At 35.3% G+C, this 72,089-nt stretch overlaps 1 protein-coding gene across 1 annotated transcript in view; it reads left to right on the top strand.

The window, feature by feature from the left end:
- The window catches only part of NDUFA4 (NDUFA4 mitochondrial complex associated), a 3,326-nt gene extending 1,704 nt beyond the window's left edge, over nt 1-1,622 (top strand). Inside the window, exon 4 of the mRNA XM_048951469.1 lies at nt 1,402-1,622. Coding sequence (XP_048807426.1) covers nt 1,402-1,458 — 57 coding nt within the window. The 3' untranslated portion in view covers nt 1,459-1,622. The remainder of the gene's footprint in view (nt 1-1,401) is intronic.
- The last annotated feature ends 70,467 nt before the right edge of the window (nt 1,623-72,089 follow it).

The following is a 72,089-nucleotide window of genomic DNA, read 5'->3' as shown; positions in this document are numbered from 1 at the left end:
GAAACAGATGAGGATGTGTAAAGCTTTTTGTACTTAACAGAAGTTGCACTCTATGTACTAAAGACTTCTGTTAAGGACAGTTCTAAAATTATCCTCAAACTGCTAAGAAAACAAACATGCTATGTTTTCTGTTAGTGTTTACTCAGCACTGTAACTTAGTATGCCAGTCATTCAGATAAGTGAAAAAACATTTCAGAATAAAATATGTTGCGATTCCCTTAAAATTCTAAGAAGAATGTAATACATTATTTTTATTATTGTTTCTGGAATGTAGCTGTTTCCTATATATCTAAAAGAGGCAAATCCAATGCAGCGCGCAGCATGAACTCTTTTAAGAAGTGCATGCCTTAGCATTCCCATCTGCCTTAGAATACAAATACAACCACAGAATTTACCATATTTGGGTTTATGTATCATTGTGGATTTTTTTTCCCAAGGCTGTACTGTGGGAAATGGAGAGGCAAAAGTTCAGTAAAAAGCTCTGGTAAAATAGTGAGCTTTAGCTTTTGATGAAATAGCTTTTTTCTTTTCTTAGTAAAATTCTCTTTGGAAAGACTGAGGAAGTCAATATTATAGAGAAAAAAGTTGAAAACTTGGTGATTATTTTATAAGTTGCAGAGAAAAAAATATAATTTAAATGTATTAAAATAATCTTAATTTTTTTTTCAGTTCTGAGCTTTTCTTTACAGTCATGTGCTTGATGTTAATTCAGGCTTGGAGGCCAAAATATACCCTTACTCTGTAAATTCACTGTGTTCAGTAACTATCTGGACTGTTTCAAATGGTCTGTAGCAGGATCCAACTTTATTAATGTAAAATGAGTGTTTATACCTGTTCTTACCTTCTTTCTTCTTCGCTATTTCTTGCAGTAGTAGTTTAAGTTTACCTAAAGTACTTAAGTTTACTTAAACCAATCTAGGTTTTAGCAGCACTGCTCTAAATGTTCCCTTGTGATGCTGCTTTTTCACACTTTACAATCCTTTATGCTACTTGGCAAGCTAGATGTTGCCTTCAGCAAATAGGATTACAAAAATTTGGGGAAAATAAGATAAACCGAGCAATACTGTCTCAACTTCCAGTGTATGGACTTCTAATTCTGGATATTAAGTAAGAGATTCTGTGGGGTTTTTCTTCAGTTTTTGACTCCAGCACTGCCTCGTCTTAAATTTAGAGTTTCTAACAGTGTATGCAGAATGAAGATAATATCATAAGTTATGCTCTTTAAAGATTTTTTTGTTATTTTGTATATACTTATTATTTTTTATTGTAAAGATTCAAATAATTATTTCAGTTTTCTAACAAGTTCAAGTGAGAGATGTTTTTAATAAATGCCATGGAACATATCATATCATTGAGCTTCTCATTCTGGTCAATTTTTTTTTTTTAATCTCTCTTGCCTAGTTCTACTCAGTTAATGTCGACTACAGTAAGCTCAAAAAGGACCGTCCTGACTTCTAAAGATCACGCACATCTTCACGAGCTGCACAGAAAGGTCTTCCGGAATCTGTCCGCACAATTACCATGCTTAATCATCCAGGAACTATTCAAACATGCCTCACACTGCACTTGGTTATGTGTTTGAAAGTGTTTTGATGGGGTTTAATAAATGTCTGAAACTTGAAGTGTCTTCTGTTTGCTTTAATTTCTCTAAATAAGAACATCCTGACATTAACAAACAGCAATTCGTATTTGCTCTACAGGAACTGAAAGTTGTCTTGATGGGCATAACACTTACTCTTTTGACTTAAAATAATAACTTGAGAGCAAATACTTAAATGTCTGTGTATATGTTTTTGTAATTCCACTTAAATTTTTCCAGTTCCTACTTTATATAGCAGACAAGTCATTGCTAATAAGTCATTGCCCAACAGTGAAACAACAGATGTTGCCATATGTTCCTGAAAATAAAAAAGTAAAGTTCTGTGGAAGTTGTTGTTTGTTTAACTCATAGTTTGTTAATAAGAAAGAAGCGATCTTAAATACCTGAAAAATAAAATTCTAGGAACATAATTAAAATTTCCAATGGATCATACTTTTAAAGGTCATAAAGCACACAATCAGCAGAAAAAGGCACAGAATTCAAGAAATAATTACAGTTTTTGTATTAGTACAAAAAAGTTCCAGATAGAGTGTGTCTTTGTTTTGGTACTTGGCTGAGCCTTGCTATGGAGAGGCCGGAAAAAAATGTATTTGCATGTCTGTAATTTATGCTGGGTTCTTTTCTGTAGACAGTTGCTATTCCCGTGGATCAGGGATCTGAACTTAATACAGCTGTCCTTATTTTGGTATGTTTCTAGTTCTTCTAGTAGATGAACTGCTGACAATGGAGTTAACCAGATAACTTTAGCCATTAGTGTAACTATATAATAAGGGCTGACTCAACCTGAGCAGCAAGAACGTTCACTGGAGAAGAAAAATTATGTTGTGGCAATTGCAAAATACCAAATATCTGCAGTTTTCATGTTTCATGCAGTAAATCTTGCAGGTCAATTGGACGTGGTTAATTTGGCAGTGATTTAAAATATTTTCCTTTTTGTTAATGTACTTTTTTGTTGGATTCAGTTGCTTTTTTCATTTGCTTATTTGAAAGGCTTTCACAGTGTGTGATGAGCATTACAGCAGAGATTAATATAGTGATGGGCAAAATCTAAGTGTCCTTAGAGACTAGGGTTGGTATTTAAGTATTGTTGGGAAGTAGAATATTTTGTTGCAATGCTTTTTATTTTCTATTTTAAAAGTATGTTATGTAAAAATGGGAAATGTTTTAGCAACTCACTAGTTGGTAGTTCTTCAGGCTTTTATTAATATTACTGTATTCACCACATACAGATAATTTCTGTGGATATTCAGAAAGACCAATATATGGAAAATGAACCTCTCTCTTTGTGAGACAAGGGTCTTCTTCATCACAGCTGAAAAGAAATATGAGTTCCTGTTTTTCCAAATAGAGACACAAGAAAAAATGCCCTTGTCTGCCCTTGACACATTTTAAAATATATTTAAGAGAAATATTTAAGCTCTTTAAAGCTTTAGACATGAATTTACTAGAAAACAAAAGGGACATTAATTCAGTGCTACTTCCTCTGTTTCTTAATGGTCACATACTTGCTGCTGAAACTAAAAACATCATTCTGAAGGCCAGTAAAGAAGCGTTAGCTCTTTTCTGGAGCATTTGGGAACATGCTTCCATCATACTTTAAATAGTATCAGACAGTAGCTGTAATTTCCTGCCAAAATTACAATTAATAAATGTAAGAATTTTTTTTCTCCATTCTAATGCTTAAACTGCTCATTAATTGGAAAGTATTAAGTAATTTTCAGAAAGAAATGAAGAATTCTGTCTACTTTGTGCGACTTAACCAACTCAACCACTAATACTGTTACTATCATACAAACATTCTGTGCTGTTTTATAGACCTGTGGGATTAAATTTTGTAGGCTGAGTTTTTAGAGTTGAGCTCTCACTCTTATATAAACTGCATAGTAGGCTGCACTACCAATTGTGAGTGTGTTCAATTGTTTTGCTGATAAAAGTTAAGCACTTAAGTCTTCAGCATTGGAACAAAGAAGCATTAAAATTCACAGACCTTACTGGTGTTATTAGAACGTGAAATCTTCGTTAAAATAAAGTTCCACAATTTTTAATATTTTCTAATTTATTTATTCGTTAATGGATCTATCAGTAATTCAGTTCTATTAAATTACTATTGCTTCCACATTTTATTTTAAATCATAAAAACATACTTTGTTATTCCCTTTTATTCTTATTTCACACATATTGATTTTATTGTTAAAATTCGGTTTCTTCAAAGGCTTAAATGTGTGCTTACCTCTATCCACTGTGAGTTTCCCATTGGCACAGGAGAAACGCTTATTCCAGATAAAACCAAAGCACATGCTTTGCCTTGTTTTGTTGCTGCTTGCTAGAGGCCTATCAGTAGCCAGTGCATTTCTTTCTGTTTTGTTAGAAGATAACCATTTTTCACAGCTTGACAATACTCTTTCTTTATTAAAATTTTGAAGTATCTTCTTTAAAGCTCCTCTTTCCTCTTCGTAAAGGCAGAGATGGTATTCACTGAAGGCAGCACAAAGAAACTGCAGTTTGGATTTCTGTACTCTTGTTTTTTAGAATTCTAGCTACTGGTGTTTAGCTACTAACTTTTATGAAATAGTTACATTCCATCATTAGTAGGAAAACTGAGGTCTTTCGCTGATGTCATGGTATGTAATTTCACTTGGGCAGATACCATGTTATACGAAAGAGACTGATATTCTGCTGTCAGACATTTCAGCTAAGATTGATACAGCTGCAGTTCTTCTCCTCAAGGTAGATTTTTTTCAGAGTGATCACTGTAAATCTGGCCTCTGTGTCTTCTTGATGAGCCACACGCAGGAGTTTTGTCCATTATTCTTAGAATCCAGCTGTCAGATTTCTGCTAATGCAGTAATTCTGCACCTCCTCATCAATGATCCTGATAAGAAGCAAGGTGATCAAATCTGAAATTAATTCTGCCCACCTAGGATAGAAAGAATTACAGATTTCCATCTTTTTTGCACGTGAATGTGTAATTCTGTACTACATAATTTGTTTCCTTTTATGATATTTTTAGTATAGTCATATAATACAATTCATGTTGCAGTTCTTAATTAGCTTAAAATAACCAATGGTAAGAAATTAGAATAGTGTATCTGATATTAAAAGAATTTAAATTTTGCATATGATTTCTACCCAAATTCATGTGAGAAAATGTATTTTAGATCTGCTTTACCTTCAAAGATAGTTTGGTGCATGGCTATTGAGTGACCTTTAAAACTAAGCAAATGTTTAATTTTGATTGGACTGTAATACTGTGTCAGAAAGAAAGGCTGAAAACTTGTTTCAGGACTTTTAAAAGATATTTTGAAATAAAAAGTTATTAGAAAAAAAAAAAAAAAATCAGAGATATTTTGAAAGTACACACAGTTATTGTTTTTACTCACTGATGATAAGACCAGCCTTTACTATGGCCGCAGCTGATGAATTTGGAAATCCTTCCTGCAGGGCTAACGAAAGTGAAGTACAGAAGACATATGAGAACTCAGAAAAAGATAAGACAAAGAAAAAAAAAAAACCAAAACACAAAGGTGTTCAATTTTATCTTTACCACAGGTAATATACTTTTTTTTTTTTTTTTTTTAATTATTTTGTAGGAAAGTTTACTCTTCAGTCCACTTTCTTGAAATCCAGAAGCTGGTTGTTTTCATGCTTTTACTTAGAAGTGGTTTTAGGATTGGAGTTTAGTCATAAAAGTTTCTGTGAAGTCCAAACAGTTTAATCTCCTCTGATCTCTAAGCTTCTTACGAGTTTGTGTCTCTGGATACCACTATCATGGCATGTCTCCCAAACGAGTATTAATTCTATTGCTGCCTAGTGCCATCAATCTTGGATGGACTTTAATTTTCATTTATCTATTTACTTCAAATCTTTTTGGAAGATTGTATCTGTGATTTGTAGGTGTTACTACTTTCTTAGGAAGTACATCATCAGCTGATACAGTGGAGGAAAACAGCCTCTCTTGCTATTCTCGAGAAACATTCTTTAGCATTCAACCTAATATTCATATAAATCTCACGTTTTTCTTGATAACATCTCTACACAGGCCTCTGCTTACATATGTGAGGATGAGTGAATTGTATGTGAAGAAAAATGAAGAGCTTTTCTTTCTCCTACAACAGTATAAATTAAAAATTTAAGAATGGCGAGGCCGGACTCTTTTCAGTGGTGAGTGGAGACAGGACAAGGGGAAACGGCTGGAAACTGCAGCATAGGAAGTTCCGCACAAACATGCGCAAGAACTTCTTTACAGTGAGGGTGACGGAGCACTGGAACAGGCTGCCCAGGGAGGTGGTGGAGTCTCCTTCTCTGGAGATGTTCAAGACCTGCCTGGATGCCTACCTGTGCGACCTACTGTAGGGAACCTGCTTTGGCAGGGGGGTTGGACTCGATGATCTCTGGAGGTCCCTTCCAACCCCTACAATTCTGTGATTCTGTGATTCTGTGAAAAAAGTTCCAATAATCCATGTTATGATCTACAAATTAGAAGTTTGGAGTTTGAAGAATATCTTTAGTTTGTTATTCGTGGGAGTTAGAGGGTGAATAAGAGTTCTGGAATGTTGTCACTTTTTGAAAAGGGATGTATGTATTCAATGACTAAAAAAAGTTCTTATATGAATTTTCTAGTTCTCTGCTTCCTTCACATTTTTTAAAATTTCATGTAAACTTTAAAAACTGAAAATAAACTAAAAAGTATTCTTTAGACTTCCATAGTATCATAGAATCATTTGAGTTGGAAGGGACTCTTAAAGGCCATCTAGTCCAACTCCCCTGCATTGAACAGGAACATCTACCTACAGCAAGATCAAGTTGCTCAGAGCCTTGTCCAGAAGAACCTTGAATTTCTCCAGGAGTGGAGCATCCACCCTTTCTCTAGGCAGCCTGTTTCAGTGCTTCGTTAACTATATTGTAAAAAGCTTTTTCTTCATATCCAGTCTAAATCTTCACTGTTTTACTTTGAAGCCATTGCCCCTTGTCCTATCTTAAGTTTGTACTCTTAAATGTACACAAAATTGCCTTTTTCTCCAGTCACCAAGGACTGCCTGACTTTTCAAGTGCCATTGGGAGTGGCTCAGCAATTGTATCAGCCAGTTCCCTCAGGACTCTGGGGTGAGCTCCCTTGAGATCCATAAACTTACGGATGTTTGGATCCCTCACATGATCATGAACTTGATCTTGGCTCACACCAGCAGAGAAATTACTTAGGTGTTCCCAGCTTCCAAACTATGCAGTTGAAACGTGTGAAAAGCAATTACCGGTGAAGACTGAGGCAAAAAAAAATTACTGAATACCTCAGTTTTCTCCTTTTCCTTTGTTACTAGCCTGCTTGTATTGCTCACTAGGAAGAGTATGTCCTCCTGTTCTTTCCTTCTCTGGTTTATGTATCTGTAGAAGCATATTTTATTCTTTGCACCCGTTGCCAAGTCTAGTTCCAATTGGTCCTTGGCCTTTCTGACCCTATCTCTACACAGCCAGCAGCATCCCTATAGTGCTATTCCCAGAGCACCTGTCCCTGCTTTTACAGCCTGTGCTTTTTCCTCTTCCTCTTATTTGACCAGTAGGTCCCAGTTCAGCTACACTGGTCCTTTGCCTTACTGACTTGCTACATCTGGGTATGGAGAGCTCTTGTGCCCAAAGGAAAGCTTCCTTAAAGATCTGTGTCACAGTTTTGTGTTTTTTGGTTTTCAGTATTCCACATCATGACAACAAGTAGTGCGCTGGGAGTTAAAGTGTTAATGCTCCAATTCCAGGTACCTATCCCTATATATTATGGAAGTCATGGGATCTGGCCCTTCCGGGTGGGGCGGTCTCTTACTGCCTTGCAGAGGGTGCTGGAAGGTGCTTTCCTAGCCTTTCCAAGCTATTCAGTTTTGACTCGATCTCAGGAACTCTCTCTGTCTCTCTCTCTTCTATCTTATTTGATTTATTAATCTCAATTTCAATTAGATTGTATATATTGTGTTATCTTGCATTCCGATATCATAGTTAGTAAAATAAGTTTTCCTCTATAGATTGTTGCTGCTATTTTTTTCCTTCCTTGAGCCCAGCTCCTGTCTCCCTATCCCTTTTCCCTTTCATTGACCTAGTTAACTCCCTGACAATCTGCCACCTCTGCTCTGCTCCGCTCCCTTGTCATCGAGGACAGTTTCCAAAATTTAGCATTCTGATGTTACTCCTTGTCTGTTCCATATCCCTTGGTAGTGTGAACTCCACCATTTCATGGTCCTGACAGCCCTGCAGCTTTCAATTCTGATATTACCAGCCAATTCACTTGGGTTGGTGAGTAACAGGACCAGCACTGTATTCTCCTCCAGTGGAGCTGTCTATTATTTGGCTCAAGATGTAACCATGAATGCATTCCAGGAGCCTCCTAGATTGTCCACAGCTCACTCTGCTACTTGTCCAGCAGATTGTTAGAGTGGTTGAAATGCCCAGACAGGATAATAGCCTGCTTGCTAGGCTGATATTATCACACTTGCTCACAGAAGATCCTATGAGATCACCACTCTGACTTGCTCCATTTTTTGTCTACTCTCTTTTCAGTTTAGTCAAAAGCAGTATCACTTTAGGTAATATGAAATGAGAACTAAAGTGTGCAAGAATAATGCATTCAATCTCTTGTCAGTTTGCTGCCAGCATTTATCTGACATTTCTTTCCTACTGAAACTGATACTAGATTGGTATGTGGAATTCCTGCAATAGATAGCAAGTTCTGAAAATGATCAGATAACAGTTTATTAACACATAGCCCTGCACACATTAGAAAGAAAAAATAAAAATTCTACTGGTAATGTTCATTGGAAATGCTTTGTAACTTAGACACCTCAAATAATATTTCTAGGGTCATTAATTTGAATTACTTTAGACAGAATAATGCACTGCGCCATTCACAGTTCATCACTATAATGTAAAGACAACTTTTTAGTAGAACTGCACAAGGCATAACCCAATATAAAAATTTATAGACTTGTGTTTTTCTCATATTGAAAGCAAACTAACTATGAACATGAAATGTTTTCTAATTTTAGTTTCCTTTCTGCAGGCAAATGAAACAAACTGCTGAGAAGGTAATGAAAACAGATTACTTAATGGTGAAAAATCTGTGTGCCATTCTTTCTCTACCAGTGGTGCCACTGCTGGAATTTAATGGGGTGGCACCAATGTGTCTGAATGAAGATTTTTGTCCTAGCCATTTAAAAATGGGTTGAATCTATTAAGATTTCTCCCCTTACTCATAATTTTTTCCTTTTGTTTTCCCTTTCCTTTCTCCTTTTCCCTTTCTTCTTTTCCCTTTCCCCCTTTCCCTTTCTCCTTTTTCCTTCGCCTTCCCCTTTCCCTTTCCCTTTCTCTTTGCATTTCCCTTTCCCTACAGCAGAACTCATTATCAGCGGGAAATAAACTGAATTTTGTCCCAAATTCAAGCTTCTTACTCTATTACCACTTACATCTCATGACAGTCTACAGGATTTTGATGGAGTCTTAAGGGGATAATTTTCTTCAGATGAGGTTCTTATAATGTGTCAAACATTTAACTAACTAGAATTTTGTAGGCTCGTGGGAAGAAAATTCATGCAGTTGAGACATTGTGCTTAAAACAACTGAAGATAATTGTCAGAATTTTTTTGTATCTGCAAATCACACCTCTTCCTCCCACTTGTAACTGTCCAGATCAACTCAAGAATTATTCCAGATAAAAAAGAAATGTGATGTTATAGGTAGGAGGTATGTCAGTATTTAAACACTTACAGCAACGTCGATTTTACTGCAGGAGTTTTCTCTGCTTGTGCCCAGCCATTTCTACAAGTGTTCGACAAATGCAAAAGTTGTTCATTTCCTATACTGTGACTATTGCATTTGGCTTATTAGGATGCAGTGAGAATTAGGTTGAGGAAGAATAAAAGCATTCCAATGGCTTTCAAATAATATAAAATATATGCATGAATCGTGGGTCAGCTGCATGTTTTTTAATTTGATACTACTTGTTTAAAATCTGAAGATTTTATGCCTCACCCTGCATCACTGTACCTGAACGCAGATAATCTTAAACCTTCAAACAGTGAAAGGATTTCACAAAATCTTCAATCTTAAACCTCATTTTATTTTTGTCATGTATAAAAATTAGATGCCTACATAACTGAAAGGGTTTATCAGTGAACTGTTATTTGGTACTGAAGAAGTAAACTTGTTCATTCTTCTGTAATGGAAGACTGAACTTGACTAGACTTCCTTGCATGGGAGGTCAAAAAGATGACCACATTTAACCTTCTTTCTCCATCACATCAAATACTTCAAAGCTGTCCTGGTAGATGAGTAAAGAACGATAAAGTTTTTTAAGTTCTACTGTTTCATAACCTGAGCTTGAGCTGATAATACATAGAGGAAAATGTAATTAAAATGTGATCCTCAAAATCAGACTATCTTGCAAAAGGAATATTTCCTCCAAGGAGCGTAACATGCAAGGATCAGACAGGAAGATCTGATTTGTGGAGTACACTACATAGCAATTGACTTGCCCCAGCAATCAAATGAGTTATGTAGTTGCATTCACCCACACCTGGATCTTTAATGATTGTACTTCAGAAGCAATAGAGCCATCCTATATTAAGCTTAACATTCCATTATCTACCTGTGAGCGCATGAAATGCAAAATAAACAGAGCATCTGAAATTCTTCTTGGATGTGTTTTGCTGCATTTCTCAGCCATTACAGAGAGCTTGTATGCGAGAGAAGAATTGAGTTTCTGAGACCCTGGAAAAAAAGATTTGTTACATCGGAAGCAGGGAGAATGAAGAGACAGAAACAAGTGGTGAGCTCAGTCAGGCATAGGAAAGTAGAGGATGTAAAATATACAGAGGAAGCATAATGAATTCCTCCATTACAAATTATTGTCACAGGAAAATGTTTTTGTACATGAATTTTGACATAGAAAATTGGATGGATTTTTGTTTGTTTGTGTGATGCATTTATTGAAAATGAAAAAAGCTCGGTGACAGCAGTATATAAATCTGTACAGATATGTTGTGTATGGTCTTCATTTTTCTTGTCTTCAGTCTTTATTCTCTCATCCTTTCCACAGCTAGATAGCCAGGTTTCTGCTTACTAGCCTGAGAAATCCTATTCCATCATATATCTTCTGCCTGTCAGAAGCTTTCCTTCTGCTAGGCTCTGCTATTTCCTGACATGCTACAGTCATCAGCTGCTTTTGTGTTCAAAAGAAATAGTGCCTTTTCCCGTCAACATCTTGTTACAAGTGTGACACCAGCTTTCTGAGTAAGCAGGATAGTTATGTGACCAAAGTAAAACATTGTACATTTTGCCATAGAAAACTGTTTTGCTTAAAAAATTCCTACCAACAGACTAACAGTCACTGTTGGAAGCTTGATGTCTCTGGAAAAGAAGTCATTTCAATATCTAAAGGGGAGATACAAGAAAGAAGGGGACATAAAGAAGAAGGGTTTTTTTCTCTGTCTGTTTTGATTTTTGTCTTGTTTTATTTTACAGTAAGGATGGTGAAGCACTGGAACATGTTGTCCAGAGAAGTGGTGGATGCTCTGCATCTGGACACACTCAAGGTCAGGCTGGATGGGGTTCTGAGCAAACTGATCTAGCTGTAGGTGTCCCTGTTCATTGCAGGGAGTTGGACTTGGTTGTCTTTAAGGGTTTCTTCAACTCAAACAATTCCATGATTCTGTATCACATGCTGGCCAATACAATAATAAAAACTAGGAATTCAGTCTGCAGTAAATATGAAAAAGATGAGTTGTTTGAATATTGAAAGATGAAAATTATCTGAGTATATGATAATTAAACAAAAAAAAAAATGCTAGCACATTACACACAGACTATAATAAAAACATATTTGATTTTAAAGCATGGCTATATGCTGTGTCCAAAGTCAAATAAACATTGCTCTTTATAAGCAATCTTTGCTATGTTCATTTTCTTAGCACTAATTAGTGCATGCAACTTCCAACAGAGAACAAAAATTAATTTCTGATTTCTGAAGAGAGGTGTGCTTGGATCTTCTGGCTCATGTCAGACCACATGGTTTGTTTTCAAGTATGTCCTCAGCCTTAAGAAAAACCATTCAACACAGTGCTGTGCTCCGCAGTAGTACAACTTAGGGCAAGCAGATCTATTTTTCACACCCAGCAGCATAGCCATGAGAACACAGTACAGTGCAACTCCTGGGCCAGCAGTGGCTACATGCTGCTAGGACGGCTGTCTGTCCCTGGGATGGCTTTTTCTGTGCAGCACTGCCCTCTGTCTCCTCACTGCAGAAGAACTAGAACACACTTAAAGATTTTAAAGGACATGACTAAAGGATTTAGACTGTTTATATGGCATTTTTTGATTGGAAGAAAATAAAAGCCTGAGGATATCTTTGTTGTGCTTGCACACTGCAAAGTACAAAGAGGCGGAAATATGGGAATTATGAACAAGAAGTGATTTTTTGTACAGCTATACAAATGCTTTCTACTGAAGTATGCATATACATGCATATACATGTACACACAATGCATGCCCTATATGCACATACAGCATATTCACATGAAATACTTCTGAATATTTTCAATTCAGGCAGTATGTTACACATATACTCACACATACTGCAGTGTGAGCAGCCACTGCAGAGTGCTCATCTCCAGTGACATTTAATGGCCTTTGCTCTTCTCCTAGGGAGCTCTTCTCCTAGGTATGTCCCACAACTGAACCTGTACAGCTGAGGGTCCTGCAGGGAGAGGCCAACATACCAGGCCTGCAACAGTCAGGACATCCAGGGCTGAGTGCTGGGTTCTGTTCCAGCATAATGTTTGTTTTTCTAAGCAAAGAAGGACTCTGTATCAACAGCCTTGTAGATACAACATTGCTAGCTTGTTGAAACCTCTTTAATCTTGCATTGCGAGGGGCTTCCTTCAGGACTGATCTGTTCTACAGAAAATCTAGATGTGTTGATGTGATATTATAAATAATACAGCTTAGCTAGGAAATATTAATTTCTCTTGGTTAATATTTACAATGAATGCAATGCAGGCATAAGCTTGGCTTAATATACCTATGAAAATATTAATAAAATTTAACTTAACAGTAAAAAGACATCTGTTTGGCTGTTCAGAATCTTAAAAACTGTAATAAAAAATGCCACACCATATTCAGTGTACTTGTATTGCTAGTCTCTTATGAAATTGAAAGGGTTTGCACTATGACTAAAAATTAGAGGTAAAATCTTGGATGTGTTGAAAACAATAAGAATTTCTTGTTGATTTCAATAGGACAAGATTTCTTCCAGAGTCATTTAAAAATCATTAGGGGAAACTTTTGCAGATTGGACTGTGTTTGCTCAATCCTTTTATTTTCAGCAGAGAAAAATATGAAACATGCATGAGATGTCTGCTTCTTGGCAGGAAACATCTTGGCTGCTTTTTGCTGCAAAGAATCTCAGCCTTGGAAAAATAAAGGAAACAAGCTTTAAAGAGATTAATAGTTTATCTGATTCAGTGATCTTCTTGCTTTAGGACAGAGTTAAAACCATCAGAACCCTTCTCTTGATCTTTCTCAGAAAGCATTTACTACAAAGTAAGAAAGCTGCATTTAGTGCAGATGTGCTATCACTGAAATTGATGTTTTTGGGTTTGTAATCTACTTTTGGACTGCTATTCTAGGATAGGTACATAGATTGACCATAATGTAATGTGAATGTGTTTATATGAAGATGATGTGTCTTTCTATAGCTCTTGAATATGATAAAATATTATAAAGGTGAACTTTGAAATCCTGTGTATTTGGCCTATGTAAGAAACAATAGCATATGCAGCCTAAAGGAGAATGACTGCTTGTGAGATCCTCTATTTTTTAAATAAATTTTTGGTTTGGTATTCTCTGAGCATTCTTGTGATCCTTGAAATCAAAGAGTTAGAGGATACATCTCTTTGCCAGCTGAGTTTCCCTCCCTATTATGTAGCATACTACCCAGTTTTAGAAATTTCACACTCCACCAGCACTATAAACCTGTATTCCTATGTTTACTCTATTCTGATTATTCAAAGAGTTGTTGTTAAACATTTGCAGTACAATAGCTCCAGAATTCAATACATACTCCTAATACTAAATTGCCCTTTCCCAAGGAATGTGCAGTCCGAATAAATAAGATAGGAAAAAGTTGGAGAAAGGGTACATGTTAACCTGTAAATGCAAAGTAACAATTTTGGATAGCAGAACATAACCGTACTTTCACTGAATGGATTGCTTCACCAGCCATATGGCCACAATTTTTCTTCGCAGCCAGTGATATTATCTGCTTTGCTGTACCCGTGTCCTAGCCCTTGAGGCAGTTATCCCTGAAAAAAAGAAGATCAAACTTGTAATCCACTGCAGCAATAGTCTTCCAGACTCAATCAGATTTCTCGTTAATCTCCTTGACAAGCATGAGTGTAGCTTCTCCTGCCCAAAGAAAAGCTTAGAGTTCACTGAATCTCTGGTCCCCAGCAGAGCTGGTTATAATTCTCACTTTTGAACTCAAGAAGTTGAAAACATCAAGTTTTTCCAATTTATTTTCAACTTGGAACAGATAAATATTTGTAAAATAGCCTTAACCCTAAACGATGTTTTCGTATTATGGATGAAAAGAATTGGAAAGACACATTGAGATGGGTTATATACAGACCAATTTGGCAAAGAGAAAACAAAATAGAGAAGAAACCAGTAAGTATTTTATTATTCTGAGCTTGATTTAAAGCTGTTTCAGAATCACTAGGCAACCAAAATCCAGTTAAAAATGCAGATATTAAACAAGGTTTCTAGACTTGTGGAGGAATAAGAAGGGATGCTATTTAAGAAACTGGGACTGTATACAGCCCTTTGAAGTGAAGATTAGATGGAACACAAACTTTACCCATTGTTAAGTGTTGCCACACTCTATGCCCTATACATACATCTCCTTAAGGCCCATGTGTTCCATGGCTTAGTCCCTAATGCAGAGTAAATTCACATGTTCTTAGAATAATCCAGATGTGACTCTTATTCCTGTCTTTCTTTGGATTTTATGAAACATAATAGATTTTCAGGCTAGAGTGGCTAATTTTATTTCTTCATCAATTTACTAACACTGAAAAAGGCCATTCCTCTGGAGATACTGGGGGCAACAGAAGAAAACAAAGGCATCTCACTCTTTGAGGATGTCACTGTCTCTCAAGTTTAACAGTGCAATTTGAGAGAAAGGTTTGTATGCAGTCAAAATTCTTGTCTCTCTGCTTCATTAAGTGGAATTAACTACTGATAGTGATATTAATGAGGAAACCAAAAGTTGAATAGTTTATAAAATAAATTAAATTAGTTGACCTAGTAAATGGAAGGTCAAATGAGAGCAAACATTTTAATCAGAGATATCTTAGCATACAGCCACAATCCCATACAAAGAACTTTACAAATTTCTGCCGCAAATATTCATATAGACTCGTTTTTCCTCTGCTGCATTATTTCCCATCCACAATAAGTCTTCTGTGAGGAAAATGAAAACAATTATATGTTGTCCAGCAGAAAATGTTCAAGTACTAAAATGCAATTTGTTTTCCTTTTAAGCCTTGTTACGTTACATAGCAATGCAGTTATCAGTGCAGAAAAATTAGGGAATATGGTTATCGAACATGGAGATTTGTGAAAGTCTTCCAGCTATGAAAAAAATCTCTTGTAGCATCCATGCCATCTGCTGGGTCTGAACTGGAGAAGTTAATAAATGGAGGGAAACACTGGGAACAATTTTTCAAGCATTCCATAGAAGTAGGAAGCCTAAAGTACCTTACCCACGGTGCACAAAACTAGAGTCACTACAAGAAATCCCCAAACATGCTAAATGCGTGAGGATAGTCTTCGCTCTTATCTGCTGCTAGAAGGAGAAAATAAAGAAGAAAACTGCAGCGTAAGAAATGTTATTGGACATCCAACCAAGCTCAGGAGCTTTCTTCCATCTCCTGTGGCTACCAAGGTGCGGAAGGAAAAAACAGATAAACTGTATTTCAATGACTCTTTTCGTGAGAGAAATGGAAAAAACTGAAAGGTGCTTGGTGAATTTTCATTCCTTTGAGTGATACCCCAAGGAATCCTACACTAAATTTTAATTATGCAATGCTTTTAGGTATACTTCTTCCTGATAAGAATGCTGGTTTAAAGGAAAGTAACATTAAAACTTCCAAGAATTTATTCTTATTGTTATTTTAAAGATATTTTTTATCTCATACAGACGACCAAGCAGAAACTATATTCCTAATATAATGTTAGCACAAAAGCTTACTAAAGTGTCTGAAGCATGTTAAGTATTTTGAAAGTGATTAAACTCAAAATAATTCCATACTAAAAGTAACTGTATTTAAATTTTCTTTCTAAATAGCAACTGGACTATGATAAAGCTGATCTCTATAAATAATTTTATTCAGAAACTCAACAATCTTGTTTCTTTTTAGGTTTTAGTACTTACTGATATTTATTACTTGAGTATATGTGTATTCTGTGATCAGTGTCTACCTGGAGCGGGTTTTCCATATTCATCAATTGAGCACATGCTTGTAGTTCTGTGTGACTTAATAAAATATTTCTTGGTTTGTTATATTAAAACTTGCTGATCTACCAAATACCTCCAAGGTTAGTGTAATTAGTGAAACGAGTTAACATTATTAATGTCCATTTTGTTATTAGAAATAGTATTTATGAAAATGGTAAATATATTCTGTTAACTTTCAATTTAAACTCTTAACTACCACTACAGGAACTATGCAAGGTCATATTTCTATTAAGGAATACAGGGTGAATACAGTACTTGGGATCCTGGATAAGGAGTGGGAGCTGAGGTTCAGGTTGGCCTCAGTTCTACAAATGCGTAAAGAAGTACGTTGTTTAAAGGGAGAGCATATCTCTAAATTAAAGTTACTGCCTATTTAATACAAAATGCTGCTTTTCTTCTCTAATTTAGGTATTTGGATTAACACTGGAGACTACAGAAAGCATGGAAGAACATACGGAAGAACAGGCCGAATGCACAATACCTTTGCTATGGTATGTTTCCTTCTTCCCATACACAGACCCTTGCAGATCCACCACGGGCTCCATCCTTGTGCATCTCAGCTGTCTCATTGCAGCTTGCTTGGGATGCATGTAGGGGCTGTAATCTTTACCCATTTTAAATTCCTCTGCTTGACTCAAATTAGCTAACATGAGCTGAAATATTGGGAGTTCTACCTGGAGGTCAGAGCTTGCATTAACATCTATAGCAAAACCACAGTTTTCTCTTCAGCTTCTAACCAAATTAAAGCACTGCTGCTTTGTTGTCAGTGCAATTTCACCATTGCTATTAGAATAGATTAGACTTGTTAGAGTATTTTGAATAACCACCTAATCTGTATAAGATTGCACTTCTTTGGACTTAGGGATTTTCATATACACATGCTTTTTGTAAAATAAAGCATTTATCCTGCTGTGAGCTAAATGCTAAGAAATTGCTTTAAAAACTGACCAGGGCAGACTAGAAATAGAGTGAATTTATCTGCCTAGCAAGAAACAAAATGAGACATATTTCGCAGTTGTTAAATCCACTTTAACATGGAAAATAACATGTTTTCAGGTTGTCACATTCAGAGGCATGCACTTCTTGTGAGATAACACATTTTACTGCATTTAGTACGTAAATTGAGCAAAAAAGACCTTGGTAGTGATGCTTAGCTATAAGGAAAGATGGAAAAAAAACAAGGTGATTTGGGAAATAATTTAATCAGTGAGAAACAAAATGAGTACAAATGGAAATAAATGTCAGCGTGAAACTAACCAGAAAAGAAATAATTGACATATAAACTGCTTTGTGCTATAGTTTACATATAAACTTCTTTGTCTGCTTAGTAAATGCCATGGAGCTAAACTGACAGTTTTGCAGCCATCCATCTGCACCAATTAGAGCCTCCTTACCAAAGCTGCAGGTACAACTGCATCAGCATGTCTGTCAGAAGATTTTTGAGGAGAATTTAACACATTTAATAAAAAATGTATCTCAAGACAAAAAATGACAGAAAAATTCAGTCCAAAAGCAAAGCTCTTTATTTGTTAGTTTGTTTATTTATTTAAAGGGCAACTACTGAAGAAGAGAGGGGAAGTTAGAAACTTTAAAATCACAGAATCACAAAATTGTAGGGGTTGGTAGGGACCTCCAGAGATCATTGAGTCCAACCCAAAATTAGGAACACTGTGCTTAAAAAAAAAAGTCTGTTTTAATGTGAAGCACCATGAATCTCATCAGTCACTCTGTAGACCACAAATGAATTCCATCACAAGTATTCATAGAGGTTTGCCGTGAATTGCAGGCTAAGAAAGCTGATCATTTAGTATGGAAATTTGGAAATGGTGTGGAACTCAGTCTTACTACTTACTCCAAATTATCTTTGCTAACTGCCTGCCTGCCACTGTGCACTGCAGAAGACATGGCCTGTAAGCACTTATCAGTATAACATTCTCTGGTTATTTCAAAAGCTGATGCTAACATGCCTTTTCCTGAAAGTTCAGAAAACAGAGGATATATGATTGATTTGGGTGATAATACAGTGTGGACTTTTCCATTTTATCAGCCAGTTCCAAGTGTTTTGACAGCTTTCTTTTGACTCTACTCTCTCCACCTTTCACAGCAATTCACAGTTCCATTGGTCAGCAGCACATGAAGCTGTGCTTGCTCACATTCTCCTGAGACACTAGGACAATCCTGGCGTGTGTAGAGCTTTCTGCAGGAGCAGCAATTTGGAGCTTTTGATATTTTCAGCAGAGAATGGAGATCTGAGCAGACACCAGCACAGCAATCATGATCTCCTTCCTTTTGCTTGAACTCCATCTACTGAAGACTACTTGATACCATACATGGTCTTCCACAACAGTAGAAATCACAAGAACCTTCCTGTTCTCTGCTGTGGAGCCTTCCAGCAGATAGCTGTAGTTTCTCTGGAGATATCCCCAGATGGGCTATGAAATAGGAGTGTTAGGAGTTTGAGTAGGTAGAGATAAGGAGAAAAGAGAATTAACATGGTTTTTACACTCACCTCACTAGCTTAGTTGGAGTCCACCTTAGTCCCTTCCATGATGCAGGGAGATGTGTGCATCTCTGCACAAGAAACCTCTTCTTCCATGTTGTTATGTTCTTCCATGATGTTATCACTTAAGGTCTTTTCTTCTCCTAGCTACTGAAATCTGTTCATTATTTTTTGTATATCAGAACTGGTTTGTTCTGTTATTATTTCATTTTTTTTCTATCTGCCATGAATATTAGTACCCTTTCTTTACCTCTTTTCCCATTCCCATCACTAAAATACTTTGTAACATTAGGACAAATACTGTATATATATATATATACAGTATATATATATATACACATATATATATATATTATACAGTATATATATATATATATACTGTATAAGAAAGAATTTAAAAGTTTTCATGTTTCCTTTGCTTTTTTGCTGTTATCTCCTCAGAGTTCAAGATGTACGTATGCGTATATGAATTGTGTATGTATATTCTGGAACTGGCTATAATACCACAATGGCAAATAACTTGTAAGAGTTTGAAAACCCTGTAATTATCTATAAGCAACAGAAAATACAAAGCTGCTTACCCAGCCCTACAGCTCCGATACAGTAAGCAGCACTACTGTGGGAATCATTTGTCATGGCTGACAGGAAACATCAGAAAGAAAGATTGGATGGAAGGAACAAAAAAAAATCCTTGATGAGTTATTCTTTTTTTTAATAAAAATCTATCATAAAATTCTACTGAGGCATTATGGTGTTATTAGCTCAATTGTTTTAATTTATTCGAGTCAAACCATTATAGTCATTAATTCTTAAATGTCCCACCTAAATTTTCAAAGCTTTGCACACAGTAAAGTCTCACTAATCTTGTTAGAGTCAATGAAAGCAGTGTTTCTAAATCCCAAGTAACTCTTTGGAAGTTTAGTCATTATGCCAGAAATCCCCAGCTTTTGTTAATGAAGATGATATTGTATTGGAACATGTTAGGAAGATGAGAGCATTTGGAAAATGCAAAATCTTAGCATTTGGAAAGAAGAAAGAGATAAGTCAAAATCAGAACATACAGAAGAATTTCATGTTTCAACACAAGTAAATAGACATTCCATATGAACTGACATAAAAATCACATAAGAAAATATATAATCATTTGAAAAAGCCAAAACATTTAGTAAGCAAGAATAAATACTTTCCTGGTACTTCTCCAGCTATTCCCTTTCCCTAGACACTATTTTACTATTTATTCAGTTCCTAAATTACATGAAGCAGTCATAATGGTAATAACAATAGCAGCAATAGTACCCAAACTTACTAAAAAAAATTATCTTTTTTCTCTCAAATATATTATTTTTCCTAGAAGATGTGCATGTCAAACAACAAGTTTAGTCAGAGTATCTCCGTGTTAAGACTGCTGCAATTATCTGGGGAGAAGGAGGTGTGGGAAAAGTTACAGTCAGAACCTCAGCAATGAGACGAGGAGACAAAGAATTAGTTTCTGGGAAAATAACACCTTTTTTACTTTAATGCAATTCCCCATTCACTGTTAGAAATGACTTTTTCTGTGATTCTGAAAGTACCCCATTAAAGCTCACTTATTCCAGGAGCAATTTGTTTGTGTGTTATATGATAGCAATAAACATTCATATTTAAATGAATAACTCCCAATCATTTTTGCACTTCCAAGTCCATTTGTTTATTTTAATTCCCTGCATCTCTATTTACCCTGTGCCCACACTACAAATAGAGGCTTTTTTTTTTTAATGTTCAGATAACTTCTTTATTCTTTTCTTTTTTAAAGAATTAACACAATGTTAAAAATATATATTGTGAAGTCTTCAAGGATGAAGAACTGCAAAATCTCATTCTCATGATAGTACAGAGCTTTTAATCCTCAAAACCTCCTCCTCCTTTAAGAGATACTGAAAGGAAAATGGGAAAAAAATATTCTTTAAATCTGTAGTATTTTAGATTTATTGTATGGACCATGTGAATCTTGCTTCCTAGCTACTAAGTTAGGGTAAGATAAAATAAGGGTGACTTTAGTAGTACTCCTACTTTAGTTATGCTCACAGAAAAGGCCACTGTGAACTCAGTACCAGAGTGACAGGAAAATACTGTGGACTAAGGAAGCTGGGCAAAAGCAGGTCAAAGAACTTGATAAAGTTATGATCCAAACTAATCTATACTAATTAATTAGTTTTCACTGACTCATTTCTTTAGATTATTATTTTCTGCTTTCTAGATTTCTGCCAGTGTGTTCCAGGCTTTGCTGTCTTTGGCTTTTATGTCCTTTGTAGACTGATCCTTTCTCTTCTATATAAAGTAATATTGACAAAAAATGGCGAAAGCTGAACTAAAACTGAATACATTTTTCTCATTTAATTATTATCTGACTAAAGCCTTGTACTGAGGGTGAAGAACTTTCAAATAAAGCCTGTAAAGAAGCTTTGGTTGGTTGAGTTGCCCTAAGTTGCAAATGGCAAACGTCAAGTATTACTGTCATCAAATCAGACACCATTTATTTGCGTTTTCTGTAGCAATTGTTGTCAAGTATAAAAATGAGAAGTATGGAAATGACAGAAATAAAAGCATTGCATGCTAAATGAAATAAATATTTTGCATCAAGTCTGAGACTATATATATTAAGGTGTGACAGACTTCTAGAATTCAGAGATGAGAGATTTAAAATAAAAGAGTAACAAAATCAGCCAAGGAGTTCTAAAATCTTCTGTAGTAAGTAACACATGGAGTCATCCACACCAAATTAAATGTTCTGCTGTTCTATCTGATAATAAGTAAAAAGTGTGAGAGGTACTTTCCTTGAAACTTTGGGATTTTAAAGAGCATTGCCAGATGTATAAAAACAAATATTAACAGGAAGGCCAATTCCAAAATTCTCTGATCATTCCAGTGATAAGTTTCTGGGTGACAGAGGTGTAGAAGACCACTGAGAGGTATTTATTAGACAGACATCATCTCCTGGGTTGCCACCTAGTATTTAAGTTAGTATGAATCCACTTTTTGTAATAGGTCTAATGGATTTCAACTACAGTCATTATGATATTCATAGGATAAAATATGTATTTTTGTATTAAATTACATTTCTGTGTTTTGTTAAAAAAACATAGCTATTTTTATCTAGCTCTTTCTCTTTGTAAGGTACATGGGAAGATTTCCTATTTCTGTACTGGGATTTGTTTTTGTACTGAGGGAGAAGATGGACTTATACAGGGCACTGCACGTGCAGACCCAGATAGTGAAAAGCACTTCCTCAGTATTAACCTCAGGGCCTTTTGGGGAATGATGAATGAACTCATTAATGAGCCTTTCTATTTACTTCTGTAAAGTCCTGTAGTGGATTGATTATAGTCAACAGTACAGCTTGCATAGATTTCCTCAGATAACTCTTCATTCTTACTTATAATAACTTATTAGGCATAAATATATTTAATCATCTGAGTCTTTTGTAAAATTACTAAGATTCAGACAAACAACATAAATATGTGCAATAAAAATACAGCTGAAAGTGGAGCATGTGACTACATTTCTATGCTCCTACCAAGTTCATGAAGAGATAACAGCTGGTGAGATTGTTAGTATATGAAGAAGACTTATTAAGCAAAAAAATTCTGCTTGTTTAAATGAGGCTGGAAGCTTATTTTCTTGGGGGGGAAAAAAAAAGTATCACTTTCATCAAAAAGAATCCTATGTTTCTCCATTAGCTTTACTTTTTTCATGAAGAATTGGGCTTCACAAAGACATCATGGTATCACAATTGCATAGATTTAGCTGCCTAACCACACTCTTAGACTAACTGATACTAGGTGAAATCCAAAGATGAATTGAAATCCAAATGGTGTATTTTCCAACACTGTGCACTAGAACTTCAGCTACAATTAATCATCAAGGATCTGATAAATTCACCATGTGAAGTTCTTCCCCTTATTTCTTTCTGAACTTGGAGTGCAGGTCATCAATTTCCTTGTACTTCATTCTCTAGGGAAGTAAAGTTGCATTAACTACCATCTGAAACACTGTACCCTTTTCTAGTTTTTGGAAAGTGAAGAGGTACTACCTGTGTAATACAGATGTGAATTCTACTTAAAAATAACTAACATAGAAATGCTTGTTTGTACTGAAGTTTGTATGAAAAAAAGTATATATTTATGACTATAATAAATTGAAAAGAATCAGACATTTTCAAGCAAGTGCCAAATTCACTAGCAGCTGAATACGCTAAAATACTCAAGGCTATCATCTTCCTATATATAATTTCAGCACAGAATTTGTCAGCCTACATTGTTAACTGTGTGTGTTAATGTGCTAACATACACACTACCAGAAGAAGAGCAGCTGTCAGATTATACTCAAAGCAGTGATGTATAGACCACACCCATGATGCCATCTGCACTTTTATCCCTGCCCAGTTTTGATTCAAAACCATATAGCTTCAACAGTAGTTATAGTGCTGTTCATTGTTTTTCAAACTGAGAAAGGATTATTGCCCAGAAGGCATATAATCTATATAAAATACATATGAAATCATAGAATCGTGGAATCATAGCATGTCTTTGATTGGAAGGGACCTTAAATGTCATCTAGTTCTAGAGATACCACTTAAAAAGACAAAAACTCATTAATTATTGTTTTTGGATGAAAGATACACTGGCATTCTACAAGAAATAGATAGATATTTCATTATTATAGAAATGTAAGGCAGCTGTGGCACATTACCTTGGGGAATGTAAGCATTAAAAGTCAGGAAAACATCATACAAAATAAAAACAAAGATGCAAGTAGAAATACAAAGTTCTGCACAAAGATAAGACTCTCACAGATCCTTTAGAGTGTTAAATAATGTGAATAGATGTATGAATAATTTCCCAGATTCTCAGCTCACCTAATATACTATTGCATATTTGGCTTAGTAGAAAATAATGGCTTGAATCATAACCATGAGGAGTGATTCTGACAGGGGCAAACCTTAGGGTTGTGTTTTGAGTATCAAATGAATTAATATCTTCAGTTTGTTCCTATGGTTTTTTCACCAAACTTTCATGCCCAAACACTAGCCTGCATCTTCACCTGATATAACTCCATTTCTCTTGTAAGTTAGGTACAACATCTTTATGTTTTTTTAAAACCCTTGAAGATCATCTGGTTGACTCAAATGAACCAGTTGATGTAAGTTTTAAATATGTTAAGGAATAAATGCTAAATGACAGTAGCATGGTATAAAATTTCCCGTTCGTAGCAGATGCTTTTCTTCTTCACCAACCTTTTATAGTAGGACAAATACTGTAAGGGTATTCAAGATAAGTCTCATATGGTTGAAGAAAAGAAAAGCCTTGGCCTTGTCTTTGACAGAGGGTGTAAATTTGACAAAATGGACCTCGACACATGGACACAGATATTATTTATTTCAAGTACATGTCATGAGAGTTCTATAGGGGACCACTGTCTAAAGCTGTTCTTTTCTGGCAAAGTCTTCAAAACAGGGCAATACTGCAATTACTCTTTAAAGGTAGTGTAACTTGTGTCCAGAATTAAGTTCACTGAGTCTTGCAATTGTGCAGACACAAACCCATTTCAACATTATGATTGAGTTTATTCTGCACCACTGAATACTATCACCCTAAGTATGCTCTCAAAATCCTGTTTGTAGGCAAAACCATGGGGTGTTTTCAGCTGAAAAACTCAAAATGAGGGAAAGGAGCTGCAGCATTCAAATAAAGAAGAAAAAAAACCAATAGGTATCATGTTTATTCTTGTTAAAATTGCCCCCCTGTAATGCTGCTAATAAAATAAATGACAGCTAGAAAACAAGTGAAAAGAAAGAGCATCCACTGCTTTCTTTGCAGCTTTTAGGAGGCCTTAGGCTTGGATTATGAATTGCTGCTACTTAAGAAAAGTTTTCTTTTAAAACACCAAGCCTTTCTATAATCTCTTATCTGATGTGCAGGCAGAAACATTATGTGCAACTTGTAAAGCAGAAAAAAAATCATATAAAGCACTAATATGTTTGTAGATGGGAGGAAAAATTGGACAAATATGTAAATACCCTATCACCTACAATACAGAGAGATTTACTTCCCTGTCATATTTCAGGGTTTCTGCTACGTGACTAGACTTAGTAATTTATACAACAAATCAGATAATAGGGCTAACAGTAGAATTTCCTTCCAGTTGAGTAATACAGCATCTGCTTTTCGTCAAGGCTTTATATATATGTATGTATATATATGTATGTATGTATATAAATCATTTGAATAAAACAATAAATAGAGAAATAACAGAATTAGTTGTGATTTTTCACTTTATAATCCTGAAAGAAATAGGACAATTTGAAATCTTGGCTTAATTCTGATGTCTTAGAATTGTTACTCTTGGGAAAAAAGGAAAAAAAAAAAGGCTTCATGCAAAGAGGGGTGTGTTTTAGAAAACTTATTATGAGCTAAAAGAATTGTTTGACAAAATGAAAGATGAGTTACCCAGACAATACATCCAGCAGACATTGACAAGTCTAATCTTTCTGATTATCTCTTCAATAAATCTTAATTTTAGAAGAAAACTGCCATTTCACAGACTTTTTTTTAGCTAGCAGAAAAATAAAGAGTAAGATGGAATTCCTGTTTCATAAATCATACTGCAGAACATATTTTCAGCCCAAGAAGAATGTCCTGAGTAATATTTTTCCAATTCTGTTTCAGACGGATGAACTCTTTAAAGACATTTTAGGGTCTTGCAACAATCTAATGATTCAACTATTCGTTCAATAATTCCTATTTTCGAATGTCCTTTTCTCACATGAAGAAAGACTGCTTTTACTGTTCCTAAAAGAAAACAGCGCTCTCAACAGCCTGAAAAATAACTGTAGTTAATGTCCAGAAACACATAGTTGACACTATCGCAGTGCCTAAAATGCTTTTGCATTTTGCTTTCCTAAACTTAAGCTTAAATTCCAAGTCTGGTGCATTTAGAATCGTAGAGGTATAGAATCTGTGCAGTTGGAAAAGACCTCCAAGATTATCCAGTCCAACAATTTATATATTACCAAAATTTCCTCACTAATCCATGCCCTTTAGTACAATATTTAAATGTTTCCTGAACATATTTACCTAATTTTCAAGACAGCTGCTAGTATTTTTCAGCTTTGTACAAACCTGAGTAATCTTTTTTTTCCTGTGTTGAAGATTACTAAAAACGAAAGAACATAAAAATGCATGGAATATTTGAAATAAAATTATGAGACTTGTAGCACTAAGAATTTTTCAGTGTAAACAATTTCTGATAGTTTCCCCAGTTTGAATTCTTACCTTAGCTGCATTACATATTTGCACATTAATAGGCTGGGGGGCTATAAAAAAGAAGAGAACTGATTTGTAGCAGGATCTGTTGTGACAGGACAAGGGGAAATGGCTTCAGACTAAAAGAGAAATTTAGTTTGGATATAAAGAGAAAGTTTTTTATGATCAGGGTAGCAAGGTACAGGAACAGATTGCCTAGAGAGGTGGTGGATACCCCATTCCTGGAGACATCTAAGGTCAGGCTGGACCAGGGTCTGAGCAGTCTGATCAGCTGTAGTGCCTCTGTTCATTGCAGGAGAGTTGGATTAGATGGCCTTTAAGGATCCCTTCCAACTCAAACAATTTTATGATTCTATTAAATATATTATTTGAAAGAATCAAATCTTATAAGCATTTGATGAACAAAAAGTGAAGAAAATAAAAATATCTTCAAGCTACTTAATGTCCTATTACCAGAGTTAATTACCCAAATGTCAGCCAAAATACTGCATTTTCTCACTTGTGTTGCCTGCAATTATTTTTACACTAATATTCTTTTATGCATTACAATAGCTTACCAATAAACATTGTGTTTAAACTGAAATTTCTTATAGCCTTCTCTTGGTTTCAAAATGTCTAACAGACATTAGCCTTAGATAGAATTTCTGAATATATAAGGGAACTGACTCTTTGAAATGGGATTGTTCAAGAAAAGGGATGATTGTACCTGAACTCTGCTTTTAGGTTACTCCTACTGTTGTCTAACTGCTATCAGCTCTTTCATTATAAAGCTTAAGACTAATAAATAAAATTTCTTAGCCATTAACAGAAATGTGGATAGCAGTCTTGGCTTGCATCTAATTTTACAACTGAATAAATATAAAAATTTAAGCAACAACAACAAAAAAAGAGTTATTTATGCAGTTAATTCTAAGTGATATAGCACTTTTTTCATTCTGGTTTTATATTATGTAGGGCTATTTTGTTCTGTCATCTTTAAAACACAGTGGCATATTCTATCATTTATGTCCACAAAAAACTATAGCAGCCATGAGTCAGAGGTTTATTTAAGTATACAGTTCATTTCTGATATAGCACACAATTTCAATGTTACTATTTTGAGTGCAAAATTATTTTTGTCTATAAAATTAAGCATATTTTTTTTAGTAATAAGTAAACACTAGAAGAATTTAGGTTTAATTGTAAACCAAATAGACAAAGGAAAAAAATATATAAACAATACAATATCCTATTCATCCCAGCAGTTGAGGTTTAAGGAAAGAAGCCACTAATGATGGAAATGATAATAAATAAATGTCCAGTTTGCCCATAGGAGAGAAAGTTAATAAATCTCAATGCAAATGCATGTAACTCAGTACAGAGCTATACATTAGAGACCATTGAAAAAGTATTTACAACAATTCATAGTGCTTCTACTGCAAGAATGCAAATCAGAAAGGAGTTTGTAAGTCTATTCTGATAGTTTGATAGTTCTTCAATTTCATTTAAATGAGCTTATCTGCATTTTCACATCAGAGTTTTCTGAATATTTTTACTCTGTAACATTTGATTATGTGCTTTTTGCTTAATCTGTTTATTTGCTTTATAAACCTAAGAAAAGAAGACATGCTTTTCATCCCCTCTTTTTATCTTCTCTAATTCTCAACTCTGTATTTCTTTGCAGCATGCTACCTGGGCAACTGGCTTTTCTCTATATAAACAATTTGTGATTAATATAAATGAGCTCAGATTGATTCAGATACAAGAGGAGCTGAAGAGTGATGGCTGATGCAAACAGGGTGATTAGTATTGCTCTTGCTACATGATGAATTACACTATATCATGCATTAAAACAATGAATTGTCCTTCAGGATATGAAAGACATTAGCAAACAACATGATGGTAAATAAACAGTCTTTTATCTGATGGAAGAATCTTGAAATTCAGTAACAATTTGAAGACTATTTTCTATGTTTCAAGGAGCATGAATGACAGGATACCCTACTGCCTGTAATAAAGCTGTCGTCATTAAAATTCTCGCTCACTATATGCCCTTTGGGTTCAGTTCTAGTATTTTTGGGTTCAGTTTTAGTATTTTTATGGCAAAAGCCTCACTGAGTTTTTTTTTTTTTTTTTTTTTTTTTTTTTTAATTATTATTTTTTTAACTGAAAAAGAAGTACATAACTGGATCCCAGTTATACTCTGTAACCCAATATCGGGCCCCAGATGACCTTGCGTCATTTTGATGCATCATTTCATATAGACATGAAGTGATCTGGGAGAAGTGACCCTGTGTCTACATCTAAAATTCATGTTTAATATTTTAGTGGAGTGTAGTTTCTAATAAATTTGTTGATGTCTGTTGTGATCATCTTTCAGGGAAGACACAGAAGTCTAGGTTCATTGAGCCAGGGAAGATTTCCCTCCAAACATGAAGAGTGGTTTCTGTCAGTGCTCTTAAAACCAGTTCACTGATCTTCAGAATCTTCCTCAACTCTCTCATTTGCCATGATACACACATGCAAAATTAATTGTAGTTAGGTTTTGAATGTATTTATCCTAGGTTGCCTACTGTGTCAGTCAGCTCCACCTGCTCTACTACTGCTTTGCTGCCTGCTCTATGTTGCTCCTTTATCTGTTGCTTCAGAGTTCATCAAAGCTCATTTAGCTTCCAGTTCTTCTGACTGCCCCAGATATGTTGATGAAGCAGCTGAATGATGAAAAGGGATGCAGTTTTCCCTCTAAGGATTAATGTGCTGATGGTGCATGCAAGGACTTCCTAAATATTCAGTTTAAACACATAGGGACAGTATACCTTGCAGAGCATTGAAGGGCTGCATGATTGTCAGTTGACAATCTGGAAGCTGGCTGTGGAGCAAAGCTGCTACTTGGTTTGTGAAACAGTTGCCTAATGTAAAGCTTTTACAGCCTGCCCTCTTGGTACTTCTTTTTGAACAGTTACAGTGTAATCATCATCACCTTCAAGACAACCAAGGATGGAGACAGGATAAAAGGGGTTGTTTGGTGCGAGGGCCATGGAGAGTTTGCTTTTGGGGGCAGTGCATTCCTAACTTGAATTTTTCAGGGGTGCTTTCATGATGCATAGCAAAACATGCCCATAAATAAAATAGACTACAGACAACACACTGATGTCAAGGCACCTGTGGTTTGAGTCACATCCTCGTGGCTAACCTAAAATTTCAGAACAGTTTGGCTACATCCACACTACTGGTTGATACTGTTCCCTGGCCAGAGTTAAATCTAGGCTGGATGGATACTGAACTAAGGACTTCATTGGCCATGTGACAGATGGTGCAAATACATATATGGTAGTCTGTAAGATCTGGCTCTATATGTGAATATATCACACTTCTTAAATATTGCAAATTATATTTGTATTTATGGAAAGCTTTTTGGACCTATCTAACCAGAAAAAGACACCACCAAGACAAACACAGGAAAAGAATAGAATAAACAAAATATTTCTTCACTTTATGCAGAGTTCAAGAGCCCCATTTCTTACTTATACAGGCTATATGGTGAAACAGTATGCTACTAGGTATTCAAAGCTGTGCAAGAAATGTTCACATGTGAAAAGAGGGAAGAAGATTTCAGATAATGAAAAATGTAAGATACAGCTAAATTCTGAGTGCATGATTTTCATTTTGCATAAAAATAATACCCAGCACCCAACAACAATTTTAAAGCACTCTCCATTATTCCATCTGAATATGTAATCTGCTTTGGTATTAAGCTATTTTTTGCCCAGTCGAAACTAATCATCCTGATCAACTCTAATGACATAGTGTTTGAAATAGGATTATTTTCCTTGATCTGCTGCAGAGCATTAAAAATTATATTTCCTTTCAGAACCAGGCTACGTCAGTTCTTGTTCACTTGCTTAACTTCAAGGGAAACTTTAAGGAAATAAGCACTACTTCTCATTTAATTGGAATGTCAATATTTTCAACTCAAAAGTACTTCAACTTCAGCTTTCAACAGTACTTTTCAACTTTTTATAATGAATTTTTATGCGTAAGACTTTTTTTTTTTTTTTTAATCGCTTTGTAATTAACAAATCCTTTTTGTGGAAAAAAAAAAAAAAGATTTCAGAAACATTAGAAATATAATTTTGTAGTACTAGTAAGTCATCTCTAAAAATGTCTCGTGGATACCAAGAACACAACTAATGACAAAAATTACTGAATCTACAAAGCCATACATACCTACTCCAGTAACATTCCAATACCTGCTAGATAATGGAGAAGATTTTTAAATCTTATGTTCGGTGTTAAAGAGCCTTTCTTCATTGCAAAAATTCTTCAGGACAGAGAAACCCAGGGTTAGACCTGACTGTTTCTGCTTTGGAGTCATTTGCTTTTTATCTGCCTTTCCTGAGACAGCTGTTTCATTTTACTGATAGATGTTATGTCACCTTTCAGCTATCTCGGCTCTTTCACTTTATGAGAACTGTTTTCCACTACATATTTTCATTTCAACTCTTGTCTTTTTATATAAATGATGCTCTCTTTAAAAATACACTGCTGTAATCTATTGGCAGAGATCAAGAAATGTCTATAATCCACAAATGAAACTGGTGTGTGGGTTGTGGTTATCTTAACTCTATTCTATTCCAGACACCAGAATTATAAACTTTGACATTTCACAGAGGAAATGAAAATGTCTTATGTTTTATCTCTCATAACTATTTCCTCATTTGTTTCAATTGCCTCAAATTACACTGGCAATACATACTTTAGTAACAAGACCAGTTGTATCAATGATAACAATAAAAATATGTGTGTTTCAAACTGAACTGAATTTTCAATTTGATTACTTTCCAAAACAGAGCAGTAGCAGTAGAAGTATATTAATCTGCACAATTTAAGCTTTAATGGGCTAGGAAACATACTTTTACGTTAGTGTGATTTAAACCTGAGGTACTGCAGTTCTGTTAAAAGTAAATCAACTCTTACATGCATGCCTGAATAACCAAGATTTTTGCAACTTGTATTCTTTGCAACTTGTATTATTGCAAACTTGTATTTGCAAATTGTATTGTATATTCTTCTTTTTTAAAAGAAAAGGCCAAAAAGAGATGATATAGAGGCTGCAGACTGTACTGAAAAATGGATAACATGCAGAAGAGACGAGGTGTAAACCTAGTGGTCTGAGTATCTTAAAAACACTTCTGCTCTCAAAGAATATACAAGACAACTACACTAAACTGTGAGATTCATCATATTTTTCCACCTATTGTTGTTGTTTAATGCATAGTTCAAACAGAATCCAGGTTAGTGCTGAAGTCGGCACTCAGCAGCCATGCTCTGCGAACAGCGACTTCTGTGATGCTTTTCTGCAAGCTCTGTGATGCACAGCTTTACATTCAATGTGTCTGCCATTTTCCTTAGCCAAAATCCAGTATGAACCAGCCAGTTTATTCTCTGTCTGTTGTAGTTAGATAGTTTATATAGGAGGATGAAAGCTTTTCCCAGGAATGTGGTAGAAAACAGAAGAATGAAGTCACATTGCCTGAGTTTCCAAAGCTTTTGGTGAGAGGAAAGGGAGTAAAGGAGAAATAGCAGAAGGGATGAGAGCAGCTATGAATTTGGGTACTGGAGTCTCATTTTGGAAATGTAAATTTCCATTATCTCTTTTTTCTGATATGACTTTTGTGAAAATACAAATAACAAATGTAGCAGGTAGTGAAAAGCAGTGAAAATGATCAGTCTTATAGAAAAAAATAAAACATGAAACAGTGAGATTAAAGAAATTTTGGCTTCCTGGAATCAAGATTTAGAACCAAAGGGTTTCAAGCTTATTTTAATATGATACCCTTTGTTAACTACATGCATCAAAGAAATCAAAGAAACACGGAAATTCAGTACATGAACATAGATACACTCTTTATTGACTTCACTATACGGGGAATTGGACCCATTATTTTTATAGTAGTAACTTGCTGCTGGTCATGGAATGGTAGTAAATTTTTAACTTCTTATTTAAAAGTCATTTTTCTACTCTAGTATTAAGTAGTTTTATTATATAATTTATTTATGAATATTCAGCTTATATAATATATATATATTATTAAAGCAGCTTTTATTAAGTTATAAATTATATCCAATCGTTTTATTTAATATTACTTCATAAAAGTTGCAGTTTTACAATATATTTTTCCTTTTATGAAAGTGTAGTATTTGTCTTCCACTTTTATAGTGTAGCGAACATAGCTTTAGTTGGCCTGAACTATATGTCAGTATACTCTGAGTGAATATAGCAAAATAAATAGTATTTCATTACAGAACACTAAAGGAAAAAAAAAGAAAGGATGTTGAGACAACATTGCTAAGGTTATAAAGCCAAGTATTTCTAAGTAAAAGTATTCCAGCAGAATTTAACACCACTTCTGCTGATAGTCATTTATTAAGTGATCAAGTAGTCCCCTTTTCCAACACAAGTGTGTCCTTCTGTGAGCAATGACATTGTGACCTATTGCTTGAGCAGTCTCTGGTAGTAAAAATAATTAGTCATAAACAGAATATAGCTTTATTTGAGTCATGCCCTCTGTTAATATTTGTTCTTCGATCACTCAGGTTATGTGAGAGTGCGTTTTCTCCTGAATTAGGAACAGGAGAAGGAAGAAAATATATTCAAGTGGTAAGTATTCAGTCATTAATAAACCCAGTTCATTAATAGTATTTGAACATTTGAACGGAGAGCTGCAGCCTTCAAGCCAACGTAGGATCAGTTTTGGAAGGACAGTTTGTCCCGCGAGAGGGACCCCACACTGGAGCAGAGGCAGAGTTGCCATGAAGGAACAACAGAGAGGAAGCATTAGTTACTGATCTCAGTCACCCTCTCTCCATTTCCCCAAACCACTCAGGGGGAGGTGTAGAAAAGTGTGAATAGGAAGAAGGTGGTAGTAGCTTTTAGTTTATAACTGCTCTAATCTGTTAGTAATAGGCTATAAATTACATTAATCTCCCTACGTTGTATCTTTTTTGCCTTTGACAGTAATTGATGAGTGATCCCCATGTCCTCATTTCAACCCCTGAGTCCTTTTTCACGTTATTTTCTGCACTATCCAAAGGAAGAAGGAGAAAGAAATATCAGTCTGGTGGAGTTTCATTGCCCATCAGGGTGAAACCACATCAAATACATGAATAAACAGCCTTAGGTGCATGAAGAGAGGGGATTTCTGTGTTACCTTCTGGCTACTCAAATGCTACGAGCATTCTGAAGAAATAAAAGCAGACATAAACCCATTTGTTTGGTCTCCAGAACAGCTGTGCTAAGCACTGGGGAAGGAGTCTAGCTGGGCATATTTCTGATTAAATCACTTAATAGGAAATGGCTTAAAGTTGTGCTTATTGTCCTTCAAGTCCTATTTCTTTACTCCTTGCCTAGATTGCAGCAATACGATACTGGAAGTATTGAGAGACTTCCTCTCTGCTATTTTGCTGCTTTATTGTGCTTTATTTATATGACTTCTGTCCTCAGCTTAGGCACTACTGCATCACAAAGACAGAGAAGATACAGTCTAATAACCAATTTCTTCTTATTGACTCTGTGGAAAATACCATAACCAACTATTTTGACTACTACAAGCAGGTTAATGTGGAGAGATAAGTGAGCAGAGATAGGAATTATGTAGGTAAAAATTTGAAGAGAGCTTACTCACAAAACCAAACAAACCATTTTTTTGTGTGCTTTAATAAATGTGAATACTGAAATTATAGACTGAGAGGCTTTCTACTGGAGCCTCATTAGCAGTATATTACCAGTCAAATTGAGGTTGCAATCCTACAGGAGACTGAGCACTTTAACAGTGGTAATTATTCTGCATTTTCTCTGTCTTGGGCCAGTTCTTTTCTTTGGCAATAATTCATGAAAAGGAATCACAAGTTTCTTATATAACAGTGACCAGATATTCCACTTCAGAATGTATCTGTGTAACACAGATACCCAAAAGCAGTTTGCTTTAACACACAGGACCTAATATAAGATTGTTTAAAATAGAGTTCCATGTTAGCACATACTTATCATTAGTTTTGCAGAATTTACATGAAAATTTTTTCTGTGTGTTTGTGGCAGGATACTTTACTGTAGCTTAGATTTCTTTGTCTCTATACTAATATACTAATTCTCTTCAGTCAATTTTTGTCACTAATCCCTGATGCATTCACTAAAGGGAAATATTCTAGTTGTCTTTTGCACAGAATTGAGACTTTGCAACCATAAGATTAGGTAGAATACATTAATACGTACACAAGTACCTAATTACATTAATGATGCAAATGTTTTGCAACTATAGTTTTGAAAACAAAATGATCTTGTTATTATTGAGAATTTGTGATAACTGCAATGTCTAGGAGCCTCAGAAGCTGTGAGAAACAAGGCACATTACCATGTTATGTACATAAAACAAGGATTTATTTGAAATCCACTGAATGCCCCAAAAAGCATTAAAAAATCACTGTTTAATTTAACACAGTAGATTCTGTAACAAAAAATAAAAAATCTGTTCTGATTTTGTTCTGGTTCTGTAACTTTTGTTCTGGATTTCTTTAACTTTAATCTAATAGAACTGAAGCAGTCTTTTCCCTGTTAAGCTTCTGGGTATTCTAAATCCCTAACAATTGAAAGTGTGTGTGAGTACAAAACTAATTTCACACCTTCTGCATTTAAACTTAGAACATGTATTGATAAATTTTATTTGTAAAATATTTTAAAATAATTATTTGGCATGAAATAAACAGCTAGAATCCTTAGGAAGTAAGGGGCCATTTCATATTTACACCTAGTAGATGGCAGTCCGCACCTTGAAAATTGGTGCTTACGTGTCTAAAATACTAATATTATCATTTGTTTGTCTGAAGCTGGTAAATTTCTTTTATGTTTGTATAATCATTTTTGTCCAAATCACACATTCATTTTTACAGTATTGCTTGAGCATCTCCATATTTTTATTGAACTCCATGGGAATCAAGGGTGAACAAAGATAACAGATTTGCCTGTAAAATAAGTTTATTGCTTAAAATGTAAAGTATTCTTGTTTCATAAGCAAATGAGAGAATCTGTACATAATTCTTTATTTATGAACTTCATAGGCCATGTAGTTTTTACCAGGGTCAGGAATCCCTGCCTTGCAGCAGTCACAATGAGGGCCAACTGTTTCCCAAGTAGTGGGAGCTGGAAGAAGTCGTGACTTAATGGGAATTTATGTTGTGGGAAATATACAATTATGGAGAGAAATAAAAAACATAATTTAGATAACAAAGTCATGTTTGCAGAAATTAGGAGGCAGTAGATTTGTGCTTGTCTTTGTAAGTCTCATGCTATTTTTATACAATACTTTGGCTTTCATCTGCACACAACACCAGTAATGGAAATAAGTTAGCCAGAATAAGATTTTTACATTAAAAAGTGAACATGCATATTTAGAACTTCTTAGACATTAAACTATGGTTTTGAATACAAACTCTGTTTTGTTTATAGATCTTAAAGTGCTATCTCTTAGTTTTCTTAAAAGAAAGATTTAGAATTCATTTATTTGTGAGCTTTAAACTTTCAACTCCTTTGTGCCAGGTTTCAACATTTTAACCATGTGCTCAGGGAAAGATGGTATTTTGCTGTATTTAGTAAGATGCATGTCAGGATAGCCAGACATGGGACCCTTTTAACACTTTAAACAAAAATATGATTTTTTGGAAAAATAGCAAACTTGGGTTTGTATACAGAAACATTGTCCAGCAGTTTGTGACACCTCTGGTATAGATTATTATATTGCTGGGCTAGAAGGGGACCAATTCTGGAACATTTTTGGGGTGGACAGCCAAAATATGCTTGAGGAATACAGACACTGAAGGACAAACCATGATTTAAACTACTTAATAAATGAATAAATAAAACAAATCAAACTTGAATGGAATTTCAAAACCACTTCTTTTTGTCATGGATTTTCTTATATCAAAGAAGCTAGAAGGCACAAAAAAGAACATAGAATATTTTATAAAGGAAAAAAGAAAGCCTTAAGCTGCTCTCACTTCAAGTTTCCTTATGATATATATTTATACATTAGTCTATCTACCTATCTATCTATCTACGTACATACTTACATACACATACATGTACACACTTGTGCAGTGCCAGATCCTCAGCAGACGGAAAAAATGATCATTGTTCCCACTTATACCAGCCTGATTTCTCACAGGATGACTATCTGGCTGGTGAGGACATATACAATGTCACATATATAAAAAATAAAACTTAAATAATATTTTCCTGCTTTTGTATTAAAAGTTGTACATAAATATATGTATATACATGCATACAAAAGGCATATATAAATGTACCTCTACACATACACAAAAGACTTGTTTGCAGCTGTCTATCCATTTATCTAATTTCAAACAATTTCTGCATTACCATGATGCTTTACTGCCATGAAACTCATTTCATATTCCATCAGTCCCTTTGAAAATGATGAAGTGAGATCATTTACCCTGTTCTTGCTAATGGGCTGGGCTTTTTGTTCTTACTACAACAAAATGAGAGAATAGCTTGGCAAATTCATATCCATTACTACAACAGATGTACTGCAGTGATACTAGTCAGATCGTGTTTAATATTTGTGCTAATAAAGAAAAATATTCTGTCATTTGACAAAGTCTGAAATGAGAAAAGTTGGTATATTCTTCTCTGTTCTGCAGAGGTTCACATTCTGCCTGACCTACAAATTTCACATCTTTTTATGAAAACCCCTGCAAAGTTCAAGAACGGTTATGTGCATATGACTTTGTTTTGCACTTGTGTAAGTTTGAAGGTATCTACTTTTAGCATGAGGTTGTAATTAATAATACTTTGCAGGCATCCAAATGTCTCTAAGCCTTCTGCAAAATTTAATTAATACTTATAACAACCTGGAGAGGTAGTCATGGGAGATAAAGGAATTCTTTCACATGAATTGAAATGCAGCTGTCCTTGGACCGGTGTGTGGCAGCTGTTTAACAGGAGGTGGAAGCACAATTTAAGACTGGAGATGAACGAAAAACAAGAGGAAATTTTGGTAGTAAAAGTATAGCTACCAAGGTTGGTTGAAGGGTGGGCATTATGGCTAATGCTCTGTGGATTACATCATGATCCCATTTGCCTGACTTTTAATAGCTGTAGTTTGTAGTAGATTGATTAGAGAAAAAGATACTTTACTAATGAAAGCCTTTTATGTACTTAGATGGACAATTAATTAAAGAAATCAGATGCAAATAAAATTATATTTAAAAAAAAAATGATGGGACAAACAGGAAACTTTTGATTTCTCCAGTGTGAGAAGAGCAATACGTATCAGAGAAAATCTATTCTATCAGTTTTGGAACAGTTTCTGGAGGATACATGGAGGAACTGTGGTAATATTTATTTAAAATGAAGCTTTCATATTAGTTACTAAATGACAAGATGGCAATATAAAAATAAAATAAGGATTTTTTTTTTATTCTAAGATGCTATTGATAATGATATTCTGAGGATTTTGGGACCTCTAGCTGTAGTGATGACTGGAGGTCCTTGGGCAACTAAGTATTTTTTATGAGCGATTCTCTATCACATGCGTGTTAGCAGTGACTAACGTGTTTTGCGGTTTCAAGAGTCATTTCCAGAGTTTCTGGCAGTGAGGCAACAAGATTTTGAGAACAGTGGCTAGTCATTGTGAAAAAACAGGTAACAGCCATACAGTTTTATCTACCCATACTATGAGAGACTCTGTTCCAATAGGAATTGTTGAGAAGTCTTTGGAGATTTCCAAATAAACCAGACTCACATCTTTGGATGATTCTGGCTATTGATGTGGCTTTATTAAAGCATCTATTGTAGTTTGCTTTCATTAACACCATGTTGAAGGTTTAGAAGATAATACTACACCCCATTTTCTGCTGCTGTAGTTCATACATTATTAATATATCAAATATCATTAGTTTCAAATTACTTGTGATAAAAGGAATCAGAAGTATTCCCATGTCAATTCCTTCTTTTAAAGAGACATGCTTCTACTACAGAGCTATAGGGGCAATACTATTTTGACAAACAGCTATAAAACAAGAAAAAGTCCTACTTTCCAGTATTAATCCATCAGGAAGCTTTCAGAGATTCATCTTGTCTGAAATATTCATAGGCAGCAAAATGTCCTGAATGCCCTACAGAATTTGTGCAGAGTCAGGCAGATGATTGATAGTAAAGTTCTGTTCTGAGTCACTCACAGTATGTAATTCTATTTGTCTTGCCAAACACTAAAGAGCAAGCAACTCATAAAGTGTAAAGGTAAAGGGGCTCATATTTTCCCACATTTAAAAAAGATCTTAGTGTCTTCACTTCACTGTCCGTTGCTGAAAGAAACATATTTCCATTAAATCAAAAGAGAAAAGAACAATGTTCCTGGTGAAGCACTTGGAAAATGTAATAGGGGGTATCAATTACTGTATTATGTATATATTTGTGTATATTATATCAGAAAAAATTTCCACAGTTTTACACCATAAACATTTGAGATAAATCAGCAACTAGCTCTCACATCATTGATAGTGACATTGAAAATGAATTGAAGATCTTATCACTCACAACTTAAGTAACTGCTCCGGCAATCCCAATAACTCACTAAAATACCCTTCAATCAGTAAATACTGTCTTAATTGTATAACTTGGTTATACTCTGATAAAGGAAGCAATGAAGTACACACATCAGGTTTGATTACCTACTTTTGCTAAATGCTGCATGTTTTTTTTCCCCAAGAAAATGCTGGTCATAACTGCATGCCCCATCATTAGCTTATTGCTGTTGCTCTTGTATTCTGTAAGTTTCTAGTGAAAGACACCCAGATTAGTGCAAAAGTATAAATTCAGAATGGAGGGGAAGCTTAAATTCTGCTTCTGTTTTTCTGATTTTAAGTTTGGCTATCAAAAGGTTTGATATTTCATACACTGTTTATTTTTTGCTTTGGCTTGTGTCCACGTTGGTAACTTTTTCAGTAAACCTCAAGTGACAGCATGCAACCGTAATTTTTTTTCTCCTGAGTACTACTGCATCTCTATGATAACCTGTTTTGACAATGCTTATACAAAGTCCCACTGTCAGGACGCTGCTGGAAATAAAATTCAGCCATACCGTAGGGTGATGTACAATATCTATAATTTTAGAGTTGCACATGCTTAAAACTCCATTGATTGGAAAGAAAGCTTTTCCTCTGTCTCACCAAGTCTAGGAAAGCCTCAGCCTGGAGAATGAGGTGGGCCGTGTTAGGGGGAGCCATAGTTACCACTGCATTAAAAACCCATCCTTTGTTTTCTGAACATGGATGCAGTAGAATGCAGGAAGGGAAAGATGTCTTCTCAGAGATCTCATTTTAGACTGACTCGGTGCATTCAGCTATTTCACCTTTTCTGAGACAACTGGCTTTGTGAGAGTGTTTTTTTTCTGAACTCACTCTTAGGACTTGTCATGTTTGGACTCTTAGGACTTGTCATGTTTGGTTTCTTTCTACTTCATACCATTACCATGTAGTGCAACAAAAGACTATATTGGTTTGAAACAGAAAATGCCCATTTACTGAAACAAAGCAGGCATTTAAAAATGTGCTTACAGATGAAAACTTATCATTTAATCAAGATAAACCCAGTGGTAGTTGGAAAAAAAGGAAAATAAGATAATAAAGGAAAGAAAAAAAAATAAAGCAATGATGGGGCTTAGCCAACCCATACTGAAAGATGAAAAAGAGAAAATTATCAACAGAGGAGTGCAGAACAAAGAAAACAACGCTGTGCCTGTAAAACAATTATTTTTGATCCAGCAGCATCTTTCTATTGCTGCACAATGCTTTCACTTGGACAAAGTGAATCTGTTAGCTTGTTTATTGAATAATACACTGTTTGTGTTGGGTTTTTTTTTGTTTTGTTTTTTTTTCCAAAACCACTATTCCACTTATATTTTTTTCACTGCTTGCCTATTTTGCCTGTTAAATCAGACCAGTAGAGGAGAGTGTGCAGCACTGGTAAAATTATGCTTGGCACAAAACAGTTTATAGATTGCTAGAAATTATGCATCAATTCACCATTCCAAATATAGTCTAGATGAAACAACAAATATACAATAAATTCAGAAGTGCCTTCACACATAAGCCTTTTTTTTTTTTTTTTTTTTTTTTGCATTCTCATCCCTCTAAGACTCATTGAAATCAGTAATGCAAGCATCCTCGTTCAATCAGCAGGAATGACAAATGAAAAAAATCACCAAAAATAATATGTAAAGAAAAGTATTAGTGTCTATTGGTGAGATATTAGTGGTACTGATTGTGCTCATGTTTCAATAAAGAATAAATGGGGCAGATCCTCAGCTGATCTAAAGTAATGTCAGCAGAGCTGTACTCCTTTAATACATCAGGTGAAGTTTATCTGGTATATTAATGCCATGTTGCATCCTTGGTTTGAGAATATAATTACCTGTAAGTGCAAGGGAAGAACAGAAAAGTGTTTTTCTTAATAGCTCTCTGTTTCAGCATAGGAGAGGCTTATTGCCTATGATTAGTGCTCTGGAGTGCACTCTAGTTAAATAGAAGAATAGTTGTAAAAGGTATAGTTGGCCAAAAAAATAACCCAGCTGGTTTAAAATGCTTAAAATATGAAAGTAGGACCAAAATTCACACTTGATGTTGCCTGCATCCTCTATCTTGTGATTAAAACCTTGTACTTTCTAATCTGTGATCAGGCTCATGGTTGAAACTGGTTTATTCCATGGTGGATGATACCACTGTGCTTTAGGGTCAAAAACTTGGGCTGTGATTTCTGTGCTCTGGGCAAGTGTAAAGGAAGATAGAATAAATGCCTTCTGAAGCAGTTTTTGTAGGCAAAACTGAATGGTAAAAAGGTTAATTATTTACACTGTCTGCCAGCAGTGTAAGAACAGCATGTGTTCGGAACAGGAGTCAGGCTCCTGCTGAGGAATATGATCAAGATAAAACAAATGCCAGGAGACTGATAAAGTAATGCAAATGACAATACTTGTATAACTTGGTAGAGCAGATGGGACAGGATAGAAATACTAATAAGGTGAGGTCACTTAACAAGGGTGTCAATGTATGGAGGCAGGAATGTTTTCAACAACAAAGCTAGATAAAGGAGAGAAAAAGAAATACCACACAAACAGAATATATACTTACACAGAATGCAATTACAGATAGATGGTGAGATATCTTGATTAATGCTTTAATAAATGACCAGTAAAAATGAGTAACCATTTTGTAAGTGTATTTTTGAAGAATCAAATCTTGACAAGTTCTAGGAAGAAGGGATCGTTCAAACATTTTCTGGCATCAGCACACTGATTCCACTGAAGTGGGTTTATCTAGAGCACTCAAGAAGCATTCTAGACATCAATTTAATTTATTTGGAGGTTTGAAAAGAAGTCAGAGGACTTTTTTTAAAAAGAGGTGGCCATACCCACAGTTTTGGAAAGGGAAGATAAAATGGAAGAAGCATAAGGGAATTTTCTTGCTTTTTATGCCTGATAGCAGCCTATTTCTGAGGTCTTCTTACTTTGACTGATTTCCTAGAAAGGAAAAACAAGTCAAGTCATAGGAAAATCAAGATGAATTCCAGCAGATGTTCAAATTAGTTACTATTTGAGAAAAGTCAGAAATGAAAAAAGAATACGCACTTATTTTTACATCATTTTCAGAAATAGGAAATAAGGTCCCGTGCAATAACTTGTGAGATACATAAAATGATTTAGAAATCTTAATGAAGAGATTACATTGCATTGTTTATGTATTCCTGGGTCAAAAAATATAGAAGCCAAGTTGAAGCAAGGAATTTCTGTTTCATTTGACAAAGTTCTAATACAAAGTGATAAAAAGTCTTATACATGAACACAGTCTAAACAGCAAAACCTAGATCAGAAGAAATACTGAAGAAATGTTAGATCATTTAGGAAGGCCGTTATGATGGTTTTTGATACTGTGTCCATTGGCAAGATACTAGCTAAGAGTAATGATTATCAATGAGAGGTAATCTTGATATATGGCAGAAGATATGGTCAGACAGTGAGACTGGTCTTGCCTGCTGAGGCAGTCCTAAGATAGAAGTGAATTTCAACAGGCCTCGGGAGTGGTAAATACATATTCTCTTTGTATGCCTCTTACACTAGTTGCTGGAGAAGCTGCAACAAATGCCTTGAAAATGCCTTGAGAAGTTCCCACATTTATATGGTGAGAAAACTTTACTGAAACAACAAATAAGTATGAATGTAGTGGCTAAAAACAAGCTTAAAAACTAATATTAAGAAAAATCTAGCCATTGGTTTAAATACTGGAATTTGCTTAGTGATATCTATGATCTTCTGTCCCCAGGTATTATTTGGATATATTTTTGATACTATCTAATTAACTGACACTCATATGTGTATTCCTGTGTAATATTTCTGTCTTTGTTTAATTACTGTAATCATCATTACTCTTATTCAGCTCATCTGCTACACTATATTTTCAGTGTAAATCTACATATCACAAATATACTTTTGCAGAATTTATTATTTAAAAAGAAAATATAGTCTCTCACCTCTCTTTTTAAACAGATACTTTTCTGTCTGACAATGGCTGATATAGAACGAAGATTCTCTCCTCACAGAGAATTTTTTTTTGCTTACCACATTATCCCTGTTTTTCACCTTCAATATTTTAAAGGGCTGAAACCAAACTGGGTTTGATGCATTTCATTTCATCTGAGAAATAAAAGAAATACAGGTTTGAAAGCTTAAAAATGGACAAAAGATTATTTGAATCTATGTCTCCTCTTGCAGCTTTGTCTTCTCTATAGTTTTCCTGTTAATATTAAAAGGCGATCATTCACTGTGAAGTATGGCATAAAAAGTGCACAGAAGTAACTAGGCTTAATCAATAAATAAGATGTACCATTATATTGTAAAGCTATGTGAGGGTATATTTGGACTACTTTGATGCATACAGTTTGACAAATAGATATATTTACATTTCCCCATATACAAATGTTTTACAGGGTATACATTTACAAGAAAGAAATATTCTCATTTACCAGATACAGGTACTGAAACTTAAAAGTTTATCTGTTTTTATTCCTACGCAGCTTTTTTTTTTTGGAATTGTAAGAGGTGGAAATAAACCTTTTCCTGATCCTGATAAACTGCACTTTATTTGGTATCTGGCAGCCCCCTTAGTTTTTCTCAATGATATTCTGCCTCCAAATGCAGAAAATGTTACAGTTTTGGTCTGACTCACAAAAGTTTAGAAATATGTTTTCAATTTCTTCCCAGAGGGCATTGTTATCCTTTAGCAGTTCTGTTGTCTGATGAAGCAGAAGGAAGATTACCACTTTGATATGGATTCCATTTAAAGCAGAGCAGAGTATCAAACTAGTGATCCAGAGATGCAGAGTTGAAAACAAACTGTGCAGATTCAGAGAGCATCCATGAATCCATCTTCAGGAGCCCCCTCTCCCTTCCCCCCCCCCCCCCCCCCCCCCATACAAACACACAAATATATATGTATATATGTATAACTACTCCTGGCCAAAGGGTAAAATAGCAACATCAAATTTTATATTTTGATGAGTCACTTTAAAATTAGTGATATGAGTAGCAGCAAAACCTGAGAGCATATTATCCTTATTATTAAACTGTATTTTACCTAGAAAAATAAAATATATAATTTTGTTAAAATTCACACAAATTATCTACTTCAGTTTAACTTTGAAAGAGAAAGATGACAAGTTAATGGGAGCTACAGTAACACTTTGCTTGAGACTTAATTAGTGGGAGCCATTGGACCTTCAATTTTGCGTGTTATTAGTCTTTTTTTTTCATGGAAATTTTTTTAACAAATCACATTTCACAGTTTTCTGCATGTTTGGCAGCAGAATCCAAGTTCTCTGTTAAATTACTTTTGGTTGCTCTGAATTAATCTAACATGTGGATAGAAAGTTAAATTACGCACAACTGCCACCCACTTCGGCACAATTGTCCATGGAACACTTCTGTACAAAAAAACTAGAGTTAGCATAGGTACCATCTAAGAATGAACTGAATTCTTTCTGGAATGATACATCCAGATGCTTTAATACTGCTTTGCATTGCTTGGACTCGGTAGAATTGACAGATTTCTAGGTATGTATAGAATATAGTCAGAAAAACCAATAAACAACAAAAAAAAATCCCAATATCTTTCTATGCAGAATAGAAACTGACTTCTGAAAACCTTAACTGGAAATAAGAAAATGTTAGTAATGAAAAATGGATGGGTGGCTGGGCCCAGCAGCATGAAGTCCATTTGGAGGACTGTCACTAGTGGTGTATCTCAGGAGTTAATACTGGGACAACTGGTGTCTGCCATCCTCATTAATGACTTGGAAAACAAGACAGGTCTTAGCGAATTCAGAGATGACACTAAAGTGGGAGGAGTGGCTGATTCTTTAGAGGGTTGTGCCACCATTCAGAAGCACTGAGATAGGCTGGAGAGTTAGGCTGAGAGTTAGTTTGGACTTATAGCTAAAAGAAACAACAAACTACATCTGGGTAGGAATGACCTCAGGTACCAATGCATGCTGGAGGCTGCCCAGCTGGAAAGCAATTTGATGACTTATTAAGAATTTTGTTTAGTGCAATGAATCAGTGATAACAGTTGGCTTATAACCTAATCATATCTTGCTAATACTCGTGGACTCCTTCTTCACCCTTGCAGTTGACATGCCAATTCAATGGAAATTGCTGGTAAAGAGACAAAGAAAAGGGGACTCCTCCATAAACAGAGAAGGAATCTGAAATATCTGAAACAGTGCCTCTTGCTAGGGACAACAGACATAAGATCTCTAAATAAATGTACCTCAGAGATGATCTAGTGATGGTATTTCTCTTTAGCCATAGGCATAAGCATTGGGAACAAGCTGCAGATGTGTCATTCCTGGCTGGAAAAGCAACAATTGAAATACGTTAGATATCTAATTCTGTCTCTGGCTTAAATCCATGCCCATCTGTCCCTATACCATTATGCAAGTTAACAATGTTATCTATTGTTGTTTTTTTTTTCAGGTCTTATGATAAACTGAAGATGTGCTTAGGTGGAACTCCTGAGTATGACACTAAAGCATTTCTCCTGCAGGAGTCACTTGCTTGGATGATGACACCAAGATGCTGATGCCTGCCCCTTTTTGTAATTTTATCTATTGGTATAAAGGCCAAAGACATGATAGACAAAGAGAGAGAAAGTTTAGGAGAGCATGTAGATACCAGGACAGTCTGTATTTTGTTTACAGCGTGAAAGAATCTCTAAGACTGCAAACCTGTAAAACATAGTGTTTGAGGTCCAGGACTATAATAGACAGTTTCTTCAGAAGCTGAATTAAAGGATATACTTTTCAATGGGAATTCAGGACACAATTTCAACTACAAATATTCCAGACTAACTCTTCAGTGTCATTTTATGCAGCTGAGAAATTAAGCAGCAATGCAATGAGTTGTGATTGTATTGAGCTGTGATTGGTAAAAATGTATTTTGCTAGTCAGCTTTCTTGTTATCTCTTTATACAGATAAATTTCAACCTCCTTATGAACTGTTTGCTCACTATCGATAATGTTGTAGAAGTGTGAAGTGTCCCTTAACAGAGGTTTTTTTTTGCTTGTTGGTATGGTCTGTGACACTAAGGAAATTATATTCTTAATATGTTTTATTAGAGATGAATTTAAAGTCTGGTAGGAGCTTAACTGCTTTGCTGAACTGAAACCTGTGAGTATAATCTTCATAAGTTTCTTGTATTAATCTAAAAGTGCTAATTAGTAAATAAGCTTCATTTTGGATGAGACTGCATTCAAGTGTTAAGTTGAAATAAAATACCTCTTCACTTTGAGTGGCCATATAAAAAGGATGCCAGATCACAGCCTGAGTTCTGAGGAGAGCTACAAGTCCAATGTCAATTGTTTCCAGCAACCAGATGTCACAAGGTGGAGGTAGATCTGCCTGATGTTCCATTATGTGTTGGGTGTTGAATAGACATTCTGATGCAGGGTAACACAGAATTTAAACCAACAGCTTAACTGTTGAACTTTATGGAGCATTTTTTCCTCAGTAGTTTTTATTTTTTATACCATGGGGCTACAGCTGAAAGCCTCAGGTCTTGTCCATCATGATTAAATGTACCATGTTTGTTTGAGTCCATGCTCTGATACTATATACAAGAATAGATTTCATTTTGTTTTAGTCCATGGATGCGTCTGCAGAGCTTTGTAGAAGCAGCTACCTTCGTGCTCTATGAGACTGATGCAAAAGAATACGTATCTATTACTCTCCCATGTGTAAAACAGCCCTGCATATGTGGAGCTGGAGGAAAAGTAAGGAGAAAGTTCTTGAGGTACTTCTGGTGGTTTGAATGGTTCTATACCAAAATCCTGGAAGTATAATACCGACAGCAAACTCTAACTATGGAAATAATCACCAGTTTTCAAGTTGAAAATAAATATAAAAAAAAAAGGAGTAGGTTTCTCATTTAGGAAAATGGGGATAATTCAACTTTGCCTCTGTGCAAGTGTGCACTCTTCAAATCAGGCACAGGAATTCTTTGCATCTACACTCTTCTGGCCCTTGTTCTGTTAAGCCAGTGTCAGTGTGGCAAACGTCCATGTGAAGTCATGAGCAACAGGGGTAGAGGTGGTTTCATATGGTAATGGTGACATTCAGAGTTGCAGCAGCAAAGTAACATTTTAACTGGGTATTGGTTTTAATCCTTCTTCATTAATCCCAGCCTCCTGATCCTCTGTTTACATACATTCAAGTGATTACACCTTCACTCTGTTCCATTAAATTTGGCAGATAGGCTGTGCCTATTGGAGAGGAGCTGCAGTACAGTAGTAAGGGCATAAGTATTGTCAAGATTGCAGCAGAAGTGACATACAGGAGCTAATGAACAGGACAGACACCTCCAGCCCATCCCAGGAAAACTTTGTAGAAGAATAAAATATTGTGTTATTTTTTACTGGAATAGGAGGTGTCTATCTACTTGTCCATTTGTGTATGCATTGTTCTTATATTAATTCAGTGAATGGTGAGAGGAATGCTTCCTACATTTAATTTGTGAATTCTTATGTCCACACTCCCAATCTCTAATGCAGCAGTACTTGTGTTCTCATTTTATAGATATGAAAACTGTGCAGTAAGACAAGCAGAAGGGATAATCTGAAGCAAGAAATTTATTTTTAAACAAATTCCCTCTGCAGGGAATGCAGAACATGATCTAAGTTGAGCAGTCCACTTAAATAAGTACTGATTTCCCAGAAATACTTGTAATGAAATGAGTGCAGAGAGAAATAGAATTTCTGTCTAAATTGTCCTTGATATTGTCACTCAAACTATTATTGAACTGTTCAACTTGAGACTTACCAAAAGATTTGACAGGAAATACTTGCCCTGAAATTTTATGAGATTTTCATTCTTCCTGACAGAATGTGAATATTAAATACACAAATATAAGCTCCAGCCTGAAAATTTAAATAACTTTCACATTTATTCTTTTTGTCTTTTATAACTCTTTGAGATGTAAATTTACTTCCTATGATCAATTTTTTTTGCCAGTTTTCCTAAAATAAATCAAACTCTGCCGACCTTGACAACATAAATTTTTATAATAGACAACTGAGTGTAAAAAAACTAAGCAGGATTTGTCCCTTGGTGTTTAAGTGTATGACATCTGAAACATTTTTATAAACTGTAGACTGAATCACTTCTTGAAAAGAAAGAAATAGTTTGTCAAAAGTAATGAGGAGACTGAAGAAAATGCAATTTTAATCATGAGATGAAGGGTTCTTTATTTATGCTTTTTTAAAATAATACAGCTCAGTTGATAAATTATAAACAATGATACAGCAACAGTTTAGCAATGCAAACGTGTTAATTTTGTGTATAATTTCTTTATCGTGAAAAGAAAAGGATGATTTTTCACTTGTAGCAGTGACTTATCAGCTCATCTTCTATTTAGTGCACAGTTTACTGCTTCGCGCTTTTAGAAACTGGGTTTTAAGACTGTTGAATAAAAGTGAGACTAGGTGAGCCTTCAACTGTTGTATATGTTAGTCCAAGAAAAAAAAAGAAAGAAAAAAATCAAACCGCATTTCCAAAGGAACACCAGAGAGCTGTCTGTGGCAGTTGGCAGATACATAAAGGCATTATTTTGCAGATATTATTGTTGATAGGTTTGATATACAACATGGTTTGTCTGAGCCAATGGGATATTGTCTTCTTAACAAATCTCATCATGCCAGCAGTGTTGCTTCTATAGGATGCCTTATCAGCTCCAACCAGAGTCTGCTATACTTGCACTTGCCTTCCTAGCCTGAGAGGAAAATAAATTGTTTCCAAGCAGTTAATAAGAAAGAATTATTGTGAGTGAGATGCATGACATTATGAGAAAGCATGGTGTTTTACTGACTAAATGCTTCTTTGCAACCATCCCCATCTTTGCTCTCTTGGCAACATTCCCTCTTTCACCCCTCCCCACAACCCCTAGAAAAAAAAAAAAAAAAAGAAAAGGGAAAACAGGCTCAGTGTAAATGAAATGAATACTTCATTTCTGGAACAGAGTCTCTTTAAACACTGTTACTGATGTGTTATTCTATTTCAAGAAGTGTACTTATGACATTTCTCCTCTGCATTTTAATATAGATGTTGGAGAGGGCTGGAGAAGCATTCCAGTACTCTCTCTGTTGTGACAACATGCACCTTTTTATTTTTCTTGCTATCTATGTAGTTATGAATGAGCATGTGCAAATACATGACCTGCCATGTGATCATTAGATCTGAATACAGTCATTCTTTTTTTTCTTTTTTTTTTTTTTTTTTTTTTGAGGGTTAGTGGAAACACTCCTGGAAATTCTATGACTAAAGATAAGCAGTTTGTGTTTCAAATGCTTTTCACCCTACATATGTAAATGGACCTTTCAAATGAATGAAGCCACAGGTATTAACTGCAAGCCACAACTGGTCTTTCAGTCAATTCCTGTGGTTGCAAGCTTATATGATAGTTAACATATACAAAGGAAAGTGAAGCATATTGTCATACAGCTGTACTGTTTTTATGGTGGTGTAGACATAAGCATTGATTAGCTAAGCTTAGCCCTGGTCAAATCACATTTTGGGTAAGGAGAGATGTGAGCTATTTTCTTATTTGTAACTTTTATCCAGACCAAATAGGAAAATCATATATCATATTTTAATTGAATTTATAACATTCTGATTATTCATATTTCAGCCATATGCCTATTTCTTATCATAATATTGTTATGACAGGCAATTCAAAAAGAACTGTGAATTCTTATGCAAAAACCACATCTGAGGGAATTGTTCAGTATTTTATTGCTTTGAAATGAAAAGGGACTCTGAAGACCAAAGTACAAGAGAAAAACTGATAAACACAACACTACTACAACCGCTAAATGTTCTGGAATTCCTAAGCATCTGTAATCTGTGGATCTCAGAACATTTTGAAATACTTTTAAGACCTTACAATATGTTTGTAGGTATTGCAATTCAGATTTATAAAAAGGTAATATTACAAGAAGAAATTATCAGCTAGTCTGCCAGAGGCATTGTATGACAGAGCTGCCTGTGCTAGCAGAGGACTGATCAAGAAAATACTGTATAGTTTTGTGTGGTTTTGTGACCACACAGTATAGACCACCTGGAAATTCAACTTGTAATGTTCTTCTCACTATTATACTTTCTTTCTCCTGGCTTTTGTCATGGATAAATTCACAGCTTGTCAAAACTATGATGGAAGTTTTGAAAATCAGGAATCCAAACTGTTTGGGTGCAGTGCAAATCTGCATAGATTTTCTTCTTTTCAATCAACGTTGTGTTTATTAAGCCAACAGAAAAATTTGCAATCTCCTTCAGTCATACAGTAATTTCAGTACAGCGTTTTGGTAATCTGTAGGGAAGTTTTGACATTTCATGCAAATTCAGCTCAACCAAAACTTTCACTGATATGAGTTAACAGTTTAAGAAGTGTCAGGTTCCTTTTTTCAGTGAAGTAATTCAATATGTATATGTATGATGGATGTGTATACATAATATACATAAGTTCACACACTTCTCTTTGGAATCTTCTTGAGTCTTGTCTGTTCTCAATATATTTTTAAAAAAGAAATGATTAGATATCTGAGACTTGCAGAAATAGTAATCACACAGTGCATCAAATCTGCATGCGTTGGCAAAAATACAGTCACAACAAAATGTATTTTGCAGAACAACCAACTGATTTGATTAATTTCTATTCAAAGTAGAAAAAGAGTCGGAAGATTTATTTCTTTTATTATTCTACACTACTAAAATAACTAGGAAGGGAAGGGGATGGGGATAAATAGAATCCAAATAGAGATCCTAGACAAGCAACATTCATAAATTAACATCTATGCTTTCCTCCCAAAGCTTCACAACTAATTGCTCTGAATTTTTCTCTTGTTCTTGTCTAGGCCATCCTCCATATGTGTCCACATAACCTGGGTTTTTTCATTTTGAATTGGTTCTTTGTAGTTTCTACCCATTTACACTTAGCCTTTTTTAAAACTCATATTTTAAATTCTGAGAACTCTAGACTTCTCTTCCATGTGCTATTAAAAATGATCTTCATTAAAATACTGTCTAAATAAATTTGTGGTTAAAGTACATGCTCAGTCATTTTGCAGTAATTTGCAGTCTGAGTCAGCATACATCAGCATATCTTTAATAAATTCCACTCCATGAGGATTCTTGAGTATTGCCATGTCCAGAATTATTTTTGAAGTAAAATACACAGAAAAACTAAGAAGTCAGCAACCTCCTGTGACTATTTTCATGCAAAGAAACAGTTGGTGCCCTAAAACAGTCATGAGCATAAAAGCATGTGGAAGACAATGTACACTTGTTAACCATAACAGGGCAGAAAGACGTTTCGAAAAAGGTAGAAACTAACTTAATGTAGGAAATTTTTGAATAAAATACCAAAATTTCCTAAAATGGCCGAGAAGCAATTAGCTACTCACAGATACAGATTGCAGGTGGGAAAGAAGGAAGATGAGGAGAATGACGAAGTTGGAAGAAGGCTGCAGCTCTAGTCAGCAACAGGAGGTGAGGAAGGACTGTGGAGCAGCATGATCACCCTCTTTTTGTAAATTCTTACTGGTATTATAAAGTGTGTGTGTGCACATCCATGTGAACATAGTCTCTGTGTCTGCTGATCAAACAGTGCTAGTTGTACATAAGTAAAATGGAATGACATAAGAACTGCCAAAGCACCAAATACAGTTGAATTAGGCATTTCTTAATGCAAAGGACTAAGCTAAATGACAGTGCATTGTCCTAGAGAAATAACTGCCTTTACAAAACTCTCCTAATTGTATAACTAGTAGAACTAGCAATACAAGTAGATGGACTTTTTCTTTGAATCTCCATTGCAAGGCTTAACAATTTTTGAGTAACATCCTGAACTACAAGATATTTTCAAAACAGAAGAAGGATGGATCTGGTGTCCAATCCCTAGTAGAAAAGGGAATATTGTGAGGGTAAGGTCTTAGAACTGAGTCTATATCTTTGAAGATCACCAGTCCCCATCATTATATGATCCAATACATTTAAGCATAAAATTAGGCAATTTTTTTATCTGGCAATGACAAGAATAGTTTCATATGTAGAGCTGTCTCAAAAAAAAAAAAAAAAAAAAAGGACAGCTGAATAACGGTGTTGAAATAAAGGCTCAGATCTGCTGCATATTTAAATGTACATAAGCCAAAGCATGGTAGATAATATTTTCCATTAATGAGAAGAAAAATGTCTTGATTAGAATAAATTTGCACTATTATTTAGAACTTCAAGTCTGAAATCAGATTTTTAAAAAAATGTATATCTACCCTTTTAAACATACAGATTTTAAAACAAAAGCAACTTTATGAATGTTTCAAAAACGTATCTAATATTTAATGAAAAAATCATTAAAGCAGCATTAAAACAAATTAGGAGATGTCTCAGATGCTTCCTAGGAATTGAGTAGAGCAGTATATAGCATTATTATTGCTCAGCAGGAACTTAGCAACTCCCTGCAAAGCCACAGGTGCTCCTTGTCTGCTGTTGTACAAAGCTGGCCTAACCCACTAATGGAGGGCTTGGTGATTCAGGTATAATAGCAGTTTCTACCCTCCTGAAAATTGTATTAAAATCTTCAAAAAGTGTCAGAAGATATAACATTGGCAGCCAGCCCTAGCATTCACTTTGTTGGTGTAAAGTAGGTATTGAACTGTTAAATACATAGTTACACAACTACTATTTTTCTTTATGCTTGTTCTACACCTCTAAACCTCAAAGCACCATCTGACCTGCTGGGGTTGGACCAGGGCTTAGCTGTTTTCCTTTACTTTTTCTTCTTGAGGATAAAGAAAATAATAAGATGAATGTGAAACAAAATGAACAGTCAAGAAAAGGATTTGGAAGAGCCTGGTCATACTAAAAACAAAGTGAAAATAAAGACAAAAATGAGAATAATGAAGAAAATTAATTATTATTTATTGTGCTATTGGATTTTTTACATGAAGGAACAATACTTAAATCTCAGGAATGAATATGTTCTAGAGATTATGAAATTAATGTCAGAATGGAGATTTATGTATTTATTACAATATTCTACTCTGGGAGCTGGAAATGTGGAACGATTATTAGCTAGGTTACTCTTTTTGTTGAGCAGGTATCACTTTGATTATTACTCTGTTGCACTACATGATCATATTTCTTTGCATAATTTGGATCTGATGTATGCTAGTGCCTCCATTTTGAACACACCATATGGACACCTCCATGAGCGCCTGGGGAACCAGAAGTATGAAATGATCAACCATATTTTCTGTTATTTGTTGAGCAGATGAAAGGAGCTGTGAAATAAAAGGCATTTTGTGATGGTTTCTGTGTCCTTTACTGTCCTTTGTTTAGTTGTGCTGCACTAAAGGGAAAAAAGAGATGGTTTTAATATAGCAAAGGAAATTGCATATCCACTCGAAGGATCCAAAGTCAGAAACAGAGGAAAAGAAGGCATCGGAATAGAAGGCACTACTCCATATAGTAATTCAGTGATTATGAACTAAAGGAGAAAAATAAATAAATACATGCATGTATATATTTGCTTATAGGTACAAGATTATGAATAAACAGATAAAGGAAGAAGAAAAGACAAAAGTTATTGTTTCTAGCTAAAGAAATCTTCACTTTCTGCCTACCCAGTGTCACCTACTTGCTCAATTCTCCCTTTCCTCCAATCCTTTTTCTGGAAAAGACATTCAATTCTTGTATGCATGAGCCACATAGCATCCATAAAGCCTATGAAAGTCTATTTGGATGGCATGCTTACAATATTTTTGTCTAAATTCAAATTGTGCAATAATTTCAGAAGTTAAAATTTTTAACTGTAGAGAGACTGTGAGTCATTCCTGTGAGACCAGAGCAAGAATACTTCTATGTATTCAGGAACAGGTCATCAACTGTAGCACCTGAAGTGCTGGTTCTGAGAATATCTCACAAAAGTACTACAGCACTAAAAAGGTGGCTTCTTTTAGCAAGTTACTCCTGTCAAGCCTCAGAATGAGTTTTGTTTCTTCAGTATTATGTCCTCAAAAATACTACAGAGAGCTATTTATGTTCTCTCTGAACCCAGATTCACCTTTTATTATTGTTATTATTTTTGTATTCTCTCTCTTACTCTCATTAACCATCATTCTTTTTTGCATTTGATTCATATAATCTCTACAAGAAACAGGAAAAAGTACTTTCAACAAGACAATGATGAGGAGAAATAAAAAACACAATACAATTTCACAGTTTTCACAACACAGTGGAAAAAATGCCTACTATAACATATTAACAGCAAAGATTGTGTTGTGTTTTTTTTTTGTTTGTTTTTTTCCAAAAAATGTTACCAAGATTTTTATTTTAAGGACATTTTGAAGTACTACTATAGTTGCAGGTGCTACAAGCTTTGTCTCTTGAACTGTTGAAAGGAGGGTACATTGAGACTTGTCAGCTGACTATAGTTAGCAGAGGCAAAATAGCGTATAAGCTGGAATCTGAGACTCTCCATTCCGTGGAACATCCCATAGATACTGGAATATAAGGTCATACAAGCATACTTTCTTCCTAAAAGTCCTAAATGAAAGAAGCACACAGCTCTTTTAAAACTTCATTTTCCATTCTTGTGTGCTAAGCATTTGATGTTGTTCCTTTGTTCAAATAATATGATAATGTCTCTACCTTTGGGATGCAAAATTGTAATAGCTGAAGGGAAATACATTCTCTCAAAGGAACTAATCAAAAATCAGTTCTAGTGTAAATAGATGCAGTTATTTTCAATAGAGTTGTATCAATTTTGAGCTAAATTAAATCTATGATTGACCCAACACTATAATCTCCAGCCAAAATTCCTATTATTATAATCAAAGTTTGTAGAATGTAAACAAAAAAGATTGAAAAAAAAAAAAAAAAGGCCACATGACCCATTTGGCTTTCAAAGGCAAATTGGGAGTGTTTTTCTCTTTGATCAGAAGGTCAAAAAGTATTTCTACCACATGACACAAAGTGAAAATACAAACAATAAGCCAAATAAGCGAAATATCTAGCGGATGTAAGGACAAGTTTGATTACACTACATCTGAGTTTAGCTTCCTAGTCCTTGGAATTATTACTGATGATATATATATATTTTTCCCCAAGGCACTGATGTGCCAAGAAAATAGATAAAACAAGATAAGGTCCTGTTAGTTAAAACTTCAGGATATTACATTTCATCATTGCTGTTAATTCTCGTGATTTTATTCCGTGTCTCGTGTATTTTCTCGTTATTTTTCTTCTGAAAGCTCCAGCTTCATAAGCATCACAGTTTTCTTACTTTAGTAGTAAAGTTTTTGTCCTCTTAGTTATAATAAAACTTGTGAAAATGTGGCCTCAGTGAGTTCCAAGATAAAAGACAATAAATATATAGATTTTTTTTTTATGCCTTAAAAAAAAAAATAAATAAAAATAAAAAGAGAAAGAAAGCCATACCTGAGATTTTTCCAGACTTGAAATGTTAACATCCCCTTGTATCTTTCTGCTTACGGAGAAAAAACAAATACTGAGGGCATACATATTAATTCATAGGATAATTTAAATATTGTATTTAACAATTGGAATATTCCAAATTTGTCAAAGAAAGTAATTTGGTTTTGACCCTTATTTTGCTGTTGACTTTTGGTCTGCCTTTCAAGTCACACTTTCAAGCTTTTACTTTTGGCCACAAAGCCAGAAACTTAAAGGCAAAGAAGCATAAAAACTTGGGAAAAAAAAACCAAAACACGAGAGCACTCTGGTCAAGAGCCAATGGTTCATGTCCTTCAAAACAAAACAAAACCCCATACGTATCTAAGCTCAAATAAAACTGAGCAAATGCTTTATGCATGCAGGTTTTTTTCATGTGTGGTAATTAACTATAGTAACTATATGATAACTGCTGTGCAGACATGCTGTCTCTTAAGAGAATGGAAATGGGGCAAGGCAGAGGCTTAGGTTGTTCTTAGAAACAACCAAATGTTTTGTGCTTATGATACTGTTTTAAAGCCAATAGTACTAATGGTCTATACAGCTAATCCATAAATGTTAAATAGATACCACCTCGCTCACTTGATATTGACTGACTTATGTTTCATTCTTGAGCACAGCTGATGTAAAAGAGGAATAAAATCCATGATAGCTGTCAGGATCCTGCAAGGGCAATAGTCCTCAGGCAGTACTAAGGGTAAACCTGATCTGGCTGTTTATAGCAAACCAGACTGAATTACTCACCAGCAATAAAAAAAAAATCTTCCCCTTAGGTATCAAATAGCAACACTTTGAAAAATAACATTCTCATCCCTTAAACATAAAGGGATGATTAATTCTTAGATTAAACTCTGTCATGGATGTGCTTAATCTAATAAGAATAAATTTTCCAAATTTGAAAATTATTATTTTTGCAAATTTAATTCAAATGAACTATGCACAGAAGGAAAAATATTTTGCATCCTTCCATGAAATAAATAGGTTCAGGATTTTTGATATCGTGGTCTTGGATGTACCTTTGAGAACCCAGGCATGATGATACTGGATGGGACAGAACCAACAAAGAGGAGCAAGAATACAGTGGGCAGCAAGTTGTCTGGGGTTATCACTAGAGCTTTAAGCTAAATGTTATGGGGAAAAAAATTGTATTGATGAATGACAGGGAGCGGTCAGGAAGTACCTTCACTTTAGAAAGCAACAGGGGAAAATCTCAGATTTATCCCAGAAAATTTTGAGAGGTCTCTTCCAAGAAGGTAGTGGGCTGACAGCCCAGCTAGTGAGCCTCTACACCTGCAGCAGGGGAAATAAGCAGAAGGAGGAAATCATGATGTAATTAGAAAACTATGATCTAATTGCTGTCTCAGAAACGTGGTGGAACAAACTGTACAATTGGAACCCTATGATTGAGAGTGACAAGATTTTCAGTAGGGAGAGGCAAGGTGGGAGGGGTGGGGAAATTATTCTCACTGTTAAGAGGACAGATTGTGAAGAGCTGCTTCTGAGAAAGAGCCATGATTGGGGTTGAGAGCTTTGTGGGTCAAAATTAGGGACCTGACCAACAAAGTACATCTAGTGATTGGGGTCTAGAACAGGCCACCTGATCAAGGGAAGCCTGTTGATGAGACCTTCTTGCTTTATCTATAAGAGGCTTTGTGCTCATAGTGTCTCGTTCTGATGGGAATTTCAACCACTCTAATGTCTGCTGGGAAAACAACATGGTGGGATGCAAACAACCGAGGAAATTCCTGGAGTCTGCTGAGGATAAATTCCTGGTCCAAGTATTAAACAAATCAACCAGAGCTGAAGTACTGGACCTAGTGCTCAGCAGTGTAGAGGAGATCATTAAAGAGGTTAAGACTGAAAGCAGTCTATAGTGACCATGACCTGATCAAGTTCATGATGCTAAGGGAAATGGACCTAGCAAAGAGCAGAGTAAGGACCCTGAACTTCAGGAGGGTGAATTTTCAGCTGTATTACTAATAACGATAATTGTTTTTAATAATGCTTAACTTTCATATTTTGCTTTCAGACTGTATTCATCTTGCTTAAATATATTCATAACTCTCTTGTAATTTTAATTTATTATGACCAAAAGATGGCAGCACTCATGCAGTTTACGTTTCCTTCCAGTTATTCCTATTCACAGCTCTCTTTGCAAATTTTGTTTTATGATGTTGTAGTTTATTATCCTTGGTAAATAATTATTATTTGAGAATCTTTCATATTTCCTGTTTTTGGGAAAGTAGCTAAGCTTTGGAAAGCTTAAAAATAAGCTCCTTTAAGTTTAGTTACTTTAGGACAACTATTCCAGAGTAGATGACCATCAGTAACTGATAAACAAAACTGAAGTCGTTTTAGGGAAACCCATACTACTATTCTTGAAACTTCTTCACCTGAGAATTTGCATCATATAGGTCTCCTGACTCTTTTTCCATTATTTACTTATTTATTTTTTTATTTATTATTGATACTGTATGTTTGCTGTTCTCCTCATTTTCCTTATCCCGCTCTTGCTCTTTACTGCTACCTGGTCTCCTGTTGGACAGATCTGAGTGTTTGCACCTGATATAAGCTCCCTGATGGTAAATACCTAATTTGCTGATCACTGTTCCTCCTGTAGCCAGAATTACTCAGCATTATTTAATGTCTGAATGCCGTTGTAACCACAGCAGTCCAAATCCATATTCCTCTGGGTACTGAACACACAATATGGTGGCTCTTACCCAGTGTTAATAGAAATTGATGGGGGACAGCACATGGTGACTGTGTGGCCTTAAACATGGCATATAATACAGAAGCACTAGAGATGGAGCAGCTGACTTTAAAATACATATATAGCTATTTTGAATACATACAGAACAAATATTAAGAATGATTATTCATTTTAATTAAAAAGGTGAAAATAAGAACTGAACTGCTATACATAAATCAAGAGGGGGAACAGAGGATGGAGGAAAAATAAAAACTGTTCAAAAGGAGGAAAGAAGTGAATGGGCTAAGAAATGAACAGCACAAAGTCTAAAGAAAATAAATGTCTGAGCTAAGAAAAGATCAACATAAATTCTGCACAGATTTTATGAATACAAAAGGATTAAATAATTCTTATTCTTATATGAAGCCTTTGGTAGAAAAATGGAACCTACAGTCAGAATGATGTAACAGCTGTGGCCCACACACAAGATCTTGAAAATATACAAAAAATGAATAATTAATTATCTGTGGCCTACCTCATTTCTTTGCAGATACCTTCAAATAAATGGCATAAGCTGTTAAACTTTAAAATGAACAGGTCAAAGGGACAGAAGTAGAAGTTCATCCAAGACAGTCCTACAGGCAAGATGAAGACAGACCAATTTGGAATGTAACATTACATATACAGTGGGATGCTGAAGAGATGGAGTAAGAAAAATGAATATGAAATACAAAGAGCATGAGAATTAAAAAAGTGGCAAAACAGATTATGCAGAGAAATAATAAACAAAAGAGAATTATATGAATGTCCAATAAGCATAGAGCCACACTTACCCTTTTTACTTTCGTATGCTCTTTTTTTATCTACATTTTCTCATTGAGTCTATTTAGACTCAAATATAACTCTATTTTACTCTAATACTTACATTTATCTATACTTGTGGTTGCTGATGATTTTCAGAACTGCATTACATTGTGTGTTGAACTCTGCCAAGTGTAATTCTCTCTTTCTTCCTCTCTTCTCCATTCTGTTATGTGGATCTGATTTTATAAGGTTGTTTTTTTTTAACAGAAGGCAGTGCTGAAGAAAGGTGATTTGCAGGCTTTTCCACTTTGAAGCTTGTTCCATTTAATAAGCTAACAAGCTTTTTGACCTTAAAAAGTGTTGCAGAGCTGACTTGGAATTCAAGTCTTTGGAAGAGAGAGAGAGAAAAAAAAAAGCTAGCCATAAATATTCTGGAACTTTACTGTACTTTAATGTAATCTGTTTCTGAGTAGTCCTTTTGCTATGTGGAAAATGACATGTTTCATTACATATTTTTCCAGGATAGATATAGATATAGATAGATAGCCTCATAGATATGATAAAAGTACATAATGGTATTTTTTTGTTTTATATTTATATTTATATTATATATTTATATTTATTTATTTACAGCTTAATTACAGCTGTATCTTGCTGTAATTCCGTAATTCTGTAATTCTGAAATGTTGAGAAACGATATGAGAATAAAAAAATTGGAAATTTTTTAGCAATAAAAAACATTTCAAATATTAGAGGTGAATTTATGTGAACTCCAAGTTAGAAAATGTTTGTGTTCTGAGATCTAAGGCATTTCTATGCAATACAAAAATATTCTTGTGTATATCTCTGTGAAATATATGGAGTGTGAAGTACTTTTATTATGTTATTATACCATACAAAGATTGCAGGTGAACTCGTGACTGTACAAGAAAGGAATATCAGAGTACCAAATGAATCAGAAGACTATTCCAGTCATACTCCATGTCATAGTGGACATTAGCTCTGGAAGCAATTAGCTGTTACAGTCCTTAATGTTTACATTCTTAGAAAATGTGCAGCATTTAAGAATATCATTATTTGAAAAGAAACCAAAGAGAAGACTGTGATGAGAGAAATAAAAAGTTAGTTCCATTTACACAGTAGTGCTTTACCACTATGCTGAATAAAGTATGGTTTAATTTTTAATGAACTTTGAGTCCATTCTCTATTGTAACTCAGTACAAGATAAATGAAACAACTATTGTATTGCAAAGTGACCCTTTCTTGAATAGACAACTGCGCTGTAAATCCTGAAGTACATGGCATGTAAAACTACTTTTCTTCTTGAATTCATCCTGTTTAATACTTTCTAAATCTAATTTATCTTTTACCAACTCCTTCACAGTAGTAGTTGTAGTAGAAGTAGTAATCAGTAAACACAGTTTATTGTAAAGATATTTAGATAGAAGAGAGTAAAAGAGAGTTTATCAAACATTCATTAGCATAGGGTCTTTCATAACTCGTACATAATCTCTGCAAGATCACAGAATCACAGAATCACCAAGGTTGGAAAAGACCTTCAAGATCATCCAGTCCAACCATCCACCTATCACCAATAGTGATAGGGTCACTCACTAAACCATGTCTCTCAACACAAAATCCAAACGTTCCTTGAACAGTTCCAGGGTTGGTGACTCCACCACTCCCTGGGCAGCCCATTCCACTGCCTGACCACTCTTTCAGAAAAGCAGTAATGTCCAGCCTGAATCACCCCTGGCACAACTTGAAGCCATTCCCTCTGGTCCTATCACCAGTTACACAAGAGAAGAGGCCAACCCCCAGCTCACCACAGCCTCCATTCAGGTAGTTATAGTGAGCAATGATGTTTCCCTTGAGCTTCCTGTTCTCCAGACTGAACATCCCCAGCTCCTTCAGCCACTCCTCATATGGCCTGTGCTCCAGACCCCTCACCAGCTTTGTCGTCCTTCTTTGAACACGCTCCAAGGCCTCAATGTCTTTCTTGCAGAGAGGGGCCAAAATTGGACACAGAACTTGATGTGTGGCCTTACCAGGGCTGAGTACAGGGGCACAACACTTTCCTGTTCCTGCTGGCAACACTGTTCCTGATGCAAGCCAAGATGCCACTGACCTTCTTGGCCACCTGGGCAAACTGCTGGCTCATGTTCAGCTGAGCATCAATTGATACCCCCAGGTCCATTTCCTCTACGTAGTCTTCCAGCCACTTTGCTCCAGGCCTGTAGCGTTGCCTAGGGTTGTTGTGGCCAAAGTGCAGGACCCAGCATTTGGTCATGATGAACCTCATCCTATTGGCTTCAGCCCAGCTATCCAGCCTGTCCAGATCCCTCTACAGGGTCTTGCTTATCCACATCGTGCTATTCTTCAAATGTACCATTACAAAATAGATTATGATCTGATAATGATTTTCTTCAATCTGAATTCACATTTTAAATGCATCAGCAGTGCAAACCTGTCTTCCAAATCTTCAGATTGTGAAATTTTCCCTTGTAGACACAAGGAGTAAAAATAACATTTCAGATTTTTTTTCTTAAATAAAATAAAGTCTTGAACCATCTCCTTACTTAAGACACCAGGGCTGTCCATAGTCCTACTTTGATGATTCTTATAATAAAATCTTTACAACAAACGACAGGTCAACTTGTTTGGATAGTGCCACAGATGGTCTGTCCAATATTGTATGTGGCGTGGCACATCTAAAAGCAACTACCACAGGAAAAACACGGTAGTGAAAGTCTACTGGACCAAAGCGCATATAGCCATACAGGCACATAGCACCACTATGCCACTAAGCAAGCCCTGGATACATTTGTAATTTATTCCTTTTTGCTTTTTTAGTAAAAATAGCAATTCGTTTTTGAAAACAAAAAGAGGAAAGCCCTCAGAATTGTTTTGAAAAAAAGCTTTTCTAATGGAAAACTGCATCAGTTCTAGAATGAAAGTAGTATTTTCCCAGTTGGCAAGTTTTTAAAAAATACCTTGACTTTGCTTCAGTTTTGCTTAACCTTATAACAGTAATATGTGCCCTTGTGATCAAAAGACAAGCTTGCTGTAATTCTCTAATAGCTTACACAGGTTCTTCTATTCCCTGGAGCTTCTTGGAATCCAGAAACATGTTTGTTTATTTATATGAGTAACTCCTATGCCATGACCGCCTGCCTGCATTCTCTATGTTGGCAGCTCATAAGAGCAGAATAAATTTAAGATTGCACTGTTAGTTTTTAAAGACTTAAAAAATATTGTTCTGAGGTAGGTTTATTTGAAGTTTCCTTCATGTACAGCTTTTTAGGAATTTTTCTCTCACGCATTTTTTAGTTCCTGATTGTCCTTAAAGTCTCATAGAATCACAGAATCATAGAATGGCTGAGGTTGGAGGGGACCATAAAGATCATTTAATTTCAACCAACCCCTGCCATGGGCAGGATTGTCACCCCCTATGTCAAGGTGCCCAAGGCCCCATCCATCCTGCTTGAATGCCTCCAGGGATGGAGCATCCACATCTTCTTTGGGAAACCTGTTCTAGTGTCTCACCATCCTCTGAGTAAATAAAAACATTCTAGATCTAATCAAAATCTCTCCTCTTTGGCTTCAAAACTATTTCCTCTTGTTTTATCACTATCTATACATGTCTCCATGTCAAGAAAACATGGTCTCCATCCTGCTTATAAGTACTTTCTTTAAGTAATGAAGCCTTCAATTATGCAGTCTGAGTCCAATTTCCTCAAGCTTTTGTCATAGAAGAGGTACTCCAGCCCTCTTTGGTCTTTGTCACCCTCCTCTGGACTCGCTTCAACTTTTCTGTATATTTGTTGATCCAAGGTCTGGACAAAATACTCCATATCAATCCTCACAGGGGCGGAGTAGAGAGGGACGATCACGTTCCTCAACCTGTTGTCACTGCCCTTTTGAAGCAGGCCAGGATACAGTTGGCCTTCCAGGTTGCAAGAGTGCACTGATGGCTCATGTCCAGCTTAATATCCACCAGAATTCTGACATTCTCTTTGCAGGGCTGCTATCCATAAGTTCTCCCAGCACATTGCTCAGATTGCCCTGGCTTGTCCTTATCTTCCTTTCCTTCGTTAGTAATTTTTTTCCTTCATAAAACATACGGACTATATTTCATAGAAACATAGAATGGCCTGGGTTGAAAAGAACCACAATAATCATCTAGTTTCAACCCCCTGCCACAGACTGGTTCTCCAACCATTTGACCAGGCTGCTCAGAGCCACTGGTATGTTGTTTTTTAAAAAATTTTTGCCTTATGTAAATATACTGAAACAATGATCTTTATTTCCAGATCAATTTACTGGAGAAATGCAGTTCAACTCTTCTTATAGAGCAACCTCATTGAGTTTGAATGTTGCAATTCCAGACTTAATCATAGAAGGAAAGATAAAACAAGTAGAGAAAAATAAAATAGAAAAAAACCACTTGTTATGAATTAGAGAATTCCCATTTAATAAGGACAATATTTTGTCCAGCTGCCAACAGGTAGTTTCATGGTAAAAAAAAAAATCAGTGAAAGTGCTACACTAGAGTCAGCTTGCTTAAGCATAGAAATTGAAGACATGGCAGCCCTGCTTCATTGCAAGTTTTGTAATCCAGAACTAGAACCCTGAGTACTCAAAGGTCCAGCCTATATCCCAGCACATGAATAGACAAGATAACTAGATAACTTACACTGACTTGTTCTTGAATTTAAGCTGTTGTTGCTGAGTGGCTAAACTAGAGATGCTGGAAAGAAAAACAAACACACTGGACTGGACAATACCAGATGTACAGAGGAAGGGGACAGTGAAGTGTTTTTTAAACTCAGGTCCACTGAGGTTGTGGTAGAAAGGGAAGTACTTCAACCAAAATTTGCAGCATAGGTATACAGTATTGTAGATATAAGCAGAAATTCTTCCAAAGATGATTATTGTAACACACAGCATGACACTGTGAAGAAATAGGTTTACAGGCAATTCATTTTCGCTTGCTAATATTTCTTTAGGCATAATCACTTCCATTTCTTCTACAACAGGATTCTCATATTATGCTCTGAGCTTAGTGCTTTGCTACATTTATTGAATTTGATCATAAAGACCAAAAGAAAGAATTATGGCTTTGTGGAATGCATCATTACTTTCCATTGCGTTATGAATTAAAAAAAAAAAAAAGTATCCCCATTGCATGAAGAAACTGCATTAGACCACGTATTCTAAAAATATTAAACTAAGTAGCAGATAATATTTCTGCCTAGTGTGATTTGCACATAAGAATATTGAAATATCTTGTTATTGCTGAAAACCTACCCTAGTGATATTATATATTCACATATACTACATATTTATTACATATATATTATTAATATTTATCAAGAAAGTTTTGATTTCTGAATATCAAATAATTTAAGCACATTTTCATTAATAATTGGCATCCACCTGAGCATGTAAACATCTAAGCCATGGTCTCTGAAATTACATTCATCTGAAAGCCTAAAATATCCTTCATGCTACCCTCATAAATGTCGTTTTTAGCAATTGCTAACATGAGGGACATCAGGCAATTTAATCCCCAGTTGAACCCAGCACTAGATGCAAAAGAACAACAGTGATATCTATTATACCACTTTGCATCAATTGTTAATGAACCATTTTACTAAATGAAGAGCACATTTACTGCATCTACTTGTCTTGAAAATGGAAAATCTACTACTATATATAGGCCTAACAATTGATTTCAGTCAGCAAATACAAAATGAATGAAATGAACCATTTTTTTTTCCTTCACTTGGCAGAAACCAGTGTAAGGAGAAGCAATATTTTTTGTATATTATTAGTGCTCTTTCTTCTGCCCTCTCAAAATTGAAGATTTAGTCTCTAAGCTGCATTCAAGGTTAACGCTGCTGAAAAAATGGGGGCTGAAACTTACAGCATATTGTCTCACACTATAATGTCAAAATGAGAGTAAATAGAAGTACAGAAATACTTGAGAGCTAAAGATGGAATACAAATGTCTTTATAAGGCTGTTAGGTTAACTATATACATTTTCTACTTCATATACAGGAGAACATGGAATAAATACACTTTGCCCTTTCAGACTTCAGGTCATTTGGAAAAGGATTTTGGAAAAATAGAGGAACGTTTAAGAGACAGTGTAAGAGAAGAAGTCTGGATCTTTAAAATGACAGGGGAAAAAGCAAAGTCACATAGAAATATAGTTTTGCGAGGGAAGATGAAAGGAAGAGGCATGAGGGAAAGACTTGAATGGCGCAAATTTGTTTAATCATGGGAAAAGAACATTTAAAAAAGTAACTGGTGAGTTACTCTGCAGATTCACCAGCATATTAAGATTTCAGGATTCAGTGAGGCTTAGAGACATATGCTACAGTTGTGATAAAGTGAAACTGGTTCTGCATACCTGCACTGAAGTACATTACATTTAATCTTGTGTGCTTGTGCTTCCAAGTACATCAGAAGAAATTTATTGAATAAACAACTCTGAACTTCTTGCACCTTAATTTTGTACTGCAATTAGTTCAACACTTATTGCAAACCTATATGATCTCAATTTTTGTTTACCCTTGTATTTTGTCTTTATGACATTTGTAATTATATGCTCTCCAGGTCTTTTTCTGCTTGTTTGCTCTTCTATAAAACATAACATTAGCCCTTCAAAAATCCATTTGTTGCTACCAGCTAGCTTTGAGTCAGTTACTGGTTTTCCTGCAAATAACTAGCCTCTAATTAAACCATCCTTTAATAGTTCAGATTCTTGAAATGTGCTTAGACAACTGTTTCACAGCCATTGGTCAGTGGACCTGAGCACAGGATTTGTGTGAGAAAATCAGCCATGCCCAAGTGACATAGAAATTTAACAGAGACCGAATAGTCAGACATTGCCATGACTTCCAACTCACTCCCTCCATCTGCCAAATACAGAGGGTCTGAAACTTGAATGTGGTGCTGACAGTTACAGTGTTAACAGAGGCTGTGGCACCGTGTCGTGTTTGAAGTAATCAGAAAGCACTGTTCAGCAAGCAGCACCTCAAGATCTTAAAAATATTATTGGTGATCCAAGGCAAAGGACATTCCCATGCTGAGAAGCAAAGTGCTTGGAAAAAATACTACCTGCACAATCTTGATGTTTTAAATAATACCAATTGCTTGCAATCAGAACTTTGCAATTTGTATTGTATTTTAGCTGGAAAAAAAAAAAAAGTTGATAATTGCAAAAATATAAATTGTTTCTCTGTATTGTGGAGTGTCAGAATTTGAAGACTGTTCATTTTCAGCAGTATTATTCGTACTAGAACAAATATGGAATTACCATGACTGCTTCCTTTAGTTACCTGTCAGCGAAGTAGCAAATGTCTTCAGTTTATCCACTTTTGACAGATAACATGACTACAAGAAGTCAATAAGCTTATAAATAGGAATTACTCTAAAATGTGATGGTTTTCTATTAAGTGAATGATGTAAATAACCATGCTTTTGGTAGGCTGAGCGAGGTTTAGCTAACACAAATATGCTAGAATTTATATTGTATTGAATTGTATTGTAGAATTCCAACTATACCATTTTCCTTTAAATTCTCCAGGGATACACTTTATAATATATACCAAAGATGGTTTACCTGTATTAAAATAACTTAGTATTTATACTGTATATAATACCATTAGATTTACAGCCTATCTCTCTGCTGTTGGCCTGATCTTTTCTCACTTGCGATGGATCTCATGTTAGCTCTTCAATTACAGATTTCAGGGAATTGGGATTTATCTTTGAATTTGACTCAGCAATTCATGAATACATAACCTTGTCAGAACAGCTGGAGCGTGTCTCTTACCTGCACTGTGTGAAGTGCTGTAGACATTCTTCATAAAAATATAGTTTTTTAAACTGTGATTCCAGTACAGTAAGAATCACTATAAAGAACAGGCATTGGAAGTGGTATTTTTTCACAAATTGTTAAGTGGTAAATTCTAGAATTTTTTTAGAAGCCTCATAAAAACACAGTCATCTAAAATTAACAAGAAATTTGTCTTAGCTTAGCTCTTTTTAGTTTTGTAATGTTTAATATAATACAAAGCTAAGAACAGTTGAAGTGAAAATTTCACAAGGAACCGTTCTAAATTTTCATGAGTTGTTTTGACATTGTTTGTCAGTATTTTTCCTTTCACCAGTGAAATTTCAGCAGTTGACACAAGAAACTCCTTGTATTTACCAGCAGCTGAATCCCAAATTGCTATGGCTTAAAGCCAAATTTGAATAGCTTCATGGCCATCCATACCTTAGCTTGCTGCAATTAAGGTTCCCCATTTGTACAAGAGATTTAATGGTGCCACTGTCAACTATAAGCTGTATCTGTTATTAAGAATTTCCTAGCAATTCCTGTAACTTTAATTATCAAAAATAATGAAGTTGTACCAAACTGTGAATCTCTTTAAGGCATTCTGAAATGAATACAGGCTGGGAGGCAAGTGGGAAGAGAGCAGCCCTGCAGAGAAGAACCTGGGGGTACTGATGGAGGAAAAGAAAGATGAGAAACTGTTGGAGTGGGTCCAGAGGAGAGCTAAGAGAATGATCAGAGGTCCAGAGCATCTCTCCTACAAAGAAAGGCTGATGGAGCTGGGTTTATTCAGCCTGGAGAAGAGGACGCTTCTGGAAAAATCTCATTTTGGCATTTCAGTAATTAAAGGGGTCCTATAGGAGAAATGGAAGAGATTCTTTACCAGATGATGTAGTGATAGGACAAGGGACAAAGGTGATAGTTTTAAACTAAAACACTTTAACTAAAGTAGATTTAGATTAGATATTAGGAAGAAATTCTGAACTGTGAGAGTGGTGAGGCACTGGCACAGATTGCCAAGAGAAGCTGTGGATATCCCATATGTGGAAGTGTTGAAGGCCAGGTTGTACGGAGTCCTGGGCAGCCTAATCTGATGGGAGGTGTCCCCACTGACAGCAAGAGAACTGGAGCCCTTTAAGGTCCTTTCCAACCTAAACCATTCTATGATGCTGTGACTTTGTGATTTGTAAATGAAAGCAGGATCAAGAATGTACCATTAGAACCTCTGTCCTGATGAAAACTAATCTTTGCCTCTTTTTTTCTAGCTTTTCTCCTCTCTATTGTGAGACCATAGGTTCTCATGGGAGATAGATACTACCCACGAATGCCACAGAAATTCTGTATGTATGGTAGACTTCTTTAGCCAAGATAATTTACATATCAGCCACTGTCATCTCAATGCACAAAATAACTTCTGCTTCCCATCACCACCATGATAACTGAGATTATCAAAAGTGGTATGAACGTTATTACTGTAACTTTTCACAAGGTCAGGATCAAATGTAAGTTTTTTTCTAATTCAGTAATGAAAAATTGGACCAAGTTCTCCAGCAAAATGGAGGAAGACATATTCTTTTCCTGGGGTAGCCTTATTTGGCCATAATTCTCCTTTTGTAGATTCAGAGTTTGCATACAAGCCAAGATCACTTTCTCTGGAAGTGGAGGGGAGGGCAAGCACAGCAAAGACAAACTTGCAGTAAATAAAAAATTTAAGGAACATTGAACTAATCCCAAAATAAAATAATGGGAAAAAAAGTCCCATTTAAAATCTATACATTTTTCCAGGTGTAAGATCTCATTTGGTCTTATTTTGGATGTTCAACAAAGAAGTGATATGTTACTGACTATTTTTATATTTCAGAAAGGAAAACCTGTTCAAGTACTTCTATTTACACACTCTTTTCTATGGGCAAAGGTTTAATTTTGACATCAGAGTATATCAACATATTGTCTCTGATGCCACTAAAGCAAGTATTTTATTGTAATTGCAAATTAGAATACTTTAGAAGAATACTTTAGAACAAATAGCTATAGGAAGCAATTAAAATAATATAAGAAATCAAAAGTAATTGTAAGGGAAAAGAATCGAAGTTATAAGCAAAATACTTAAAACCCTTCCTAGTGTGAAATTCTTTTTTACTTATAAGGGTCCTTGTGAGCGCTCCTGTAGTATCTATTCTCTACCACCAGATAAGATAAATGAGAATTCCTTTTGTTCATTGACAATATTGTTCTTTCTGAGTGAAATGTTTTATTCATGTTTGAATTTTAACCCAGCTCTATGAAATCATAGTTTTCTGTCATTATGTCAGTGACCTACGTTAATGTTATAAAAGCAGTACCTGGGTTCTAGTTTTTGTAGAATAAACCTTTGTGGAAACCAGGCCAACAGGCTAAATTTAGCACAAATCTGATTTAATGCTATATTTAAGAAATGCTTATCTTGAAAGCATACTACATTACAGACAAGTCGTGAAATCTAAAGGATTTGTTATTTTGGCGGCCCACTTCAAGTATAGCAGCATGATATAAAAGGATGCTCTGGGGAAATGTATTTACATTCAAATATAATATGTCTTAAAAATTTTAATGGGCAGTTTTTACTGCATTATATTATGCTTAGTCAAAATGACAATAATTCAGGGGCTCAGATATATGTTTGTCAAATTATGAAGATGATTTTACTTCCTTTGATTCTATATAGTAGATCTCATACAAGTAAACATTTCAGTGAAGGCCAGATATGTTACTCAAATGCGTAGGATATTTGGAATGTAAACAAGACAAATGGGATCATAAGGACTTAATTTTATACCTTTCTTCAACCACAGATTGTTAAAGATCAAATTCCTAATTTCTGTCTCCTGCTCCTCTCTGTCTTGTTGCAAACAATACCTTACTTTCTGCACACTGAAGTGCACCTTCATAGCAATGTAAAAAAGTAGCGAAATTAAAAAAATCCCACATTAAGAGAGAGTTTATTATGTGTACCTTATTTTTCAACATATTAGGGTTATACAGCTGCATTATAGAAAAATGTGTTCAGTATAAGGTTTCTTCTTTTATGCTTTATCAAAAAGTCCTCTCTACTGCTGGTTCTGATGTCATTTCCAATTCAGGTGATATTCTTGAGAAGTGCTGCATTTCTACAGTGCCTAATATATCCGTTTAACATTTTTTTGGTAGTGAAATTCTGACAACTTGAGAATAAAATAAGTATGAAAAATTAATACCTTCTTTTTATAATACTCTCAGTTTGATTTCCTACTCAAACATAATGTTTCCTCATCACAACAGTCAGGAATAGATGCATAAGGAATGAATCTACTGGTAACAGCAAATGTATTCACACTTATAGCAAAGTAGGAATGGCTAAATGATAATTACCCTATATATTTTATGTTTTAAATTCTGAATTTTCTTAGCCTCTGTTCAGAATTAAAGTGACACGCAGCTCCTATCAAATGAGAGACACTTAGTACTTTAGCTGTGGGTGCTGCTTATAGAGTCATACAGAAGCTGGAGGCTAGCCAATGAGTTTTCCTATTAAAGCAAACCACATACATTTCTACTCAAATTTTCTGCACCAGTTATTATTCCATCAAAAGCTCATTTTGATATTTAGGATATTCTTCACTTGGGCTCTGCTTGTAACAAACTGTATTGTGTGTAGATCCTGCAAGGGTGGTCTCTGTGGAGGACAGGAAGCAGCCTTATGCTGGAAACAACAGGTTCTAGCTGGCTTAAAAATGGACCCAGTGCAGGACATGCCTGTGTCTATCAGCAAAGCTGGTAACACCTTTATGAACACATATTTATGAAAGGACAAAACACCATACAGAACTGATGAGTAAGAAAAAAAGAGATGAGAAATAGGTCTATGAGCACAGAGCTCAGAGAAGGATGAGGGGAAGAAAGTGCCTTCATGTTCCAGAGCAGTGAATACCCCACAGATATCCACAGTAAAGACCACAGTGGAACATATTTTTCCCTGCAGCTTTTGGAGACCATGGGAAACGTGTGATGGGAATGAGCAGCAGAGAGGAAGCATTATAGGCTGACAATAACTCCTCATTTCCCATCCCATCCTATACCTATGGGGCACAGAACAAAAAGGATTTGGGAGTGAAGAAGAGAAATTCAGCATGGGAAAAAGGGAATGGGGAGGAGGTGTTTTAATTTTTGTCATTGTTTCTCACGTTTTAAGTCTGTTTTAATCAGCAATAAATTAAATGAACTTTTCCCAAATTGGCTCATCCCCAGGATAGTAATTTTTTAGTGATCTCCCTGTCTTTATCTCAACGTGTGAGCTTTTCCATCTTATTTTCTCACCATGTCCTTTTGAGGAGAGAGAGAGAGAACAGCTGAGTGGACATCTGGCAACCAGAAAAAAATCATCCCACATCAAATTTCATCCTTTGCTTAATTATTTAAAGGGCTGAATGTAATCATCTAAATAGTAGAAAAAAATAGTAATGAGAATCTTAGTATCAGGAAAAAGAGACCAATCTTTGGCTAGTGTAAATCCATAGAGTTCTGCGGGTGTTCATGGACACAATTATCAAGATAAAATAAATGGAACAGTTTTCTGCTTTTACCAGCTGAACATCTGCTCCATGATTTTGTTTTGTGAGAGAAATGGCAGGCTAATTATGATTATTTTATTACTATTTGTATTTACTTGGTATTTTTTTCAACATGTTTAATGTGAAGTAATCCCAGTATTTCTGCTTTTAAGACCCTTCTGAAAAGTCGTTGTATACGATATGTAGAATTTACATTATAACTAGTTAAATGAAAAACAAATAGCAAAACAGGTAAAGAAACCTGTAAAGAAAGTGTTGCGTAGTTCTAAGCTCTGTAGATATGAAGTTTTGCAAATTAATTACTATAAATATGCAGGGTGCAACAGCCATGAGTGAGTTAATAGCACCCCTGCTGGATGAACAGGGCTGACATGGAAGGGCCTAGAGTTAGATGAATAAAAGGGAACAAAAATCGGTAAAATGGGGATTAGGCAGGGGACCTCCAGCAAGGAAATGCCTACAAGACAATATCATGGAGAGAAATCACGCATTCCTCCAGGGAAATAAACATGCTGGGGTGCCTCTCTGGAGTCTGTACAGTAACATGCTACCATAGAAAAAACATGAATTAGAAACCTGTATGAAGTTGCTGGTCTATGATCTTGCTAGGATCATGGGGGTCTGGAAAGATGGCTTATGTAATTGCAGCATTACAATGGATGTATGCAGGCTCTTTAGGAGGGCCCAGCTGGGATCTACCCTTTATGCAAGAGAAGAGCTTGTAGGTATAAAGCTCTACCCAGGGATGTCTGTATGCTAAAAATTAGTAATTAGTTCTGAAAAAAAAAAAAAATGCACCCATAATGCATAGCATCTAGAAAAATGATCTGTTCTGTTATTGATGCAAGTTATCCTCCAAATGAAATAACAGGGAGAAACCCAGAAGGTAGAATGACAGCTGTGTTTGATATACGGATAATCAAAGAAATAAATTGTTTGCTTTGATTCTCATCCCATTGTCCTGAAAAGAATTAACCTGAGCAGATAAATATGGAAATCAAAGAAAAAAGTCAACTAAAAAAATAACAGTAGCACAATCACTACTGCCACTGCAAAACTGAGCTAATAATTTATTTTCTCATTGTGG

Source organism: Lagopus muta, chromosome 7, assembly GCF_023343835.1.
Source record: "Lagopus muta isolate bLagMut1 chromosome 7, bLagMut1 primary, whole genome shotgun sequence".
In the NCBI taxonomy this organism is placed as follows: Eukaryota; Metazoa; Chordata; class Aves; order Galliformes; family Phasianidae; genus Lagopus; species Lagopus muta.
Note: the sequence above shows the minus strand (reverse complement) of the source record. Positions and strands in the feature narration are given on the sequence as shown.